Source organism: Lolium perenne, chromosome 7 (assembly GCF_019359855.2).
Source record: "Lolium perenne isolate Kyuss_39 chromosome 7, Kyuss_2.0, whole genome shotgun sequence".
NCBI lineage: Eukaryota > Viridiplantae > Streptophyta > Magnoliopsida > Poales > Poaceae > Lolium > Lolium perenne.
The window spans coordinates 258,166,976-258,238,807 of record NC_067250.2 but is presented as its reverse complement, the minus strand read 5'-3'; the positions used below and the strand labels follow the sequence as shown (position 1 = coordinate 258,238,807).

At 46.1% G+C, this 71,832-nt stretch overlaps 2 protein-coding genes and 3 long non-coding RNA genes across 15 annotated transcripts; 4 read left to right on the top strand and 1 right to left on the bottom strand.

The window, feature by feature from the left end:
• Positions 1-21,341: 21,341 nt before the first annotated feature.
• Positions 21,342-22,776, top strand: LOC127313543 (ethylene-responsive transcription factor WIN1). The gene is made up of 2 exons (XM_051344028.2): positions 21,342-21,594; positions 21,776-22,776. The coding sequence occupies exons 1-2, from the start codon at positions 21,512-21,514 to the stop codon at positions 22,404-22,406; spliced, it is 714 nt and encodes a 237-aa protein (XP_051199988.1). The 5' UTR covers positions 21,342-21,511; the 3' UTR covers positions 22,407-22,776.
• An 8,811-nt stretch (positions 22,777-31,587) lies between these two features.
• On the top strand, positions 31,588-62,490 carry LOC127313538 (F-box protein At5g07610). 2 transcript variants are annotated; one of them, XM_051344026.2, is made up of 2 exons: positions 31,588-31,709; positions 60,976-62,490. In XM_051344026.2, exons 1-2 carry the CDS (start codon positions 31,648-31,650, stop codon positions 62,135-62,137), a joined length of 1,224 nt encoding a protein of 407 aa, XP_051199986.1. In that variant the 5' UTR covers positions 31,588-31,647; the 3' UTR covers positions 62,138-62,490. The 2 variants fall into 2 exon arrangements, with proteins under 2 accessions (XP_051199986.1, XP_051199987.1); XM_051344027.2 differs by lacking the exon at positions 31,588-31,709 and adding an exon at positions 60,825-60,892.
• LOC127313540 (uncharacterized) lies at positions 40,375-49,715 on the bottom strand. Of its 4 annotated transcripts, none has more exons than XR_007859075.2 (5): positions 49,294-49,715; positions 48,911-49,215; positions 41,674-41,763; positions 41,443-41,585; positions 40,375-40,866 (listed from the first exon to the last, which is right to left on the bottom strand). It is a non-coding gene; the product is annotated as an uncharacterized lncRNA (long non-coding RNA). The 4 variants fall into 4 exon arrangements; XR_007859077.2 differs by having other exon boundaries at positions 40,375-40,857; XR_007859074.2 differs by having other exon boundaries at positions 40,375-41,585.
• LOC127313542 (uncharacterized) lies at positions 44,342-46,159 on the top strand. The gene is made up of 3 exons (XR_007859078.2): positions 44,342-44,445; positions 45,541-45,648; positions 46,050-46,159. It is a non-coding gene; the product is annotated as an uncharacterized lncRNA (long non-coding RNA).
• Positions 56,011-59,458, top strand: LOC127313539 (uncharacterized). Of its 7 annotated transcripts, none has more exons than XR_007859072.1 (4): positions 56,011-56,772; positions 56,972-57,141; positions 57,694-58,784; positions 58,924-59,458. It is a non-coding gene; the product is annotated as an uncharacterized lncRNA (long non-coding RNA). The 7 variants fall into 7 exon arrangements; XR_011748987.1 differs by having other exon boundaries at positions 56,012-56,772; positions 57,694-57,779; positions 57,956-59,458; XR_007859067.2 differs by having other exon boundaries at positions 56,012-56,772; positions 57,694-58,490; positions 58,713-59,458.
• Positions 62,491-71,832: the final 9,342 nt, after the last annotated feature.

Sequence of the window (71,832 nt, the reverse complement as noted above, 5' to 3'; positions counted from 1 at the left end):
AAAAATATCCACCATATATCGACCATACAAACTTGCCCATCTACAATACATCAAACAAAAGCCAACATAAACCTGGAGCATCTATTTCAGCATATTTTTTAACCTAGCTGGAGCAGTACACAACAACAATGACTTTCTTAACCTGGAGCATCTACCACCTGGAGCACTACCACCTGGAGCACTACAAATCTGGAGCACTACCACCTGGAGCACTACAAATCTGGAGCACTACACAACCTGGAGCACTACAAATACCAGAGTACATTAAAGCTAGCACTTCACAAAGATATATGGGCAGTAGCATGCATTTGACCAAAAGGAAGCGAAGTAAAGTTAATATAGCAGCAACTATATATGAACCAAGCTACTGCATTTTCCATTTCATCTAAACCAACATAAATCAACTAAATGAACCTAGCTAGCTACTGCATTTTGCATTTCATCTAAACCAACTAAACCAACTATATAAATTGCTTACCATTTCATTTTGCATTTCCCTCTGCATTCATTTTCAACCAAAAAATTAGTTTCAAACCAGAGAGCAGCATGATGCAATTTCATTTTATTAACCAGAGAGCAACATGAGCAACATAAGTCATTTACTTATTACTAGTCACTCATAAAGCAGCATCCAGCTCACCCAAAAATCAAACAGCAAGCAATGAATAAAGAAAACAAAAGCTGCTATCACAAGCAATTTGAACCAGTAGCAATTTATGGCAAGCATGAGCATGAGCAAGCATTTTTTCATTTCATTATTGTTATGAGCATCAGCATGCCCACAGCAGCACCAATAAGCGAGTAGATTTATGGCAAGCATGCACTTTGGTTTAATTACTGTAACACACTAAATAGTATTGGCATAATCATGCACTTGATTATTGCAATATGGTTGTTCATTTAAAAAATACTACTTATTGCTATATCAACCAGTACCTACTTCATTTGCAAGTAGCATTAGGCATTTTCATTTGCATTTGCATTAGGCATTTGATAGATGGATCAATCATGTTGCTTTGTCCCTTGTTTCGTTCCATTTGACCACAATATTGCAGAATCTTTATTTCAAAATCTTTATTTAATTTGCAACCAGTAGCATTTCAAAATCTCTAGTGAGCATGAGCATGAGCATGAGAATTCGCCCTAACTAGCAGGAACCCTAAAGCATTTCAATTTGCAAACAGAGACTATGAACTCCAATGAACCCTAAAGCATTTCAATTTGCAAACAGGGACTATGAACTCCAATGAACCCTAACCAAAGCATCAATCATCATAATCTTCTAAGATTCAGATTATAATGGATATTTACCAACAATTACTTGGCATCCATTAATTCTATGCAAACAAATTGAATCATTATGAATACACAGTTCATCAATAAATAGTTCCAGTAATTCATACTAACTCTCTGTTAACCCTCTTTTAAACATTGTCAAAATTCTTATCATCTATCTAAATCAAAATTCATACTGACCATCAAATTTCTATTTGACTAACACATCAAAATTCATAAATTGAATGTCCACACAAGCTACAGCAGCACTACATCAAAATTCATACTGACCAACAAGAAATTCATACTGACCAGCAAAATTATATGCAACATTGTCAATTGCTCAATCAAAATTACCTACATCACCAGCAAGAAATTAAGCAAATTGAGAACCAAATTGAGAGGCATAGGGGAGAGGGAGGGAGGCATAGGGGAGAGGGAGGGGCCGGGGCACAGGGGAGAGGGAGGGAGGCACAGGGGAGAGGGAGGGATCTCACCGACGGCGGCGCTAGGCGGTGATGGCGAGCGCAGGAGATGGTCCTCCTCCTCCTCCTGCTGCTCCCGGCGCGCGCGGGCGGGGTGGTCCTCCTCCTCCTGCTCGCGGCGTGGGCGGGGTGGTCCTCCTCCTCCTCCTGCTCGCAGCGTGGGCGGGGTGGTCCTCCTCCTCCTCCTCCTCTTCCTCCTGCTCGGTGGTGCTAGGCGGCGGTGGCGAGTGCTAGGCGGCGGTGGAAGCTAGGGTTCGTCACGCGGATACAAATGGGGAAGAGAGAGATGGGGGGAAGAGCGAACCGCTCATTTCACCAAGTCAGTAAATTCTGTGGCGCGCCTAGCTGTGCATGCGCCATAAAATTCCTTAATTCTGTGGCGCACCAAGCGGGACATGCGCCACAGAATTAAGGAATTCTATGGCGCATGCAGTACTAGGTGCGCCACAGAATTTACTGACTTGGTAAACAAACTGGGCTAATGCTGTGTTACGTCGAAACACGGCATTAGCCCGATGGTTAAGCCCATCGGTAGGCTTGGGTAACCCAGGTTCGAACCCTGGTTGCCCCTACTTTTTTCCCTTTTTAAAAATGTTTTTGTTACATTTTCAAGAAACAACACAACATTTAATAATAATTACTAGAGATTTTCAATTACAAATTACTTGTCTCACACACACATGTTCTTTTCTCTCTCACACACACATGCATGTACTTGTCACACACACATACACCAAAAAAAGATCTTCTTCGTCCCGGCTCCGAGCTCTAGCATCTCTTCGGAATCTTCTTGCCCTTTCGGTTGTTGGCGGTTGAATACTTTATGCCGGCCACCTTGAGATTTCTTCGCGTGAACGGACAACCTTTAGAGGGTAGGGAGGTCTTCCTTCTTACTTTACTAGTAGTAGGCATGTCGAAGTGCCTGTCGAATTCCTCCTCCATCTTCGGGTCACCGTTCTTGTCCAAGTCTTCCTCGTTGGCGTCTCCTTGCATTCCTATGATGCTCCTCTTGCCCCTCCTCACGACAACACGGCTAGGCCTCGACGGATCGGTGATGAAGAAGCATTGGTCAACTTGGCTACCGAGTACCCATGGCTCATTTTTCGCGGATGCGTTCTTCGATTTTGCATCGGGTATAACCATGGTTGTGAAATATCGGCCTTCTTTTTCGACCTTCTTGGCCCATCTCACACGAAACATTGGCACCGTCTCTCCACAGTAATTGAGCTCCCATATCTCCTCGATCCTTCCAAAAAATCTTTCCTTGACATTAGTCTCGTCATCGGCGTATGACAGCATAGTTACTCCTGAGTTTTGATTTTCACTATTTCTGTCCTTTTCCTCGGTGTAGAATCTGTAACCGTTGATGTCGTACCCCTGATAGGTCCTTACGTTATGCGCGGGTCCCTGTGATAAGGTGTATATGAGTTTTTCATCTTCGGTAGAAGGCGTATTTCTCTGTGCTTCAACCAGTTGAGTTTGCTTGAACCAACGCGTGAAGCTGGAGTTGTGCTTTTTGGTTACATCTCCCATCTTCCTCGGCCGGCCCATATCGATGTAATTCTGCTCGACCATGCTTTTGTGCTCTTGCACGAAAGGTTCGGTCAGTTTTAAGTGTTGTAGCGCGACCCGGTGAGCCCTGTCAAAGTCGTCGCGTCGATTTTCAATGCCGACATGGACTGAGCGGTAGCCCTCGCGGTGACCGACTCCAGCGAGCCTCCCGAGGTGCGTCACAGGGGGTAGACCAACATGATCCTCGTCGTCCTCGGTGCTTAGATAATTCGGCGAAGGAGATGCACTCGTAGGTTAGAAACCCCTTGGCCATGCTTGCGTACGGACGGGCCCTATTGCGAACGTATCCTTTCATGACACCGTTCTGCCTTTCGAAAGGCATCATGTTGTGGAGGAACGTTGGGCCGAGCTGCTTGATGTCTTCAACGACATGGAGAAGGAGATGGACGCATATATCACAGAATGCAGGCGGGAAGTAAATCTCGAGCTCACATAGTATCACCACGATCTCATCCTGTAGCATCTTGAGCTGCCTCACGCCGATCGACTTCCTCGTGATAACGTCAAAAAAGTTGCATAGGCCAAACAGCGTATCACGGACGTGCTCGTCCATTATGCCTCGGATCGCAACGGGAAGTATCTGCGTCATTAGAACGTGGCAATCGTGAGACTTCATCCCGGTGAACCTCTTCTTCGCTACGTCCAGATATCTGCTTATATTCCCCGAGTAACCGTGAGGAACTTTCACTCCTAGGAGGCACCTGAAAAAGCTGCTCGAGCTCCTCCGGACTCGTTGTGAAGCGAGCAGCGGGAAGCTGCACCGCGTTCTTCTTAGCCCTTTTACGGAGATGTTGAGTCCCTTCCGTCCGATCATCATCATCATCATCATCGTCGATCGGGGCTTGAAGATCTTTCCCGATGCCAAAATGTTTAAGATCGTATCTTGCTTTCGGTCCATCCTTGGACTTTTACGAGTTGCAAAGAGTGCCAAGCGGACTCTCGGTAACGTTCTTCGTAATGTGCATGACATCGAGGCTGGGGCGTGTGGAGGACCTTCCGGTACTCCAAGTCGTGGAAAACAGACCTCGCTTTCCATACACCGAGCAGCGGCTCGCTTCGGTCGCTTCTTTCCCGGCGCTGGGCACTCCTTCCAATTTTTCAGAAGATCATCGATTTCTGCGCCGCTCCTCGGGCGTGGGGGTCCATCGGGCTCATCTTTACCATTGAACAGATCACCGCGTTTTCTCCACGGGTGATCCAAGCGAAGCCACCTTCGAGCACCTGGGTAGACGGTTTCGAGGACCCGGGATCCCTTGGTAGTTGTAGATGCGGGGTATCGTCCATGCACTTCACACAGCCGTTGAATCCGTGGCCCACCTCGGGCGGATACATATGCGTAACCAGGATAGTCCGTGACCGTCGTGATCAACGCGGCTCTCATATCGAAATAAGTTCTAGTGTAGGCGTCCCACGTACGGGGTGGCGTCTTCCACAACGTGTCTAACTCCTCTTTCAGCAGCCCGAGATACAAATGCATGTCGACACCTGGTTGTTTCGGCCCCTGAATGAGAATACTCAGGTGTATGTACCTTTGCTTGGTGCACAGCCACGGGGGTAGGTTGTAAGGCCATACAAACACAGGCCAGGTGCTATGCGTGCTACTCTGGTTGCCAAACGGATTGAGTCCATCGGTGCTCATACCCGGCTGATGTTCCTTGCGTCGCCCCGAACCTAGGGAAGGCGATGTCCAATGCTTGCCACTGTCCGGCGTACGAAGGGTGTGTCGGCATATAGCCCATCTCCGGATCTTCTTCGGGCTTACGCCTTTCCGCGTGCCATTGCATGAGCTTTGCTTCCATAGGGTCCACGAAATACCGCTGCAGACGGGGAGTGATAGGAAAGTACCATACCACCTTTCGAGGTACCTTCTTGTTCCCAACCTTGTACCGTCCGTGGCCACACACCGGACATGTGGTTCTGTCCTTGTACTCGCACCTATAAATCACACAATCATTAATGCATGCGTGGTATTTTTCGTGCGGTAGGTCAAGGGGACACACGACTTTCTTGGCCTCCTCGGTACTACTTGGCAATGTGTTCCCCTCCGGGAGACGATCGTGCCAGAATTTTAAGTTCTTGCTGAAGCTGGAATCGGTCCACTTGTTCTGCGTCTTCATCTGCAGGTAATCAAGCGTTACATGCAAGCGCGTATCCTACGGACGACACCCAGGAAAGATCGGAGTCATCCCGTCTTTCTCCATTTGCGACAGCTTGGCTCTCTCTCTAGCTGCAACTCTATCGTTGCTCGTCTCCTGGAGGAGAAGATCTTGAACATGAGAGTCCCGCAAGGCCGAAATTAGCGGGGTCGCGCCGGAATCTTCTTCTTCATCATGATGATGTTCTCCGCCGGCATCTTCTTCTTCATGATGATCTTCTCCGCCGACTTCTTCTTCATGATGATAGTCCCCGTCGGCATGATGATAGTCTTCTTCATGATGATAGTCATCTCGCTCGACATGGTCTTCATGCGCACCATTTGATGGGGCCGGCCGCGCCTGGTTGTCTTGCATGAAACCGCGCCTCAGCAGGTGCTCCTCCAGTTGTCCGGAATCAGGGTTGATCCAGCGCTCGAGTTTGCATGATCGACACGGACATCTTATCTGGCGCCTATTGTTCCGAATCATGTCCTCCTTCGCGTCTATCTTGTATCTATAGATTCGAGCGGAACTCATCGAGAGGACCATGCTTGCCTGCAAATGGTATACATAGAACAGGAAATTAGAACCGCACCAAATGCACACACATGCATGGGCCGTACCTCTCCTCAAGGTATTACATGGAGCGGAAAAATTCGGCATGACCTCTCCTCAAAGAAGGACATATGGGTAGTGCAAAACTTGCCGAAACGGAAATGAATCAACATTTCGGCAAACATCCATGCACCACACCGGCACACACAAGCGCTTCACCTGCAACAAGCATCCATACACACGACGGCCACACAAGATCTACAAGCATATGCATGTCTCCTCCAAGCATATGTATGTCTCCTCCAACTACTCACCTTCTAGATTCGATACCGAGACGAGACCGCGATCGATGAGTTCGAGAGGAGGAGAGAGTATGGAGAGCCTTCTCCTCAACTCCAATTAAGTATCAACCAAAGTAAGTGCAATAAATACCCAAGCAAGTGAAAAGTAGAGTCAAAATGGTATGAGAGAGAAGGGGGGGACGAGCTAGATGGAGGAAGAAGAATGGCTTGTGTAGTGTGGTAGGTGGGAGGTTGGCTCACTTTTGTATATCTGGTTCGCTAATTCTGTGACGCACCTGAACAAATGCGCCACAGAATACCTTATTTCTGTGGCGCACGAGCCAAGCTGCGCCACAGAATAGCTTATTTTTGTGGCGCACTGTGGCCGTGCGCCACAGAATATCTTATTTTTGTGGCGCACCGTGGTACGTGCGCCATAGAAATAGTAAAACCAATGATTGGGGGTGTCAGCTGGTGGGGCCCACCAAGTTTTTGTGGCGCACGGTTCTTTGGTGCGCCACAAAATTAAGCTATTTTTGTGGCGCACCTTGCCTGGTGCGCCACAAAAAAAGTTTCTGTGGTGCATTTTTCGTGGTGCGCCACAGAACTAAGCTCCGCCTATAAGGGTTTTCCTACTAGTGCTGCATCTAGGGTGCCCTTCTCATATCTGTTTTCATATTTTTTAAACTAATACGAATGCAGATGTTTCCGAAAATGAATTCGGAGCGGATGTTTCTCGAATACTATTGTTTCCTCAATTCGAAGGGGATACACATATAAATAAATAATAGACTCATGTCTTATAATGAGCCAACTGTAGAATGGTAAAGAGATAAATATACTGATATAATGCATAGTAGTTTCAAGTTCAATCACATAAAAAAAATCATCAATTTGTTAGTTTCTTTAAGTTAGGTAATTTGCATATTTGGGTTGAATTACTAAAATTCGCTAACATAATCTTATTCAGTTACAGATATATCCATTTCCATCTCCACATTTTCATCAAAATTCAATATCACATTTGCATTTGTTTTGTAAAACGGATCCCAATATTTACCATGACCATTTCCACGGAAATCTGGATTCAGATATTACCATTTTCAAATTCTCGAATACTGATGTCAGATAATACGAATATCCACTACCAGTTTTCACCCCTACCTACAATATGCGATATAAGCGTACGCTTCTCCTATGTTGCTCCTTGGCAAGGGGTGACTTTATCAACTGGACTGGGGTTTCAAGGAAGCAGAATGCTAGAAAATTTAAAGACAGATCAGTCAAACTAGGTAGCCGGCAAAAAGTACGATCAAAGCAAATCACTGACATTGTATTATCAACAAATTAGGGTTACAGGGTGTTGCGAGTTGTGAATTTGTCCCCTCGATGGCTCCTCCTAGCCTTTATAGTAGGCTAGGTTTTAGAATCCACCTCGAGGTCTAATTACATTGTATACGTCGGTTTACCCGAGCCTAACTTTCCTATTTACATACGAACTCAGCTTTGACTTCATGTAGATTTTTTCATGGGTATTCGTCTATTCCTTCCTGGACTTTGCACCCGGGATGGTAATGCCGAGTACCGGATATGGTATACCCATGTCACTCCTAGTCCTAGGCAAGCAATGTATGAGAAGAAAAGATCATGCACTTGAGAGCAGCTCTAGCGGCGCTCCTTAAATAGGCGCCGGCAGGTGCGCCATCAGCGTGCTATGGGGGTCGCCGCCATTTGCTTCCGAATTTGGGGAGCGGTTGCACACACCGGCGACCTCAATAATAATCTCCAAAAATAACTTTGAAATTGAATGAAACTTGAACTTAATTACTAGACTGAATTAAACCCTAATCTATTGGCCGTTAGTTGTGGTCGTGGTTCTGCCTCTTTGTTGCCGCATGCACTCGTGCCCGCCTCTCCATCCTTGCGTCGCGCATCTAGCGGTGGAGCATGGCCTCTTCGTACTTGTTCTAGGCGAGCCTCGCTTCCTCACGGGTGCCTGCCTTAGCCTGACACTGAGCGCTCAGCTCAAGCGGTCTCTGCCACTCGGCCGCCATGAGGAAATAGCCCGCCTCCTCCATGGTCACCCGCTAGAGAGAGATCTCGATGGCGTGCTCAAAGTTGGCTTCCTTTATCTCTTCCAGCTCTTCCTCACGGAGCCTCCGAAGCGCAGCAAGTTGAACGAGGCCATGATCGCCGCTTGCTCCTGCTCGCCTTGGAACTGCTACTCATCGACTCACTGAGCCGCCTTCTCCGCCTCGGCTTCTGCGTCTTCTATGAACGGCTCGTTCCACTCGTTGAACTGGGAGTCGTCGAAGTCGTCGAAGTTGAAGTCTGGCAGCTCAAAATCGGCGTCGGGTTGCGGTAGCTCTGGCTGAGGTGGTGGTTGCAGCGCTGGCGGCGTGCGGCCGTTCTGGCATAACATTGAGTATGTGGTCGCCAGCCGGCGCGTCATTGTTGTGGAGAGGCGAGTTCGGTGAAGCAGAGGAAATCGGCGGTGATGGAGAGGCTAGTGTGGCGGAGGTGAGCGGAGAGGGCGCACTAAATAGGCGGTGGCGACTCGCCCGCAGAGCATCCGAGCCGTCGCATTTACGGCGACATCTGCGCGTGGAGAACCGGTAGCTTTATTAACGGCAACCCGCCGCAGAGCATCCGAGGCATCGCATTTAAGGATGGAGCCGACCATAGAGTCGCTAACATGCCGGTCCCGCCCTTCGAATCCAACGTGGCATTGTGTGCCGGCGCGCCCGATCGGCGCCCGATGAACCCCAAATCGCAATTGAGATTGCTATGCGCCAGTGGAGATGCTCGGACTAATGGGTTCATCGGCTGGCGGACGCAGTTAGGGTATCTCCAGCGGCGTGACGCATTTTATTGTTCGCAAGCGTCCGTTTGTGTCGCGTCGCGGACGCTAAAATGACCGTTTTTGTCCGTGCGTCCGTTTGCGTCTAGGGTGGCTCCAGCGGGGCGACACATTTTTTTCTCTTCCCTATTTAAACATAGTTCCAAATATTATAAATTGGAACATGGTTTTACATAAACTAATATATAATTGGGAACATGCTCTAATTGGGGCAGCCGGGCTCGAGCGCGAGGTCGTGGGTGAACTTGTCCCACCCCGTGTGCAGGTACATCTCGCCCTGCCCGTCGAACAATACCTCCACGGTCTAGCGGCAGAAGTTGCAGTTGGCCTCCCGTAGCTGCAACTGCGCCGGCTTAACGCCGGCGAACTCGGAGAACTTATCCGGGAGCCGCTTGATGCCGAGTGGGTCGTCGTCGATGCGGAGGAGGAACTTGAAGCATCGGTCCTCCTGCGAAGACGAGGAGGGCGCAGGCGACGGCGAGCGTGGGGCCGTAGCTGCTCCACCACGGCGGCTGATACGTCTCCAACGTATATATAATTTCTTATGCTCCATGCTAGTTTTATGACAATACCTACATGTTTTATTCATAATTTATATCATTTTTATGCATTTTCTGGGACTAACCTATTAATAAGATGCCGAAGCGCCAGTTCCTGTTTTCTGCTGTTTTTGGTTTCAGAAATTCTACACAGGAAATATTCTTGGAATTGGACGAAACAATAGCCCACGGCCCTATTTTCCACGGAGTGTTCCAGAAGATCGAAGAAGAGTCGGAGAAGGTCAGCAGGGGGGCCACCCCATAGGGCGGCGCGGCCCCACCTCCTGCCGCGCCGAGGTGTGGGGAGCCCACCTCGGGACTCCCCCGGCGCTGCCTCTTCGCCTATATATTCTCCCAGAAGGAAAAACCCTAGGACGCTCTGCCTTCCTCCACGAAAAGTTATGTAGCCGCCGCCATCGCGAAGCCAAACTCGGGGGACGGAATCTCTGTTCCGGCACGCCGCTGGGACGGGGAATTGCCCCCGGAGTTATCTCCATCGACACCACCGCCATCTTCATCGCCGTTGCTGTCTCCCATGATGAGGAGGGAGTAGTTCTCCCCTGAGGCTGAGGGCTCTACCGGTAGCTATGTGGTTCATCTCTCTCTCCCATGGTGTGATCTTTATGTGATCATGAGCTTTGTAATCTAGTTGAATATGTAGATCTTACTCTTGTCTATTATGCACTCTAGAGGTTACTTTAATATGAACTCCGGAGTCACTCTCCACGGTGTGATGGTGAGAGTGTGCGCATCGTGTGTGATTCCTTTATGACGTTGTGGAGCTTGTTTACTCCGGCTTGAGGTGTGCTTTTGCAGCCCTGCACAGTGAATGGTGTTTGTTATCCAACAAGAGAGTGTTTGAGAGTAGCATTTATTTATTCAATTATGTGATCATTGTTGAGAGTGTCCACTAGTGAAAGTATGATCCCTAGGTTTTGTTTCTAAGCATTGAAACACCGTTTCCAACAAGTTCTGCTACATGTTCGCTTGCTGCCATTTTTATTTCAGATTGCAATTACTACTTATAATCATCCATATTACGTGTATCTCACTATCTCTTCGCCGAAATAGTGCACCTATACATCTGACAAGTGTATTAGGTGTGTTGGGGACACAAGAGACTTCTTGTATCTTAATTGCAGGGTTGCTTGAGAGGGATATCTTTGACCTCTACCTCACTGAGTTCGATAAACCTTGGGTGATTCACTTAAGGGAAACTTACTGCTGTTCTACAAACCTCTGCTCTTGGAGGCCCAACACTGTCTACAGGAATAGAAGCGTGCGTAGACATGAAGCTATTTTCTGGCGCCGTTGCCGGGGAGGTAAGGTAAAAGGTATTCACATCCTCCGACTACTAAACTATTTCCTAGCACTGTTGCCGGTGTGTGAGTGCTCGAAGCTATTTCCTTTAGATTCTGCAATTATATCTTTTTGTTTCTTATTTTTATTTCACTAGTTAGGCTTAATGGAAAACAACAAAAAAATTAGAGATCTTTATGAATTTATCTTGAGTTAGGACATGAGGTGTTTGAAGAGAAAATTAAAAAACCTATGGAACTTTATATGCATGCTAATGGCAATGCTATTAGTATGAATGCTTTGAACATCATTTTTGCTAATGCTATGGAAAATTCTAAGCTTGTGGAAGCTGGTTTTGATGAGCATGATATTTTTAGTTCCCCAAGCATGGAGGAGAAAATTTACTTTGATGATACTTTACCTCATATATATGATGATTACAATGATGACTATGATATTTTCGTCCACCTACTATTGACGAGAAAATTAATTATGATTACAATATGCCTCCTATATATGATGATTATGGTGATGAGAATAATAATGATAGCTATTTTATTGAATTTGCTCCCACTACAATTAATAGTAATGGTTGTGCTTATGTGGAGAGTAATAATTTTATGCATGTAGCTCATGATAAGAATGTTTCATGTGATAGTTATATTGTTGAGTTTGTTCATGAAGCTACTGAAAATCTTTATGAGAGAGGACAATATGGTTGTAGGGATTTTCATGTTACTAAAACACCTCTCTTTTTGCTGAAAATCTTGAAGTTGCGCTTGTCTTGTTTTCCTATGCTTATTGCATTATGCTTACATGACTTGTTTATTTACAAGATTCCTTTTCATAGGAAGTGGGTTAGACTTAAAAGTATTTCTTATTTACTTTTGATGCTCTCTTTTGCTTCAACTCTTATTTCTTGCGAGAGCATCATTAAAATTACTGAGCCCATCTTAATGGCTATAAAGAAAGCACTTCTTGGGAGATAACCCATGTTTTATTTTGCTACTGTTTTTTTGTGTCTTGGAAGTTGTTACTACTGTACCAACCTCTCCTTATCATGTTTATTTAGTTTTTGTGCCAAGTAAAGTGTTTGATAGAAAGTTGATACTAGATTTGGATTTCTGCGCAGGAACAGATTTCTAGCTGTCACGGTTTTGAGTTTTTCTCTCTGTAGAAAAATCTAAAAATCCTGAAAAAATTCATGAGTAATCCTCAGATATGTACGCAACTTTCATTGAACTGGAGATTTTCCATATGAGCATGTTAAGTGCCTCGAAAAAATTCGTCTTTACGGACTGTTCTGTTTTGATAGATTATACCTTTTATTTCGCATTGCCTCTTTTACTGTGTTTGAGTGGATTTCTTTGCTCCATTAAATTTCAATAACCTTGGGTAATGTCCAGAAGTGTTGAGAATGATTATGTCCTTGCTGAACATGTGAATTTTTGATTATGCACTAACCCTCTAATGAGATTGCTTTGAGTTTGGTGTGAAGGAAGTTTTCCAGGATCAAAAGAGGAGGATGATATAATATGATCAAGAAGAGTGAAAAGTCTAAGCTTGGGGATGCCCCCGTGGTTCATCCCTGCAAATTTCTAGAAGACTCAAGCGTCGAAGCTTGGGGATGCCTTGGGCATCCCCTTCTTTATCAACAACTTATCAGGTCACCTCTAGTGAAACTATATTCTAATTCTGTCACATCTTATGTGCTTTACTTGGAGCGTCTGTGTGCTTTTATTTTCGTTTTGTTATCTTAGTTCTCTGAATAAATCAGATTTTATCATGCTTGTGTGGGAGAGAGAGACACGCTCTGCTTTTTCATTTGAACACTCGTGTTCTTCGTTTTACTTTTAATGTTCATGGCAAAAGCTGAAAACCGCTGCACTTATTGTTATTTTGGTTGGAAACAGATAATGCTTCATGTGGTAGTTGGTATATTGTCTTGAATAATTTGATGCTTGGCAATTGTTTTGAGCTCTCAAGTAGATCATGTTTAAGCTCTTGCATCATGTAGTTTAAACCTATTAGTGAAGAACTACCATAGAGCTTGTTGAAATTTGGTTTGCATGATTGGTCTCTCTAAGGTCTAGATATTTTCTGGTAAAAGTGTTTGAGCAACAAGGAAGACAGTGTAGAGTCTTATAATGCTTGCAACATGTTCTTATGCAAGTTTTGCTGTACCGGTTTATACTTGTGTTTGCTTCAAACAACCTTGCTAGCCAAAGCCTTGTACTGAGAGGGAATGCTTCTCGTGCATCCAAAACCTTGAGCCAAAACCTATGCCATTTGTGTCCACCATAACTACCTACTATGTGATATTTTTCTGCCATTCCAAGTAAATACTTCATGTGCTACCTTTAAACAATTCAAACTTTATTACTTCTTATTTGTGTCAATATTTTATAGCTCATGAGGAAGTATGTGGTGTTTTATCTTTCAATCTTGTTGGGCAGACTTTCACCAATGGACTAGTGGCATCATCCGCTTATCCAATAATTTTGCAAAAAGAGCTGGCAACGGGGTGCCTAGCCCCAATTAATTTACTTTCATTAATAATTCTCTTCACATGTTTTGCCCTGATTTATCAGTAAGCAACTTAATTTTGCAAATAGATAATCCTCCATGGTATGTGAAATGTTAGAAGGCACCCGAGGATTCGGTTAGCCATGGCTTGTGAAAGCAAAAGGTTGGGAGGAGTGTCATCTATAAATAAAACTAAAATACATGTGTAAACAAAAGAGAAGAGGGGTTATCTACCTTGCTGGTAGAGATAACGTCCTTCATGGGAGCCGCTCTTTGAAAGTCTGTTTGACAAGGAGGTTAGAGTGCCCACTACCATTCGTTGACAACAACAAACACCTCTCAAAACTTTACTTTTATGCTCTCTTTATGATTTCAAAACTTGAAAAGCTCTAGCACATGATTTAATCCTTGCTTTCCTCTGCGAAGGGCCTTTCTTTTACTTTATGTTGAGTCAGTTTACCTACTTCTTTCTATCTTAGAAGCAAACACTTGTGTCAACTGTGTGCATTGATTCTTACATGCTTTCTTATTGCACTCATCATATTACTTTGTGTTGACAATTATCCATGAGATATACATGTTGAAAGTTGAAAGCAATTGCTGAAACTTAAATCTTCCTTTGTGTTGTTTCAAAACCTTTTATTAAGAATCTATTGCTTTATGAGTTAACTCTTATGCAAGACTTTTTAATGCTTGTCTTGAAAGTGCTATTCATGAAAAGTTTTTGCTATATGATTCAGTTGTTTAGTCATTATCTTTTCGTTAGCAAACTATAGACCATTGCTTTGAGTCACTTCATTCATCTCATATGCTTTACAATAGTATTGATCAAGATTATGTTGGTAGCATGTCACTTCAGAAATTATTCTTTTTATCGTTTACCTACTCGAGGGCGAGTAGGAACTAAGCTTGAGGATGCTTGATACGTCTCCAACGTATCTATAACTTCTTAAGTTCCATGCTAGTTTTATGACAATACCTACATGTTTTATTCATACTTTATATCATTTTTATGCATTTTTCGGGACTAACCTATTAACAAGATGCTGAAGCGTCAGTTCCTGTTTTCTGCTGTTTTTGGTTTCAGAAATTCTACATAGGAAATATTCTCGGAATTGGACGAAACAAAAGCCCACGGCCCTATTTTCCACGGAGTGTTCCAGAAGATCGAAGAAGAGTCAGAGAAGGTCAGCAGGGGGGCCACCCCATAGGGCGGCGCGGCCCCACCTCCTGCCGCGCCGAGGTGTGGGGAGCCCACCTCGGGACTCCCCCGACGCTGCCTCTTCGCCTATATATTCTCCCAGAAGTAAAAACCCTAGGACGCTCGGCCTTCCTCCACGAAAAGTTACGTAGCCGCCGCCATCGCGAAGCCAAGTTCGGGGGACAGAATCTCTGTTCCAGCACGCCGCCGGGACGGGGAATTGCCCCCGAAGTCATCTCCATCGACACCACCGCCATCTTCATCGCCGTTGCTGTCTCCCATGATGAGGAGGGAGTAGTTCTCCCCCGAGGCTGAGGGTTCTACCGGTAGCTATGTGGTTCATCTCTCTCCCATGGTGTGATCTTTATGTGATCATGAGCTTTGTAATCTAGTTGAATATGTAGATGTTACTCTTGTCTATTATGCACTCTAGAGGTTACTTTAATATGAACTCCGGAGTCACTCTCCACGGTGTGATGGTGAGAGTGTGCGCATCGTGTGTGATTCCTTTATGACGTTGTGGAGCTTGTTTACTCCGGCTTGAGGTGTGCTTTTGCAGCCCTGCACAGTGAATGGTGTTTGTTATCCAACAAGAGAGTGTTTGAGAGTAGCATTTATTTATTCAATTATGTGATCATTGTTGAGAGTGTCCACTAGTGAAACTATGATCCCTAGACCATGTTTCTAAGCATTGAAACACCGTTTCCAACAAGTTCTGCTACATGTTCGCTTGCTGCCATTTTTATTTCAGATTGCAATTACTACTTATAATCGTCCATATTACTTGTATTTCACTATCTCTTCGCTGAACTAGTGCACCTATACATCTGACAAGTGTATTAGGTGTGCTGGGGACACACGAGACTTCTTGTATCTTAATTGCAGGGTTGGTTGAGAGGGATATCTTTGACCTCTACCTCCCTGAGTTCGATAAACCTTGGGTGATTCACTTAAGGGAAACTTGCTGCTGTTCTACAAACCTCTGCTCTTGAAGGCCCAACACTGTCTACAGGAATAGAAGCGTGCGTAGACATCAGCGGCCTCTGCCCCAGTCCCGGGGACGCCCAGGGCCGCGGCCTCGACCGCCTCGCCGGCCACCAGGACCGTCCATGGACTTCCTCGTGGGCCTGGCTGCGTCGCAGGAACACCTAGGCGGCGCTACGGTCGAGCTTTGTGACGGCTAGGATTTCTTTGAAGGATTGGAAGAGAGGAAAAAGAACGTGCGCCCCCTTTATATAGGCCGGAGGCATGCGGTGGCCGCGGGACGCGTGGTGTCGCCATTAACATGGTTGGCGGAGGTAGGCTGCGGCCGCTCGGCAGCCGAGGCATCGCCATTAACGTGGCGCAGACTGCCGAAGCGATGCAGCGGTGCTAGTCGCTGGCGCGTTTGAGAAGATGCATCGACGCAGTATCGCTGCCAGGCGGGCCCGACGAAACGTCCGCAGACGCGAGCGGACACTTTGTGTGTCCGCGCAGCGTCCGCAGAGACGCATCCGAGGCGCATATTTGGGCCAGGTTTGCGTCTTCGCGGACGACCCGGTCACTTTGCGTCGCCCCGCTGGAGATGGTGTCAACAGTTGCGGAGCCAGGATCTTACAACGCCCAAGCGAGAGTTTTTGGCTCACGCCCCGGGCCAAGGCCCGTGCAGCCTGGGTCTGGCTCCGCCACTAGGTGTCAAACGCATTTCCAGTCACGGCAAACGAAAACGATCACTCAGCGTCCATTTGCATCGCGTTGTTGGAGGTGCCCTTAGCCAAAAACCTCGGAATCAGGACGATCTGGTTCCTGCACACTACACTGCATGTGCGGCAACGCCAACCGACGACCGGCCGGTCGATCCACTCTTTTTCTTGCGCCCGATGTGGTGCCACGCTGCCGGACTAGCGAGTGTTTGGTACGTGCTGGCAGCTGCAGTGCTGATGACCCCATTGCATCGTTCAGTTACAGTTAACACCGGCTGCTTAACTGAAGTGCAGTAAAACCTCCAGAGTAGGTGCGTACGACTGGAAGCTTTACTGAGGTCGAGTTGCAGCGACAGTGCCTGCCAAACTGCTATTGTTTTCCTCGCTGAAGCCCAGGTCGGCTGGACCGCAGGACCGCTGGACGATCATCTATCTCCGTCGATCGCCCGCCTTCTAATTGCGATGGAACACGACTAGCCGGTGTCTTTTTCGGATGATTGATGATCAACTCCTGCATGTTGCATTAGAAAGGTTTCCTTGACCCGTAGTGGAACAAGTCGCCAACCACTTGTACATAGTATCATGGATGCGTACAAAACATACTGCGTACTCTCTTCCATGGAAGACTTCTCCACCCACACGCCACACAGATCGATCCGGCCACCTTCCGTCACACGTAAAGATCGACGCCAGCCCGGCTTCGGTCCCGCCGCCGTCCATCTATGTCAAAGTGCAAATGTGAACTCGCGGAAGATCAGCGAGGTCATTGCGTCAACAGCTGCGTGCTAGCAATTTCTGACCTCCAAATGAAAAATAACATTCTAGGAATCTAATTCCTGGATGTCTGCTGCCAGAACACTCATCACCCTCGGACGTGGTCAATGGGAGGAGTACCAGCGTCTAGTGGGCAGGGGCGGAGCCAGAAATTGAGTATAGGGGGGGCGAAGAAAAAAAAACTGCACAAGAAGTGTCTCACAAATATATATCAGGTCTTAGTTGATATTGGTTGATTGATCAAATTATGATAATATAGTCTTTGCATTTGAAACAATGCTACGTTCTATTAGTTTGTAGCTATAGGTCCACTGGACTTATGGAACAAATCGAAATTCTCACCAATTGTGAAAGTTTTGCTACAGTTTATACACAATCTATACTATCTTTTACTACCCAGAATTTCCCTCGCAGATTTTCTTTGGAAAAAATAGATAAATTTAACCTTCTATTGAACATTTAGCTTGGTAATTTCACATCTGGGGACAAGATAGTATGTTGTATCACCGATCTATAAAATGATACGGAGTAACTAGCAATATACCTGAGGTAATATCTCCGGCAGACGTAGCAGCCGCGCCCCGCGCCATCAACCCATCGCGGTGGCCGGAGTTCGGCAAGGCGTCTGACCTACTCCAAGTGGCGGCTGCTGGCTATGCCCTACCGTCGCGGACGATGGTGATCAAGCAAGCCGAACCAAAAGTCGATGGATGAACGATAATCTAGCGTGTAAGGTAAAGGCTTGCGGCTGGGTCCATCTGAGCCCTCTAGGCTATAGCTAATTCTGTACCTGATGCTCCAATACTGATCGTAATGGGCTGGTGTTGGCCGGTTGGGCTTTGTCTTGCGTGGGTACAGGAAGTCACGCTCTATTCTCCTTGAATAATGGTAGAAAACTGGTCGTAATTAACTGCTTCTTGCCATACTTAGAACTATACTGTATACTGAGATTTGTTGAGGGGGGCCGAAGGTTGGGGGGGGGTCTAGCCCCTGCTCGCCCCCCCCCTGTCTCCGCCCCTGCTAGTGGGCAAGAACGAAAATAATCTGAAATAGAACCAACTCTAAGAAAATACCGCAAAGATTAAAATAGTCCTCCGACACTGATGCTACATATGGTTCTAGTACTTATGCATAAGCCACCTTGACCCTTCCGTGTTGGAGTTAAAACTTTTTTTCGTCTTCAGCGCTTGAGTCGGGTAGATCCTTGTTTTCGAGCGTCTGTTGGCTTCCATCTAGATCAAGGTGGCCAAATTTCCGCCTTGAGTCTAAGGTGAACAAATCCTTCATGGGTCTAAAGTGGCTAAATCCTTCTTGAAACTTAGATGGCCATGAATCCGCCTTTGAATCAAGGTGGCCAACTGTTTGGATTGCAATCTAGCTCAAAACCAGACACAACCATCTAACTTCTTAGTGTTCAGCCAACAGATAACCCTAACAAATGGCAAAGCTTTACCTTCTTTTTTTTTGGAAATCATATGCAATTCTACCTATCAACACTTTTGAATATCTCTCGATGCACAACTTGGTTTTGATGATATTTGTCGCCAGGAAAGCCCTTTCAAGTGTTGTTGTCGTTACCAGTAAAAGCAATGCAAACTCAATGATGTGATAATGTCGCTAAAGGAAACATGGTGTTTCTTTCAAATATCAAGAAATCTCTGAAGTATCCAATTACCGTGTATGAGTAAAGAATAACTCAAGATCAACTTGCGTACAGTAAGATCATGTAAAACAAAAGTTTTTATTCGCACTGAACCTAGAAAATGAGGGTATATTTTTGGTATCTACGTCATGCCTTTGGTTCGAAGTTAGTTTTATGCAGTGTTCACTAAAATAAACATAACTTTCTCGTAGAAAGTCTGTTTTGAACAGACAACCACTCAAATTATTCAGAAAAAACACATGCAACCAAATATTTTTTGCCAAAATCAAAGTAGGGCAGCCCCCTGCCTTGCCCTGCTGGGAGCTTCACCCCTGCAGGCATCGTACCACCACGAAGACGGTGTAACCGACACCTGCTCCGCTCACCTTTTTTAACCGTCTTTCACACACCGAGACACGTCCTGACAGTGCATGCTGGTCACCACAAGGCAACAACCACCTTAACGATGCACTTTCCACGGAGCAGAAAGGACCGCGCGCGCGCGTGTGACCGCGCTGTAGTGCGTACGACGCCACGAGCGGCAGGATCCACCGAGCTCAATCGGAGCTCCCACAGAAGCTTCCGTCCTCTCCTGCAAGAACGAACTCACTGACACACGTATCTCAGTGGAGCCGGAGCCAGAGCCCAGCCGTAAAAGTGCGTGCCCGGCAGCTCGCTCGCGCGCATTGAATTCGGCTGGCGAGCGCCATTAACTCTTTCACCTTTTCCTACGGAGCTTGCCGGGTCGATGCAGGCGCCATGGATTGCATGGGGATGATTGGCTTCTTGAGTGACTGACCGAGTGAGTGATTGAGTACTCCATGGTGAGCTGATGGATGGATGGATCGCAACCAGGATGCAGTTATTGCCCGCCCAACCTCTCGCTGGTTGCAACTTCGTACCACTACTCCACTCCACTCGCCATTGACGCAGCTTTGGAACTAGCGGAGTTAACCTGTAGCATAGTGCGTCAGTGCAGTGCATGGCATGGATTGTTGTTCAGTCCTAGTAGCAGCTTGCACTTGGCTGCCAGAGTTACTTACCACGTCCGATCCATCATGGGCTTGTATCGTGCATTCACACAGATTCCTGCTTTATTGTGGAGTAGGAGCGGCAGCCTACTCCACTCCTCTTCTCAGTTCAGAGGCAATTCAAGCTTCGACCATCCATATATCCTGTACAAAATTAAAGGATCATCAATAAACGTAAAATCGTACCCCCACTATTTGATACTACTATGAAATTGATGCGGTTACTAGTTCAGCAATTCACCATTGCACGAACCAACCTGGGAAGACAAATGACAACCACCAGCTATAAGAGTAGTTAGCAACAGTAGTAGCAAGTTCAAAAAACAAAAGATCTAGCGATAGGAGCTGGTGAGTGACGGATGGATCCATGAGCTCACTCAGCTCACCACTCGTATAGTAAACGAGCAGGGGTCTCACACGCCATAAATGAGGTCACCAAGCGTGTAGGTGGGGGAGTTTATTACCAGCGTTTACGTACTGGCAGCGAGGAGGGAGGGGGTGGCTATGTTGTTGCCACTCGCTCGGCCACAGTTCACCGACAGCCCACCCCGGCAGCGCATGAGGGGCCCCGGCACTTCCTTCCCCTTCCTCCTTTCGCTCGCCGGAGAGACTTTTCTGCTCTCCGAGGAGCAATTGAGCTTGCCGTTGGTCTTTCCTTCTGGTTGAGCTTTATCCCTCACCACACGCATGCTCTTAGTGCTGCTGACCCCACGGCTCCAACCTCCGATCCCTGCTTACATATAGATTACATAGTGGAGTGCTGCAATAGTAGTACATGTTCATACAAATGTGTAACAATGTTCATAAGTGTATCTAGTCCACAATGTTAACCCCATGGCTCCAAACCTCCGATCCCTGCTTACATGTACATGCTTGTGTGACAATCTTGATTATAAAAAAAGACAATGCGCATAAGTGTATCTAGTCGTAGTTAGTTGATTAGTTTTCAAATTCAAAATGCTATACTATAATCTAGACCCTCCAAAATAGCTAGTGTGCATATGCACTTTTATCTATTCTCCCAGAGTAACTTGTAACTTTTACCTCCTCAAGTTAACTCTGCTGGTTTAAGTGAGATGACAGCTAGATTCGGTGAGTAGTACTCCCTGTGTACTCGATCAATGGTCACACGAAATCTGATGAGAAGCTAGCAGTGGTTGCACGCACGACACAGTACTCCACTTCATGTCCTTGCGGAGCAGCAGTAAATCTGATGTGAACAAGGATCGTGCAAATGCAAGCAGCCCAGCCATTCATAACTGATACGTGGAACGCAAGTCACATGAGCTCCCAATTAAGTTACTGCCACCCCCAAATCCAATCACCATTCACCACTACCACACGCTCACTCTCACGCCATGTAGGCCTACATGTGCATTGTACGTGTATACATCCATCTTTCTATCTAACCACATTTAACGCTGCAAGTACGAGGGTCCGAGGGGCAGTAGCAGAGTAGCTTATATTCACTGGCAGCAGCAGGGCTTTGGCTCCTCCCCACACTACAGCGCTCCCCCACTCTTCTCTGGAGGAGGCCGGGCTCACACTCACTCACTCACTCACTGCCTGCTGCGCATTCCCTCCCCTCTGCTCCTGCCCGTCCTCTTCCCTGCCAGAGAATCTCCCGCTCTGCAGCACTCTGCAGAGAAGAAACATGGTACAGTCGAAGAAGAAGTTTCGCGGCGTCAGGCAGCGCCACTGGGGCTCCTGGGTCTCCGAGATCAGGCACCCTCTCCTGTAAGCCTCGCTCCCTCTCCCTCATCTCATCACTAGCTGCTACTCCTACCCTCCTACTCGTCTAGCTATCTCACTGTGTCCTGAGAGATACATTAGTTCTAACTTGAAGTACTGCTGCTGCTTTCGTCCGATTTTCTCATGATGTGTTGAAAATGCATATGCATGCATGAATTGTTTGCAGGAAGAGGAGGGTGTGGCTGGGCACCTTCGAGACAGCCGAGGAGGCCGCGCGGGCGTACGACGAGGCCGCCATCCTGATGAGTGGACGCAACGCCAAGACCAACTTCCCCGTCCCCAGGAGCGCCAACGGGGAGATCATCGTCGCCCCACCGGTGGCAGCAGCGCGGGATGGCCGCACCGGCGGCGGTTCGTCCTCCTCCTTCGGCGCGTCAGGCGCCGGCAGCCTGTCGCAGATCCTCAGCGCCAAGCTCCGCAAGTGCTGCAAGACGCCGTCCCCGTCTCTCACCTGCCTCCGCCTCGACACCGAGAAGTCCCACATTGGCGTCTGGCAGAAGCGCGCGGGCGCCCGCGCCGACTCTAGCTGGGTCATGACCGTCGAGCTCAACAAGGAGCCAGCAGTGGCGGCGGCTGCGGCGCCACCAACGCCCAGCGACAGCACCATGTCGGCGACTCCTTCCTCGTCCACGTCCACGTCCACATCCACAACGACGGGCTCGCCACCAGCGTGCGCAATGGACGACGAGGAGAGGATCGCACTGCAGATGATCGAGGAGCTGCTGGGCAGGGGCGGCCCGGCCTCGCCGTCACATGGCCTGCTGATGCATGGTGAAGAAGGCAGCCTGGTCATCTGAAGAAAAAACAAATATGCACGGTTAAGAAAGCGTGATCAGGTCACCATCCCAGATCAAGGATCTGGTAGGGTGGTTGGTGCACAGGCAGTTAAGGTCATTGCTCCACAGGCATGATAGGTATCTCAGTATCTCTCCGATTGCGCGCTACGTAAATTCAAGCTTAGGAAACGATTAATTAGTACTACGTCTGAAGCTCCGTGTATCTATTAATCAATTAAAGGCTTACTTGTATGTAACTACTATGTACACGCCGTCCCCGTCATGATAGTCACACCATGTATCAACATCATCATACTATATACTAGTATATAATTACGTACATCAGTGATATATCCCTTTCTAATAAATGGAATAAACACCTTGTGATGCAGTGCTCTTGTGCCTTCAATATCATTTTGCTTTCAGACTACTGTTGTTGATCTGTTGGGGTTTCAGCAAAAGTATCAGGAATTTGGTGAGGGTGATTTGCAAATTCTATACTTGATAAGACATTCATCACTAAGCACTGTTCATTCTAGTCCACATATGAATGTGTGTATGGACTGTACCCACTAACTAAGAATAAGGATTCTAAAGATGTGTATGGACTGTCATGTGAATGCAGGCACAAGTTTTTTAACATGTATGCAGTATGCTGGAACTTTTCATAGCAGAAAGAAGTAAAAACTGAAGAAAAAACAGCATGCGCCATGAAATTTCCTGTATATCAGTGAACGCAAAGCAAATCGGTAGCGGAAGTACGTCAAGATAATTTGATTTGAAAGTACACAAACTCCAAACTTCGACGATTCATCAATCTATCACTCCTATGCAGAAGGTAAAGGGCACGTTCCTGCATGTTCCCTTCGCTATCTCTCTTGTAATACAGAGGACCAGTCATCATCAGGACCATCAGATGCTCTCTAAACGTTGCTGAACAGATACATAATCTCATAGCTAGCGCTGAACTCAGATACCGATCAGTACATTTTTAACATCTACATGTGTTTATTTTTTACAGTTACAGAATGCGTTTAGTAACTAGTGCATCAAACTGAAAGATACAAGATTATCATTTCTCCACATTAAATAAGTAAATCCAATAGGGAGATGATTGATAATCACGAACCATGTTAGCCTATATAACTAGTACACAGACCATAGTGAGACGCTACTGCACCATGCTATGTGGACTAACAGATGACCACAAGGCACAACTAAACTGAGAGAGTGCACAAAACTACATGTATATCCATGGATGATCATCCATACACAAATCAGTACTAAAGGCAAAATGAAACGTGCATGTCAGCTTCAACCTAAGGTGTTTTGAACTGCAACGTCAATGCAGCACAAGCAAGCAACCAAAAAAGTTTTCAGGATAACAACATCATGTATCAAATATCAAACGGGCAAAGAAGAGGAAGCACTAAAATGGATAATAAAGATCATGGTCCCCATATTCTTTCCCTTTCTTAATTTCACAACACACACATATAGTCCCAATGAAGTGCAAATCATCTCTACGGTTGGTTCTATAGGTTGGCAAAGCAAGTAGTCAATGCAGAAGGGCCCAGTCAGTTAGTTGGTCAGTCATAAAGTACAATCATGTCAGGAAAATAATAATAATAATAATAACAGAAGGAAGATATATATTAGCTGCCTGTCACTGATGCATACACTAGTATGAGGTCTAAGATGTTCACCAAAACAACAGGGACACACAGATTTAGTAAATTAATCATACACAAAATGATAAAATAATACCTCAATAAAACCTTGGTGAAATCCAATGATGGCCAGAAACAAAAGCGTGCCAATATAGTGAGCTCCCTATTGAGTTGGGATGCTTACAAACAAACAAATATGTTTGTCTTTCTTGTCATGTCCTTGTTATCAGAAAAAGTGCTCACCAATTCAGGTCTCCATCTATCAAAACATAATAATTGGCTTCCGCACAACAAAAACTGAAATATGACAATCAGTGCTCCTAATATGTCCTGCAGAACAAATTGCTAGATATATGTTTTTAATAATTTAGATTAGTGACCCTGTGCCTCTATGTTTTCTGAAAAATCATGCTAGTTTCGTCTTGACATCTTGTGATGCCACAGTAGCTGGTGAAGGACCTCCCATGTTGCAAAAGCACGCATTAAATATGTCCAGTAGTGTGGGTGTACTGGTCCCTCAACATTAACTTGCCCTTTGCTACACACATTGGAATCAATCTGGCGATGTCATCCTAATTCAGATTTGTAAGGCCTAATGCATTAAGTTACCCAGCGATGTTGACACTGTTATCAGCCAGATCTACCTAAAATGGCCAAAATTGTGGTGTGCGTAAATGCCAACTAATTGATAAATGAGTTGGACAAATGGATGGTAAAGATAGCAAGAGTATACCCCTGGTAATGAGTGTAAAGATGGAAAGCTACTTTGTTTTAACTTGAGTAAAATGAGGAAGCTCCCAAGGACATTATTACAAAAAAGATACCAAGCACTTTTAGATTATACAAGTGAAGAATTAATTCAGATGAACAACCTCCCCAATTATCTTCTACATAAGTGGCAAGTATTTTTGAGGTAAGTGGTACGTTAAGATCATAAGACTTGCTGAGATTCACACATATCAGTAAAACCATATTTAAAATATAGCGAAGAATCAGTTCAGGTGAATAACAATCCCAGTATCTTGTACTTAACATGTAAGTTTTTTTCTTTTTTTTTGAAGGTAAATGGCAATGTTAAGGTCATAGGACTTGCTAAAGTTCACATATGAGGAAAACCATATTTACAATATAAGTTCACCAGGATAATTTATCCCATAAACCACTCTTAAGGGAATAAACTTGCAATTCAATGGTAACAAGACTTTATATCAGAGGATAATCATGAAGTAATTCATATAAGTGATTAGGGTTGAGAGTCTAACTTTTGGCAACAATTGGATTGCGATTCATAAAATTGAATTGACGATACACAAATGGTTCAAATCGAAAGCATCTCACCTTAGCACATTCCTATAATTTATAAGTGTATAGAAACTTGCGGCGGTACGGCCACAAGACTTTCTGCAATACTCAAAAGATTATGATGCAAGCAACCGCACACATGCAATGCATGTTCGCTCTGTATATATACACAGATATGAGAAAGCAAAAAAAAATTAACTAATCAGAAATATAATACCATACTTCTCAAAGAATTATGAGCTCCGAAAACATGGTGAGTAGTCTGCTGAATATCAGGTGAATAAATTACTATACTATGCAGTATTTGAGAGACCCAACATGTAAGAACCAATAATTTACCATATTTGGGAAGGTGCCACAGAAACGTGGTATTGTCGGCAATTCACAGTGTACCATAACAAGTGAACCTGATTAGTGAATATTGGAATGCTTTGACCTGCAGTTATTGTGTACAGCACTGTCTGGATTTATCAGTATCAATTCTTCTTTCTATTAAAGATAAATCACAGCTGGCACACACACTTCTAAATGACACGATGCGCAAAGGTTTTGTACATTTCGTAAATGATCACTCCTTAAGAAAATCAAGTCTGACCAGCATTTCTGAAGCAGCTAGCTGTAGACCAGCTAACCAACCATGACAAAGCGTTGGTCAGTATAACTGCTAGTGTATGATCAGACCCCTGCCCCTATTAGGAGGGCTTAGTACCGTGTCCTGGTGGTCCTAGCTAGTTGTTAGATCTTGACAGTTGACACTCACAGGCTTATAACCATTGAGAATGGTAGATGCTTGATGAATCATTATTTTGATTAGTATTGACAAGTCTTTCCATGGAATAAAAATAAATTATCTTGTTCTGCCCCATGTAAACATTTTATATAATGAAAAATGATGCAGTTCCCTACTGTTTTTTCGTCAAAAGAATAAACAAAAAAATAATGCATAGGCTTTTCAATTTAAACATAGATCACTTAGGACTTCCACAATAATATTTTAGTAATTCCTCTTTTTACAACTGTATGTGTCACAGTGTTACCATGGTATGCATGCAGAAAAGCTTCCATAATTTTGACCACTGTCTACTATACTAGAGAATTTCACTATAGCTTTATAGTCAAAATTTCAAAAATCTAAGGATCTATTCATCAATTTGGCTTAAGTACATAACTATATTTAGGGTTTGCAGAAGTACAGAGTTAAGAGGCAAAGGTTTCAAAAAACTACATGTTTTGAGAATTCAGTGTTAATAGTAATAGCCTGACATGGCAATGAAATGCAAACAACATGGCAACGGAATATGCATGGAAGGCTACTCATAAACAAGAAATTTAGCGATACCCTTTCACCCAAAATCTGTATGTATGTGAAATGTTGCTTAAATCTATAGTTCTTTATAGATTTGATAATAAACATGTAATGTTGTGTGAAGATGTTATTTCACTAAAATAAACTAGCTTTCGATATCTCCAGCTGACAAGTATACCTTTGAACATAAATTGGTATAACTGGTTCTACGTGGTCTGCTCATTGCACATTACAAAAAAAAAGGCCAGTCCACAGAGGGCATGTGAACTTAGTTTGGGCTTTGGACCAACAAGCTTCCTAGGAAATATATCAAATCTGGTACTACTTTATAAAAAATATACATAGGCGCAATTTTATTTTGTTTAAGCCTGGCATCAATATTGCAAACCTGCAACAATTTGTTCGAAAAAGGCAAAGTCATGGTGCTGAATCTTGGTACTTGTATGAACTGTTTATTCCAATAGCCACAGTTTTAGTTTCATCACTTCAATTCTTCTACACTTGGGCAGTGCTCATTTGGTCTCACTTATTATTTAAAGCCTAAATAGTTGTGTGTATCTTCTGTTTCTCATTATATTATCCTTAAGCTAGAACTTGGCTACTGGACTTGAGTACATACACCCATATGATAGTCAAGGGTTGGAAGCAGGTGATCAACACTTAGGGCATGCCCAATGCACTGCCCTAGAGGTGCTGCTTCACAACTTTAGTTAGGTTCGGGTGGTCCAAAGTAGGTTCGGATGAGGAGGCAGTCTCCTCTTCAAGAAGTGGGATCTTCAGTCCTAAAAGCATGCTTTTTGGAGAGAGAAAGAGATACATAGTGTCATATTTGTGGGATCGCTTCTCTATTTTTTCTGACTAAAGTTGTAGCTTCCATTGGAGAGATAAAATTCACCATGTTGCTTCTTACAACTTTTTTACATGGAGCAGCTAGTTGTGTATGCCACCATTGCTCATGCCCTTAGAGCACAAGAACCCAAGCAAACAAGTTTCAACAGCATAAGTGTGCCAGGTCTATAGTATGCAAAAGTAACCTTGAAAGCAACAATAAGACTGAGGTCACGCTGATATGTATTTGTCCATTTGCTTTCAAACGATGACAAAATGAGCAATTTGTCCACATATTATCCAATTTCCCTCTCATAGCACCACAACACCACAGTAACTTAGTTCCCAACCAACTACAATCAATACAGTAAAAGTATAATTTTTATACAAAATGAGTGATCACAAGAGCCGATATTACCCGGCATGATCAACCTAGACCACACATCTTGATTCCTTTACACTAGATATAGCCAAGAGCAACCAGGCCACATATTTATTCCCGAGTAAAAAAAAGGAGCAGGTTGCCAACCAAGATAACTCCGTAAAACTTAGGTAAGAAGCAGCTGAAACCATAGCAAAAATACTTACTAGAGTAAACTATGTTAAGGGAGGTCACATAGAAGGAAGCAAAGTGAATTCATGTTTCTTGAAAGAAAACAGCAAATATCCTAGAACCAATAAAGAGTTGAAAAGCTGACTTGCACTGAACTATTAGCAACCAAGATCTGGGAAGCTTTATTTTGGGAGAGTAGTCACTCCTATAAATGGTAAGGCATCATTCATAGCTTCCTGTGCTGGAGCTAGCCACACAAGTTCAAAACCTATGATGTAACTCATTAACTCTTACTTCTAACAGGTCTCAACAATTGCCCTCTCAAATAAAGAAATTGAAAAGCCACAATAGGATAAAGGAAAACTGCATAACGTACCTTCTGTACTTGACTCATATATTGTTTACACTAGAATAGGTGGCAGATAATTTAATTTGTCATATGATGATATAGAGATTCATGTCAAAGAGTTTGTCTCTGCACTCTGACAGGTTGCAGAGAATGAAAGATCTCACTAAAAAAAAGCTTCCAGTTGTCCTCAATCACAAGAAATTAAAAAATATGTGTCCTCCATTCAACATATTCTTGGTGGAATTCTTCAGGTAAACCAAATATGACTTGGCATACTCTCAAAACCCATGATTCATGCTATGTCCCAAGACTTGGTAGAAACAATGGCAGATAATTCTTTTGTAAGGAAAATCTTCAACTCCAAAATGGTGACTACTCATTAGTTGTTTAAATGCTTTCTTCAGCTTACTTGGTTTCTGGCAGGTGATCTTACTGCAATCTGATCTGTAAATTACTATTGCTGAATGCTGAAACGTAACTAGCAGAGTTGAAATATTGCAACCAGGCCTGTGGAAGTGCTCGACAAGTTGCATGGCATGATATCTAAATGCATTGACTGCAAACAATCTACATCACCCAAACAAGGGTGCAGAAGATTATACGGTTCAACATCGTAAGATCAACCAGCCTACTATACATACTGGTACCAACTATAGCCCATCTCAATTTCTGCAGTTCTGGGGCCAAATGATCTTCATAGAGAAGTTTTAAAAGGTAGATCCTTTTGAAGCACTATTGCTTGCTTTGACACAAACAGGAGCAACTGCACATGGTCCTCACTGGTCCATAAGTGCTACAACTGCACAGTTGAACATCTCGAGATTTTGTCAACTGGGAACAAAACTGTTTCTTTGCTGATACGTAGCATTAACAGAGTCAAAGGCTTTCATTATTTATTGCTTGCATCTGTGCTTGGTAGACATAACAGATCTTGATGTCTCAGACTCAGCAAAACCCTCAGCGGGAGACCACAAGGTGTGGTGCATGTGATTGCAGTTCGCAACTAAATGATCGTCAATATGAGAAATTGGTATGGCAGGGATGCTGCTGCATTAAGCACAGAAGATCTCACCACCAACTGGAGATTCGGCATAGTTTTCTGCCTATGTTGCCAGCTTTATGTTAGCAGAAGAACAGCAAAAGGAATGCTCTTGAATTCATCGTCAATTTGGCCATATGCACTTGCCATATCGCCCGCATACAAGGCATGGCTCTTTAGGGTGGACTTTTCCCTGCTAAAAATACCAAGGCAGGGAAGTCTTAGAACTAGCAAATCATTATCGAGGTGACGCTAAATCAGACGAAGGAAACGGGTAAAACACCTGCATATAGCGTGTAACTTTGCAAATAATAATATAAAATAAACTTGCAATGCCAGAGTGTATAAAATAACAGATCATCAACTCGATACATTTTCCAGGGAAAACTTTGTGCACATTTGTTTTATATATGGACATTCTATGGTTATAAAGCAGATAAATCTTTGGGTCACAAATGAAACTAGCAATGGTAAAATAGCTAAACGATTGTATGGACATGAAGCATCATGCGTTATAACAGGAATCCCTACTTTTATCTCACATTCATCTGAATTCAAAGGCGTTGTAAGTAAACAAAGTTTAGGTACAGAAGAAACGTTAACCACTGCAAAAACAGGTAAACATACAGACGAATTGCCAATAACCAAACAAATGGCGCATATTGCATTTGCTCTCAAGCAAGGTTCCAAACGGACAACTCGATACTACCCACGGCAGTGCGGACCAAAACAAGCAGATCCTAACTGCGCATGTACACCTCCAAGGCTCCAAACCTAGAATGCTGCCGAAATTCAGAGGGCAATTGCTCAGGACTGGCCCTCGTCCCGAAACACCGGAACCCCGTTTCGAGCCCACAGAAACCGGCACGGATTGCCGCGTTCGAGCGCAACTAGACCGCCCAGAGTAAATCGCGCATTACACCACCTCGTTCATCCCCTTTCCCCTCGCGCAGAACACAAACACGAGAGCCCGTCGTTCTGGGCAGCAGTTCAAGGCTTGTGAGAGGAGATGCTCGGCGTAGCTCGCAGCACGGACAAGCGGAGCGGGTACCAGGAGGACGCGCGCCGGGCGTCGTTTACAGCGACGGCCAGGGATTTGAGTCGCCGGTGAGCGGCGGAGGGGAAAGGAGCGCCAGCCGACGAGACCAACGCGGCGGCGACGTGAGGGAGATCGAATTGTGGTGGGCTACTGGGCTGCTTCTCGTGGGCTCTTTCGTGTTTGCGTGTCGTCATTGTTCGATTAATTTGTCAGCTGGGCTGTGTACAGGTTAATGCCATGTATGGCCTGCGGACTCTTTTTCTTTTGAGGGAACACTGGGCTTTATTGGATCACACAACCAAAATGTCATTACAAATATGCTCCCGTTGCCCGAGAGTGAAGCAGCCGAAACCGCCGCCTCCCTTGAAGTCGAATCGGAGGACGAGGATCGCCGCGTCATCGCACCTCCCTTCAGCTCGCCGGTGCACGCTGCCGACGTCTCGGCCTGCATGACTTGGGTCCTTCGGCTGCCTACGGAGCTGAAGATCTTGGCCTACCTTGCGGATATCGACCTGCTCAGTATGTAGGCCAACCTCCATTATAAGAACTGTGCTACTTCGCATGTGTGTGCTGCGTGCTCGGCCATTGAGACCGGTCGGCACTTATTCTTTGACTATCGGTCGGCCGTGGCTATCTGGCGTCAGCTGGGGGTCTCCATCTCGGTGGTGAGGTTCTCGCTCTGGGACTTGCAGGCTCCCGTGCGGGTGCCCACAGACACATGTCGGTCCGGTGTGCCGGTACAGATGGATTTACTGCCAAGTCGTTTTCGGGTAATAATAACAAACGGTGGGTGGGGTTTTTTTCCCGTCATTCTCGAAAGAAAGAAGAAAAACCACAGCTATGGTTTCCTTCTGTCCGATGTCAAAGCATGGGAGCTGTTTTATGTCACCACTCATCACTGAAAGCTGTTCCAGGTCAGTTACAAAATGACAAAAATCAACTTGCAGTCCCGCAAAACAGCCGTTTCGTTAGGAACGAATTTGTTTTTTTTTTGTTGTTGAGGGAATTCAACAGAAACGAAATGAGAAGCCGTGGATTGGGTTGTGAGTTGTGACACGGTTCAGCCCATCTAAGATCTAACTGACGGCCCATTCGCCAACGTACAAAGATAGGGCTCCGCTCGCGACGGCGCCGCCGGCCGCTTTCATCCGCCGCCCGCCGCCCGCCGCCCCCGCCATGTCCATCCCCACGGATCGCTCTCCCCCGTGGGAGGAAGGCCGTACTTCACCTCGAGTCAGGTGCGTTGAAGCGGCAGAGGTAGCGTCAACCATGGCGACCTTCCCCTCCGTTTTTCACCGATCCCCTCACCTCTCCACCGTCTCTCTTTGTGCAGGCCGTCCTCTACTCCTCCCAGCGGCACGGCGGCGGAGGGACTCACCGACGATCTCCTCGTGGAGGTCCTCTCGCGCCTCCCGGCCAAGTCGCTCTGCCGCTTCAAGTGCGTCTCCAACCACTGGCTGAGCCTCATCGACCACCCCGACCACCGCAAGAAGCTCCCCCAGGCCCTGGCCGGCTTCCTCCACAGCAGCACCTACACCTACAAGTGGCGGCTGGAAGCACCCGTCCACTTCACCAGTTTCCCAGGGACACGCTGCCCTCCGGTCGACACCTTCCTGCACAACAACGGGCGTGTCGATCTATTGGACTGCTGCAACGGCCTCCTCCTCTGCCGCTGGTACGACATCTCCTCCGAGGGTGACAGGTTCAGTTATGTCGTGTGCAATCCCGCCACGACGAAGTGGACCGTATTGCCGGGCTCCGGCAAGGCCACCAAGGAGGTGAGCGCCGTGCGCTTGGGGTTTGACCCAGCCCTGTCGTCGCATTTCCATGTGTTTGCGGGAATATGTCCTCTGTGTTTGTGACTTGTTCCGGTTAGCTTAGAGCATCTCCAGCCGCGTCCCCCAAAGCGATTTGGGGCGCGCCGGACAAAAAAACCGTTCCAGCCGCGTCCTCCAAAGCTCATTTTTGTTCGGCGCGCCCCCATACGGTGTCCGGCGCCCCGAGCCCCCCGTCTCCGTCCCACAGGGGACGCACCGGGAACGCCGGACACAACGAAAAGCGAGGCGAGGAGTGGCGGGGCACAGCTGAAATAACATTGTGGGAATCATGCAGCGCAGATTGAAAAAAAATGTTGGAATTTATTGGTGCCGTAAGTCGCGAATATTCACGCGAGCGCACGCGCTATGTGTGTGGTGCAACACTAGTGTGCTTCTACCATTTTAGATGTCAACAAGAGCTCTCCTTATAAGTTGGTACCAACCTTCTTCCCTTAGCAATGTGGGACTAAAATTTAGCCATACCACTAGAGTTTTCAGGATTTCAGTTGGGCCGCAGGTTCTAGAGTGGGCCTCTGTACGTATTGATGTCCTTCTAACAATAGCTAGAGCTTATCTAGCTTCCCATTTCCTCAGCTGGGCTAAAGATTTCTCTACAATGCAACAAAAACGAGTAAACATGTACTTCTACTTTTTTCTTTCCGCCCAGCCACCCATGTACTTTTCAACAGCCACAAAGATGAGTTCCGAGGATATGCGCACGTACACGAAACACGGATTAGCACTTCCACGGCGACATGTACGTACCTTCATGGATTAGCTAGCCAAAAAGCAGACAATGCAGGCACAAACAAATCGGGTTTCTCTTTTTCCCCCTCTACCCGTAAGCTTTCTTGGAGCTTTTCTTATAAATATAAATACTATATATCAAAGCTAGATGAGTGTGCTTCCTTCTCAGCCATTTGGTTATACCATATGAAAATTGCTATATGAACATTTTTTCGGAAAAACTGCACCATTTATTGTCTCTTTATTCTGACAAAATACTAATGCTTTTTCTACACTATTCATGGCATATGAACAGTACCATATGAAAATTGATACATGAACATTTTTTCGGAAAAACTGCACCATTTATTGACTTTTCTATTCTGACAAAATACTAATGCTTTTTCTACAGTATCTTTGGAAAAATGTAGTTACTTCACAAACGCTCTGTCGCTTATACTATTGCCATCTTTTATCTGGGGTAATACTACAGTCTTCTTCTATGTTAACGTCAGAAAAATATACTTACGGTATCTTTGGAAAAATATATTTGCTCCACCATTTGCCCCCTATTTCAACCAGAAGAAAGTTCAGCCGGTTTCGTCCGGATCGCCTAAGACGAGGCGGGAATTAGGGTGTTTTATCCCGGTTCTGACGTCCTGTTTTGGCTCAGTTTCATGTTTTGTGGCCGGTTTTTTGGTCGGTTTTTCCTACATGTAAAACTTAAACTACCAGTTAGGATGCGCTGTTCCTTTCCATTGGATAGAAAAGTACTAGCTTTTATCATGCACGAACAATATCAGCTATGATAAGCGCTAAGGTCCATCCAAAATAGCCTGTTCAAGTGCCACCATTGGGTGTGTTAAAAAGGAGAAAAACCATTGGGCGGAAGCTGGCAGCCATGAAACCTCCTCCGCCTCGCTGTCGCACCGCGCTAGTGGACCTTGTCTATCTCCTACTCCAGCGCGTCGACTCCATAGCTACGGCGAGCCAGCGAGGCTTCACTGGAAGGCCTTCCAAGACTTCAACACGACTTCCCGGCACCGATAAGGACGTGCAGCGTCGCGCCGGGCCATCGATCCTCTAGCACACTATGTCATAGCGGCCATACAGAACACACACGACGGTGGATTCAAGCGCATTGTCCTGGACCTATAGGTGTCTGCATGCAGGCAGGCAGTGAGCGTGTCCACGAGCCGCGACGATGGTACACTCCCGAACGGCCAACAGGCAGATGAGCATGGGGCTTATCGGCGAAACCACATTTGAACTGGACAACCTTGAAGGACACGCCCAGTGGGACAAATATGAACCTATAGACACCCTGCTCACCGACTAGGAGAGGTAATTAAGCTTTGTTGTCATCTGAGGAAACATTGGCTAGCGTGTTTATCTTCCACGTCCTCAATAGATGCCTACTAGGTTAGCTCGACGCACGCATCTAATGGCGGTAGGTGGTTCGTAGGAGGAGTGTTACTTCCTTCATCGTCTAATTTGTCGAGTGGTGCCCTGAACACGCCGGGGGCTAATGCCCAGATTGTATGTTCCTCTTTTTGATTGCTGAATTTTGAGTCACCCAAGAATATTTTATCTATTCTTTTCATTTTGTCTTGCAAAATCAGGGATGCTTCTTGTACGTTGAGCCTTATTCCGAGCACGTACCGCATGCCTGGATGATCCGCATCCATTTATGATGCTCCTCCTTTATCGAAATTTTTTTTGATGCTCCTCTGTGAACCTCAGCTACTCCTTTGCGTCCAACTTCCGGACGGCATTGGCGCAGCCTCTCTAGCTTTGAAAAAAGTGTAAACTACTTCTTCCATGATGGCCCCGCCTCATCGTCCTCACGCCGGCGCGCGCTTCCGGCTCGTCACCTCCTCCGAAGAGGCGGTGTCGGTCGACGCGTCGAACGAACTCGTGTCCTCCTCATCGTCGAAGGTGCACGCCGGCTGCGCCTTCGCCTTCGCGTCCACGTCCACCTTCGCACGGGCCGCCGCTTCCTCCTCCTCCTCCTTAGCCTCTTCCTCGTCCTGCTCCTCAACCTCTTCATCGTTCTCGCTGTCCGGCGGCAGGGAATCGTCGCTTTTCGGTGGCGGGGAACCGTCGCTATTCGTTGCAGCTCGGTCCCACCAATGGCGCCATCCAGGCGATTTCCCCTCGTTGTCTGTGTCCGATGGAAAAGAGAGACTGCTCATGGTGAAGTGTTCGACGATAGAGGATGGTGAACAGATGAATGGCGCCGGCCGGTAGATCGCAGAACGTATATGTAGTGGTCTTTCGACGAAGAGAGCGACGGTTTCTCTTCGGCGAAGTTAGTGCTCCGGCGGTTCGCTCCTCGAGGCCACTTCGCGGTCCATTACAGCGCGGTTCAATATGTCGATGGACGTTGTTGCCAATCGATGGTTCCCCTTACGGGCCCATAACGGCGGTTCAATACGTCGATGGACGTTGTTGCCAGTCGATGGTTCCCCTTCCCGGCGACTGCACCGTCGCATTTTACGGGGTGGTTGAGTGTCAGCACGCGACCCTGGGCTTGCCGCTGGGAAAATGGGCCTCCCTAGCCAAAAAAAAATACATCCATCCGGCGCTAAATAGCGTCGGATTTCGGCCTGGGGAGCCCCAACGGCTGGAGATGCTCTTACAGCCTAGGTGGTGGGTTGTGCTTCCCCTAGTGCTAGCTTGCAGCAGAGACTAGCAAAGGTATGTATGGTTAGCTTGCGGGAAATGTACTTACTTATTCTTTTCATTTTGTCTTGCAAAATCAGGGATGCTTCTTGTCGAGGCTTATTCCGAGCACGTACCACCTCATGCCTCGATGATCCGCATCCATTTATGATGCTCCTTTATGAACCTCAGGTACTCCTTTGCGTCCAACTTCCGGACGGCATTGCCGCAGCCTCTCTAGCCATTGTCCATGTCCATGTCAATGCAGCCTCTGTGCTCGGAGAGTGTCACGTATGTTCATTCTGCATTGCAAGAGCCACAAATACAAACAAGTGCATGATCTCTATTATTTCATGTACTCGGGCTGTCTTTACATCACTTAACCAACTAAGTTCTTCACTTTTGCATATATTTGCTATCGTATTAGATATATTATTTCATGATCTTCGAAGGAGGATGTTGTGTGGCAAAATGGGAATTTCATGAGTTCATTTCTAACAGCCCATCAACTTGTATGAACATATGTATACCGATAGTCATCTTATTCGTTTTGCGTCTCTCTTTGCCCAAATAACCACCGCCATTTACTTAACTTAACTCCGTAGCCACATGCATGAATCACTATGGTCGCCACGGAATCACCCTATGACTTGACAGACCGATCACTCGCCGCCACTAGCGGACTACGTCGTTGCCGCCACAAGCTGATGAGACAGCCATCACAACAGTATGGCATTGCCCCAGCCAAAGCTAGAGAACACTACACCTTCGCTGACAGCAGCATTGCCCCCTCCATAGTTAATCCTGATGGTACCACTCTGCCTCCACCTCCGACTCTACCTCCCCCAGCCAACAACTCTGACGATAAGGACGAAGATAGTGCAGACGACGTCATCAACACGGCGATAGAGGCGAAGTTCATGTATGACGCGGAGAAGGAGGCATAGGAAGAGCAGGCGACCCATGCGGCATTTGACGCGGAGCAGCAACACCGCAGGGAGGCGGCGGTCGCAGAGGAGGAGTCTGATGATGACGACGACTTTGACTGGAGCGGGCTTGACCCGGAGGAGAAGGCAGCGGAGCAAAGGGACTTAGTCACGTCCTTCGAGACGCTGAGAAGGCCGAGGATGACGCCAACGAGGTGTTGCGACAGTGGCTACTAGAGGACGCGACGGTCCACCGAGCTCTAGCATCGGAGCGGCGGGCAGAGGAGGAGCGGGGGAGGGAGGGAGGCAACAACAAAGCCGGGTTGTCAACCGCCAAGTAGGCTAGGGTTATAGCCGTTTGCATTTTAATATTTGTTTCTTCTTATTTTTGTTTATTTCATATGTAATTATGCTTTTCAGTTCAATAAAATAATATGCGTCAGGCCGCTGGGGCACCCCAGATGCAAACGGACGTGCGGTAACAAATGACCATTTTTCGTGTACGCGCGGACCGACGCAAACGAACGCAGCAGGTTGGCATCCGATTTGGGTCGCCCCATTGAAGATGTGGTTAAAAATGGACGCCTTAATGAAAGGGAAACGCTTGTCTTCCCCCGGGGGAATACTCCTCCATTCCTCCGCACGCACAGCGCGACGCGTGTCCCTGTGGGCCCCAACCTTATCTCTTCCTCGCTGTTCTCCTTTTTCCTCTTCCCCTGCACCACACAATTGCATCGGGCAGCTCCGTGCCGGACACCACCCAGCTCTCGTGCCCAGCGACCCCCTATGGCGCCTCGCTCCGTCCCCACGCGACCTGCTCCGCCGCTGGCGAGCCCCATGGCTTCGCTCATGTCGCCGCCTCCAATTCCGGTCTTCATTCACCTCCGTACATGGCCGAACATGCTCTGCTCACCTAGCTCCGGCAGCCGGCGTCGGGAACCTCTGCAGCGCCTCCCTCTCAACCTCCATATCTGCTCGCGTAGCTCCGACCGACGAGCTCATGGACGGCCTATGCGCCGCTGGCGGGTTCATGGCTGGCCTCCGCGTTGCCGCGCGTTGTTGATGTTCCCCGTCAATGCTCCGGGCCTCCATAGCCCGCCTTTCTCTGTTCGGAGCTCGCCCGGAGCTCGCACCGCGCTCGACGCTGGGCTTCCTGCAGCCTACGAGGTGTCGCTCCGACCTCTCCCGTCGTTTCTCCAACTTCCATGGCCAGCGCCCTCGCCATGGAGCTAGCAGCTTGAGGCAGCCATGGCTTCGGAGAGCACCAAACGGGTGCTAGCCAACTCGCTGCTACACACGGCCGGCCGCGCCGCTACACAAGTTCGTCAGCGCTGCTACACACGGCCGGTCGCGCCGCTACAATTGGTATAATATTGTAGCTCCGATGTTTCTGGCAAACTTCTCCGGCGAAGTCGGATTTGCTACTTTTGTTCTATATATCGTTGCTACAATTGTTCTGTATTTCTGCTATAAGTTCTTCGGCGAGGTGTCCGGTGAGGTCGGTTTTGCTACAATAGCAAAAAAAGCCTGCTACAATTTTGTGTTTTTTTGCTACTTTAGCATATATTTTTTGCTACCATGTCTCCGGTGAGGTTTCCGGCGATGACTCCGGCGAGTTCCTGGGTGACATCTCCGGCGAGTTTTTTTGCGAGGTCTCCGGTGTGATCGGTTTTGCTACAATACCATAATTGTTTTGCTACATCGTCTCCGGCGAGGTCTCCGGCGAGTCTCCGACGAGATCTGTGTGTATTTTGGGTGAACCGTGTTTTGCTACAATTGGGTCGATTTTGCTACAAACGAACCCTTTTTTGCTACTTTGGTACATTATGGTAGCAAAAGTGGGATTAAGGTATACTGTGACACGTGTCACGATCTAGATGGTCCAATCGAGCTCATCCAACGGCCGTCCACCCGGGGGATTAGAAATCTAATCCCCTGGGGGACGCTCAGCAGTCCCCTTAATGAAAAGCGGGAGTGAAAACCAGCCAAAATCGGAATACCATCCCTACGTACCTACGTACCTATATATATACTCATAGTAGATTAGCTCGCACACATAGCGATCGTGGAGGTAGCTTGGGCAAATGGCCAGTTGCTAGCTGTAGCATGAGAGTTTTCGGTCAAGTTGGAGTCGAGCTAGGGTGCGCGGCCATCATGAGGTGTCGTCTTGAGGGTTCGAGCTGGGGTGCGCGACTATCATGAAGTGTCATCTCGAGGGGTCGAGCTGGGGTGCGCGATGCCGAGATGGAAGACGGTGACGAAGTAGCTCGACCAACCTAGGAGCGAGCGGGAGAAGAGGAAGAAATTAGTTACGAGGCAAGATCGATCCAAGCAAGTTGAAGAGCTAGCTAACGGTTAGGAAATTAATCAACCTTCTTCTTTTCTACGGACACGCGCGTGTTGCCTACCGAGAGGTTTCATTTGCACTAAGGTGAAATCGGACCCTCAGATTCATAGGAAAACCTTTTGGGGCCCAAAGCGGCTATCTAGGCCTCCGAATTACTAACCCACGAGTTCGAGCTACTTTGACCAATAGGTTACTACGAAGTGTTCCATGCGCCACCTTATCGAATTATTTAACGGATCAACTATTATTTCATGCACCTTTCACATTACGCGCACCGCTATTAGCTGCGTGAAGGAGAGCACCTATCATCTTATGAACATTCTCGGGGCATGCGTCCTTAGCTAATGCACGAAGGTGGCTACTCGTCGCATTTCCATACGCCGTTTTCAAATCCGGAGCGCTACTATCTCTTGCACGCAAAGACATGGCGTTGACGTAGTGTGCTAGGGTTTCGAGTTGTCCAGAGGCTCCACGCTCTTCGCGCACAAATTTGGGACGCTATGGCCAGCTACACATAGGTTTGGGGACTTTTCCCGCCAAAAACAAGGTCCTAGCCTTTTCTAGCCCAAATTTCAGCATTTGCGTACTCGCTTAGTGTCATCACCATGTTTTTTGGTCCCAAGATTTTAGCAGTAGATGCCGTTTTGGGAAGGCCATGGCAAATTGCATACAAGCTCTGTCCTCTTGATTTTGAACGGTCACACGCAGGGGCGGACACACGGGGTGGGTCTAGTGGCCCGCGGTTAAATTGGTAAATACTGCCACATGTATTACTTGTTTAGAAAAAAAAATATCACAATTAAAGAGCGCAGTTTTTTTTTTAGGTGTGCCCATCCACCAATTGTTGCCTGCGTTCGCCGGTGGTCACACGTGGGAAATGGAGTCCAGATGAGGGTGTTGTCATCGTTTCAGTGAACGCCTAACTTAGAGCTAATTAACTATGTTGATCAATCAGTTCCATAGGTTAGTTAGCTTATCAAAAGCTAAGCTAGTTACGTTGTTGCATCTTCAGTCGATCTAGCTACATTAATTAGTACTAGCCTCTGCTCGCGTGTACGTGACTTCCTCACATTTGGAGTAAATCAAAGCATCAGCTCCGCGGCATACAGATCAGATTCGGCCTAGTATTACCTTTTTTTTTCTTTTCTAGCACAAGGCCTGCGCCGGCTCTTACCATCGCTCAATCGATCCAGCCCAGTACTAAAATTGCTTGGTCTCTGATCAACGTAACAAACTTGGCCTTGCTCATGAGCATCCCATGAGTGTTGGGCCAACGCAATGATGGATCCTGATGTTTCCTCTCTAACTAAGCTAGATCGATTCTCCCTCAAAAAGATATCCACACCGACCACACAGCAGCAAAATACAACTTGAGAAATAAACGATGACCATCAGCTAATTGGACCATTCAAATACCCACACAAATCCAGAAACTCCACCATACATTCAAGATAACAAACAACATACAGCAAGGGGAACTCCACCCATACATGATGCGCAGCATGCCCAACAACTAGCAGCACTAACAGCACCAGCCAGCTACTGAAAATTCAGCATGACCTTCTCTTTTTGGACATCAAAACCTGCATAGCAGAGACTATACATCAACTTAGACAATAGCACATACCCACGGGACATTCAAACATACAATCACCCAGAATTTCCCCCAACACCAAACAACAAGCATCAGCAAATGCTGAAGCACATCAAATTTCTGGAATCCCATCCTAGGCCAGTTATTACAACACATGAATTCTTGTGTTACGGTACTTCTTTCGGATCCAAAATATCGGGAGGCATTGTGACCATATGTCATCACAGACCAAGGCACATGGTGGTGTCTACACTTGTTTTCCTTCCAAGTGATGGATGCTCCAACAGGTTCCAGCCGCTACCCTCTGTCCTCCTTGTTGTCCTCCAAAAAGAAACCAAAAAAAATGATGGTCAGCCATGAACCAAATTCCCCAAGACTGAGTTAGAACTCAAGTGATACTTAGCATTCAGTTATAGCCAACGAGAGGACCATACATCCATAAACTGAAGCTAAACATGCGTTTGAACAATCTAAAGCAATCCAATCATGCAAACCAGAACCAAATCATCCAGTTATTAAAATGCTCTGTGATTAAATCCTCCAGGGCAGTGGATAATAACAGTATCGTACTTAAATATTAAAACTCCACTCAATTTAAGCTGTAATTAAACAACCTTGAGTAAATTTTAATCAACCGAGCTTATATAGAATCTAAACTAGTAAAGCCTCTAAATTGTGATTCATATTCAAATTTTAGCATGGTAACACTATAAATTCACCTTGATATAGCACAATTTCATCAAACATACGCAGAAAATATTGTACAACACAAACAGTAGCTAAGTGAGCAAATCCGAACTTAACAGATCAACACGATGGATCATAGGCCAGGTTACCAATCGAGATCACCAAAGGACACAGCTCACAGCTCACAGGGCAAACTCACAGAATGCTTACCGAATGGGAACCACCTGAGCTACAGCCGCCATTGCGTGTCAGGAGCACGATGAAGGAGTCAAGTGTCAACTGTGTTGCATAACTACCTCCATGAACACCACCACCACCAAGTCGAGGAGGAGCACCACAGCAAGCCACCACACCTACAGACCACCAGTAGTACTAAGCAAGTAGATCTACTACTGAATCAAGTGTAGTGTCATAGCTACCCAAGGAATAGGAATAACCCACCGAGTCAAAGAAGAAGGTCACCCCTGCCTGACGGCTGGATCCAGCAGCCATGGATACCTCCTTGCCAGCTCCAACTAGCTCGACTCTCTCCTGAAATACAAAGACACAAATAAAATTTATTTTCGAGCTCAAATTACAGGAACCAGGAACTGGTCTGATTCCAGAACTAATTAAGTTGGTTAATCACCACATATTTGCACAGCAGCAAAGAAGTTTCTGCAATCTAGAGAAGATGAATTGAAAGATAATAACATCACAATATCATATTACTGATTACTACCCCTAACAGGCTAGCAAAACCAGCCAGTTAACATAATTGCTCTAGAGCAAGTACAGTGTTGCAATCAAAAAGCATTCACGCACACAGAATATCGCTAGAGAACAATGCTATCTTTCAAGTCTACCTAACAAACTGCAATATACTATGTTTCCCTAGGCAATATTGCTGGGATTCAACAACTATAAACAATGAAAAAAACTGATACTGGAATGTACCAACCATATTATCTAGCTCCATCTCTTTTTCTTATTTGCCCATGTGCATGTTCGCATCCAAAACCAACAGGGATTTCGGATTTTCCTTTAACAAATAAAAGTACTAGCCATTAAGCTAAAGATGAGTTTAGCTATTCAAAATTTGGGCATAAGCCTCTCCTGTTATCGATGAGGACATCCACGCTACAGACCAAATGACCAAAACAACAATGGTGCACATAGCTTGCACATGCAGGTCCTCCTCTAGATATTTAAATGCATACAGGACATGAACCTGAATACAAAACAGGGGAAAGCAGAGTATTGGTACAAACACTTTGGCCAGTATCATGGCCGAACTTGAGCATTGCTACATTTTTTTTTCGATAAAGGGAATATATTAATATCAAGAAGATACCAATTACACCCAGCCTCTGCAACAACGCACCACCCTAATGGCACTACGGATGCACACAGCCAAAAAACAAGAAAAGAAAACTAAGAAAAAAAAAGTCCTGCTACAGTATCTCGGGCCTAACAACAGCAATACAACCACCACCAAGACAACACCTGAATTACAGATAAGTCCCCGCTCTCAAAACAAATGCCTCCACCAAGGACATTGCCAAGCACAACCAATTAAGGCCAGACCTTGGGTTTTCACCCTGAAAGGTAGGACTATGCACTTCACCTGTGTTCACTACAGGAAATCCAGTCTATTGCAACAATTTTTATTGCTACAACCACATTTCGTTGCAACAAAATGAAATATTGCCACCAATTTCACTTTTGTGGTAATAGGCCCCACATATTACCACATTTTAGTATTGTCGTGATAAGTACATGTTTTGTTGCAATATAGGTCGTATATTGCAACAATATGCATGGATGTTGCACTATGGCCACGATAATGCGACAACAAAATTTTGTTGCGCCTGTTATTCATTTTGTTGCGATAGAAACTAGGTCTCGCAACAAAATATACATCCATGGTAATATTCATACACATATTGCAACAATTGTGTCACGTTGCGATAGGCACAAATACTGTGGCAAAAATTGGCCACCTATTGCAACAAATCACACATTGGTTGTAATAGCGCATATCTTTCGCCTCAATTTCACTGTGTTGCAATAACTATTGTTTACTGCGACAAGTTTTGTATCCGTGGCAATATGTAGAGCATATTACAACAACCCACTATTGTTGCAATTATGAACAAGATATTGCAACAATATTCCATAGTCAACGGCAGGCTTTCACATGGGTCACCTGGGCCATGGCTCCTAGATCCGGCAATGGCCATGGTATCTTGGCGCTTCCTTGATCCGTATTGTGTCGATCAGCCAACGGATACGACACATTGATGGGCTCCATCCGCATGAGCTCTTCTGAATCCTTTGAATTCACCATCGATGAGGAATATGCGAGAGTGTGTTAGCGCTTCCAAGATCCGGCCTTCCTCAATCTGCCAATGGATACGACCTCTTGGCCCTCCTCATAATCTTCTTAATCTGTCGGCAATGAGGAATCGGCAAGAGCGTGTTGGCACTTCGTTGATCCGACCGCGGCGTGCTAGGAAATCTTCTTCTTTTTTTTCTTGGAGTGCTGGCCCATCTTCTTCCTCATCCTCTCCGGCTCACTCCAAATATCGCCAGGCGGCCTCAAAGTGTTCTGACATATTACCTATAGCCACGGGTAGGGTAATTGTTCGGGCGTACGTTAAATAGATGAGATGGGTAAATGGTGGTGAGGGTGGCATGAGGTTTTTTTTCGATGAGTGTAGCACACACCACCTCCATTACCCTCGTCGGATTGGTTCTTGTGTGGACTGCATACTCTCCCCGCCATCATAACCGGCATGTTCGATTGGCAACGACGTGGATATCTATCTCGGCCAATTTGTGAAATAGATTTTTACAAACAATTTTTAGTAATAATATTTTCAGAAGCAGATATATTCTATATCTTTTTTCCAAATTAGTCCATTATTATGAACGATCATTTAAAATAAATACAGTTCAAACAAATAATTAAGCGCGTACAAATATGTATTTTCTTCCTTCCACCTAAACCCTCCCGCTAACCTTCAATTATTTTGTAACTTCCCACCAAATTTTGGTCCTGTATTGCGCCATAATTTTGTAACCTCCCGCTAAACCCCCTTATAATAAGTAGTACTCCCGATTATTTCTCATAAGCAAATCGTGAGATCGGATCTGAGAGCTACCTCGTTCGTCCGTCCTCACGGCGCCATGACGGCGTCGTCGAATCTCTCAAACACACCGGAGTTGCAGGTAATTCTTTCTCCTCCGCACCGCTTTTCGTTCCCCTTTACCTGCTCTCACGCGAGGCGAAGAGGGAAGCGACCAAACTCCCCGTCGTCCTACGGCCGGCCGGCCCGTCGATCCCTCTCAGCGTTGCGCCCCCTTTCCATCGTAGAATTGACTAATTGACCGCAGGCCTCAATACACGTTCTCGCCTCTGGCATGCGCTCTGTATCTCACCTATACAAGGTGTGATTTCTCTCCTTCACATCATCGTGATGCCTCCTTCCCGATATGCCGATATGGTGCTCTGATCTAGCCGCCGTCATGCTCTATGGCCTGCTGAAGATTGATCTATGAAGAATCCGTTTCTGCATATGAAGGGGCTCTCCACTTCATATTGGTTATGCGGCTGCACGGCAGCGGTCATCTATCTCGAAGCCAACTTCGCTCAGCCATCCGTCAGCTGTCACACCAGTCTCTCGCTGATCTGCTCCAAAGAACAGTTTCTCATGTTTGAAGTTAGACAGTATGCTGCTTTTGATCCAAAAAAGTCCAAAACCGGGTAAGAATTTGGCAATCAATCACCGTCTCATGGTGTGATCGCTGGATTCTTGCTAGCTGCCTCGACTAATACTACCACCTCTTATTGAACCATGACCATCCAATGGTGCTTTGCTGCACGAGGCGTCCAGCCTTTTTTTTGTTTTAGTTTAGAAACAGTGAGAGCTTCTTGCTACGTGTCAGTGGAGCATTAATTATTTAATCTTGAAGCTTAGTGTGAACAAAAATTCTTCGTGCCCATGAGAATATTATCTTCTACCTTCATACAGTAGTCTAAACCTTAGACAACCAGATGTAATAAGCGTTTTCCAGTGATTATTTTGGCTGCAACTACATATCATCTTTGTAAAGCTAATGGCACTATGGCAGCCCTGGGTCTTCAAGGGCTTAACCCCCAACTCCACTTTGTATTGAGCTACATGGCAGTAGTTGGCCATATTTACAGTCCTTTCCTACTGCTCCAATTGGTTGTAGATTTTTCACTTGGGAAGGATTCTGATTAGCATATGTCTTGAGATTTTGGATGCTGAAATTATTTTTCTGTTGGAGGACTTGGTGCAGATTCAAGAACAAAGCCATTGAAGTTCAGAATAGGATTATGTTGGAGGACTTGGTCTGATAGGTGACGTGATCAGATTCTAGGATCTTCAGCTATGTGGTGAGACAGTGGTACGTTTGCCCCAAATAAATAAGAACATCTTCTCCACAAATCATTCTTTAAGCATGAATTTTCCATAAATTTTTTTGGGGTTACGTAATGGAAGTCAATTCAATGTTAACTGGTAATGTTTTTCATGCTGGAATCAAACTCTGCATTCCATGCTTAAAGAATATAAAATATTCCTGAATTATTGATTTTTTCACTTACATGTGGATAATTTTTTATCTTAACATGCATATTACCATTGTCAATAAATCCAATGCTCTGAGTATGTATTCTCCAGTAAAGTTGCATATTTCATTTTTATAATTTGATCAATTATGACAAACATTAAATATATTTTGAAGCTAGCCTGTGGATATGCGGGTTGAGGACTAGTTGACTCTAATTCTGTGATTACCTACACAAGGGTACAATGACAAATTCAACGCAAGACCGTGCTAGTGGGAGACCACTGACGTGACACTAAGTGCAAGCTTAAGAGGAAAGATATGATTCACATTACTCCATTCTGCAAGGTACACCACTTTCCTTAATTCTTAATCACTATTGTAAATGGTTGCACATTGATAAGGCTAAGTCCATTAATTGTTCTTGTATTCAGTAAAGAAAGGATATGTTCTCATAACAAGGATTATAAGTATAACAGCATACAAAGTCCACTAAAAATTGTAGAATGCGTATTCTTTATTCAAGGTATATATATAATTCCTCATTCTTTTTTTTTCTTGCAAATGTAGCAGTACACACATGTAGGTGACACTAGCTGAATATTGGTTTGTAGTTGATTATCAATAGGTGGGTCCATTTTGTTCTGCTTGATTAATACTTGTACACATTGGCGGAGCTATGTGGGGGAAAAATCTTGCCATGGCCTGCCCAGTTTTTTGCCAAAAAAAACTACACCAATACATGAATTAATCGAGCTGCTCAGCTCCAGTTTCCCTTCAGTTGTAGCAAGGCAACACCAGCACGTGTATCTTTTTCTTTGCCAAATTGTTAAGATTGGATAGTTTTAAAAAAACTCTTGCGTCTCTCGATTAGGCTTTAACAGCAGCAACACACTTATGATTTTTTTTTCTTTTCTTTAATTTTTCCCGCCCATACATTTGTTTATAGCTGCGCCTCTGCTTGTACATCCACAACTATATTAGTATCCCATGCTATGATCTATAAAACTTACACAGTTGTTTTGTTTCAAATTGGTTGCATAGTAGTTCAACTAGCCTTACTTTATACGTCAGTATTCTGCATGCCATGTATTGTATTGTCATGCTAATACTTTTCAAATACTGGTGATCTCTAGAAACTATATTATTGTATTGACATGTGCCCAGATTTCCTTCCATGCTCCTATTATATTCGACTCATTAACTTGAGCTAAATAGTTTCTTGATTTCTTGATTGCAGGAAACAAAAACTTAACTGGACTGGAATATACATCAAGAACACTATAGTCTTTGCATTTTATTAGGATGTCACATTCACTATGTTAAACGATTGCTAAATTATATTTCAGTCTCATTTTAAGGATATTTGTGATGAGATCTATGATATTTTATGAATCTACATCATATACTTGTGGTTTGAATAATATAATTGAATGGATGTACTATTTTTTTTGTTGCAATAATCTATTACCGCAACCTAGTTTGGGTTGCAACTCTTTGACGCCACCAAATTCAGTTTTGTTGAAATAGCCCTTCTGCCACGGAATGTTTGTATTGTCGCAATTGTTACTCGCCACATATATTTTCGCTGTTGTGATAACCATTTGTTGCCACCAAATTCATCCCATAGAGGATTCGTGGCGAAAGAGGTATATGCCCACGAAAACAAGTCGTTGGAATAGGCTATTGCCACGAATGTCTATCGCGACAAACGGCCAATCGCCACGATGTTGATGCATGTTGCATTAAGATATTCCCACAAACCAAATGGTGGCGACAAGTGCGTGCTGCCACGATAAAAAATGTGGCAACTTGTCACAATCGTCGTTGCAATAGCACGTTTTCTTGCCACATTTTGTTTTTTGTGCCAATAACCTATTACCATGCCACTTTTCGCAACGCTTGGCAACGAAAGTCATGTCGTGGCAGTAGGTACCTATTGCCACAATACAACACTTATTGCCACGAATACTGTTGTTGCAATAGACCTGATTTCTTGTAGTGGTTGTCGCCCCCACTTTCATACCGCTGCTGTGAAGCTCGAAACACCAAGCAAGTCCCTCAACATCGCAAGGACTTGAACCTCCCTTAGCTAGTCCTCCCCTCTGGCCTTCATGAAATTCTCTTCTTCCGACTTTCATCATGGATCCATAGTCACTTGATGTCAATCAAAGAAAAAGAGCTTCGCGCCGCTCCCTCCAGAACCAATCGGTCGGAATAAAAACATGGGTGCGCACGACCGAATACCTCCGATCCAACAAACTCCAGGCAAAAGCACTGTCACGTTCATCGGCGGAGCCTTCCGGAACTCAACACTCCGGCCAGATCACGAGTCCAGGCCTCCGGTAGGTCCTCCTCTTCACGCAAGAGAGGCCCTAGGACCGCCGCCTTTATTCAGGTCGGACCCCCACGTCGGCGACCATCCCGGGCTGGCCACTCCAACCCACCACCGGCGACGCCGACGCCGGCTTCCAAGCTCCTCCATCATGCCGCCGGAATGCGGTGATAGATCGATAGATCCACCACCACCAACCGCAGGCCGACCCTCTCCGACAAAGAAGATGGCCACCTCCACCGTCGTACCCAAGGCTGCTGCCCCGGGCGACCTCGTGTCGCGAGAGAAACCCGAGATCGCCTCCACACACGGCCGAGAGGCGGGGGGAAAGTGGCGCAGATCATGATGGCCGCTGCCCGCCACCAGCCCCTCCGGCGTGCTGCGGTGAAGATCCGGCGGAAGGGAAGGGGCTGCCGCTTCAGACCGTCGCGCAGAGGTCTGGTCGCCGCCGCCGCCCATCCCCAAGTCCGACCGGCCGCAGCGAGCGTCGAGGGATCCCGGTCGCCGTCCCAGCGCGGCAACAAGGAGAGGCCGCCGCCACCACGCCCCGCGGCCTTTGCCCGGTGGCGCTACCGGCGGCGGCGGCGGCGGCGGCGGCTGGGTGCGTTTAGGGTTTTGGAGGAGGGTGCGGGAGCATTGCTACATAATTTGTAGCATTAATACCTAAGCAAATCAAACATCTGGGCAAACAAGCTAGCTGCACCGGAGCCAAAATCAAACGTCCTTCACTTGAAGATATACATTACCAGATCATCAGCTAGCTACCTGATAAAAGTCAAACAGCTAGCTAGCTAGCTGCATATCCACTCGTTGCATAATAACGAGTAAGAGCATGACAGGAGGGGAAAAAAGAGAGGACGTTTGGGGCATGGGCATCGTGGTGGTGGTCGGGGTCGGTCTAGGCGAGCTCCTCCTTCTGGTTGAGCATGTACAGGTAGCCGTCCCCTTGTGCTTCATCGGCGTCGGCGTCGGCGTCAACCACCAGCAGCAGCACCGGACGGCGACCTCTGCACGCGACCACACACGGGCAACAGCTGGGGGATTCCGGCCTTGGTTCTCCTTCGAATGGTCTGCACGGGCACGAGTATGAGTAAGAGGGGGGAAAATCGAGTTCTGGATGGGGAGATTGAAGGGGATCAGAAGCTTACCTGGCGAGCTCGACGAGGATGAAATCGAGATCTCCCGCCACTGGTTCTTAGACGCCATGCCGTCGCCATGGCCACCGACGGCTCGTGCAGCTCCGGCCGCTGCGGTTGACGTCCCCTGACAGCTTCGTACGGCGCGGCTAGGCCTAGCCAGGCGGCCAGCACCGGGCGGAGGTGCTCAACGCCGGTCCATATCTCCGCTAGGATTTCACGGAGGCGCGGGGAGACAGGGGTGGCGCGAGACTTTGGGAGGAGGGGCAAGGCGTTGTGGTAGAGGAGGAGCGGCGACGAGGTCGGCTAGGGGACGACGGAGACGACGCAAAGATTGAGATTTGAGAGAGGTGAATCGAGGATGGGGAGGGCTCGGATTGAGGACGGGCGTTTGGTTTGGTTTGGTTTCTTTCCCGCATTTTATTTCGTCCCAACTCATCCCGACCGGTCCGAATGAAAACTCTCCAAGCTCATGTTTCTGGCGGGCTTTACTCCGCTATCCCGAAAATTTTGGTTTGACGTGAAAATTTGGAGATTGAGATTTGTGGCGCGCTCTATTTCGGCGGTGTGCCTATATTTGATGTCTCACGCACGCTGGATGGCGGGATTGATGGCAGGATCCTCAAATTTCCTAGGTCCAGTGCGAAATTTTTGTTTCCATGTCTTCTAACTCCTTGAGACGATGTCCTCCTATCTTCGAATCTCAAAATCAAAACATGGGACATGTTAATATGGAAGCAGACAACACTGTAAAATTGTCGGCTCAAAAGTTAATTCTCCAACGATGGCGTTTGAAAGTAGCGGTGGGTACTACAAAAATATGCACTTAATAAAAAAATCCATTTTGGAATCGAAATGGAGATTAACATGTACTACATCCTTTCTCTTTTAATATACATCTTAATTGGACATTTGGACTAGAGTTTTGTTTCATATTATTCTATATTTTAAAAAAATCAACGAAAGCAAAGAAAACAAATGACTTGCTAATTGGTCTTGTATTTGGATGTCATTAACTTTAATGTTGGTTGGATTTGTTAAAAGTAGTAGTACTAAATGAATTGTTAACTCACCTTCAAATTTGTAGAATGTAGATTAAAAGAGAGCAGAGGGAGTGAAACTTAAGATCTAAACAAAGTGTTTATGTGTGTACAAAGGCCATCGTGGATGTTGGTGATGAAGATCCTTTACCAACAAAGTATGTCCAACGGTACAACACCACTAGTCGGTTGTTGGTTATATGCTTCCCCAATAGTTTGCTTGTCTTTTGTGACAATTTTTATTGTTGTTGTTACTTTCATATGATGTAGTGGGTTGTTCGTGTTATGATGACCTACTATAACACACCCAAAGAGAAAATTCACATGGAATGACCTTGTATGGAAAGCTAGGCTAGACGCCACCGGGGCTGATAGATAAGGGGACACATGAAATAGCCCGAGGAAGGATCGGTTACCTTTATAGTCTGCATTGGTCATAATATGGATATAATAGGGCGGTGTTAATTGGAAAATCCAATACACAACTTTGAAATTGCACTTGCTTCTTAAACAAGACTATCCCGATGAAAGATTCCAGATTTCAAGTGCAAAACTCCCACTTTGAGACTACCAACTTAGCTTTTGTAGACCTATTTTTAGGTTGTTCATGTTTTTTTGGACTTTGTATACAAGAAAGAGGAATCTAACATGAAATCACAACTTCAAAAGTTACAGGATATACATCATGGGCCCACTAGATAAGGGGCACATTAAATCATCCGAGAAAGGGTTGGTAACACATTATAATATTGGTAAAAAGGTGTTGTAAAGAGGAAATGCAATACACAACCTTGAAGTTGCACTTGCTTCACAAACAAAGACTATCACGGAGGAAGAATCTACACTTATAGTGCAAAACTCCCACTCCGAGGCCACCTGCCTATATTTTGTAAGAAATGGGCCTATCTCGAGGTTTTTCATACTCCTACGACATAAAATAACAAAACTGAGATAAAAGTCACATGAAACATTTTCGATGATAAGATGAGGGGTGCATGTCGCGAGGCCCACTGAAACAGGATGGTGCGTGAAATCGCGTGAGGAAGGGCCGAAAACCATTACTGTGTTGCATTTGGGTCATAATATGTGTATATAAGGTTGGCAAAGAGGAAAATACAATACACACCTTTGAAATGACAACAAGTTCATAAACAAGATTATAATGCACGAAGATTCTAGGCTTATAGTGCATCTCCGACTTTGAGGCCACCACCCTAATTTTTAAAAGATATTTTCCTCTTTTGAGGTTTTGACGTTTCTATGTGGTGTACCAATGTCTATCTGCTGTTGAAGTTTCCACCCCTCCCAATGTTGATGTTGATGTGTCATCCCATCAACTAACATCATCTTCCTTGCTCCCAGCCCTCACCGAATCACCACCGACCTATAAGCATACCCTTCTCCATCGATTCATGCCTTAACAGATTTCTGAGGCCCACTATTGTCTACTACTAGGAATTTGCTTACCGCCGGCGCATAGATTTTGCTACTGCCGGTGCATTTCTATTCGCCGGCGACCACCTCGCCGGTGGTAATGCCTTACCGTCGGCGCATTGCAAACCGCTGTGGGTAACCTAGATTAACGTCGGTGTCTCATCCAACTCGCCGGGGCTATTATTTATCGCCGACGCTTTCCAATCCGCCAGCAGTAACCTTTATTTCTTATCCATCTCCATCACAGTAACCTTTATTTATTCTACATGCTATATTCCATCCCCAACAGCAGTAACCTTTATTTCTTCTACAGAACAGCAGCGACCTTCATTGCTAGACAAGTTTGACCTCAAAAAATAGAACCAGACAGTGCAAAACTTCATCTAATTTTACAAAAAATTCATCCACCGCGGATTCAACACAAAATTGGGATCACAAACATACTAGAAAATATGGGAAACGGGATCACAAACATACTACAAAGTTGTGCTCGGAAACGGGAAGCCAAACCATCCTCCCACCCCCGCAACACCACCAACTTCCTGGTTGCCGCCGTTTGCCTTGGGAGCACCGGCAGTGTTCGATTCCCCTCCCAAACGCCATCGTCGCTGCCCTTCACCTCGGGAGCAAGGGCGCCGCACGATCTGCAACTCCACCCCCTCCGATTCCTCCTCTTCCGAGCTCAGGAACATGTCGATGGGGGTTGAGGGAGGGGTCGAGATGTAGGGATTCGTTGCATAGAAAACAAAAAAATTCCTACCGCGAGAACACAATCCAAGCCAAGATGCAATCTAGAAGACGGGAGCAACGAGGGGATGAACGAGACTCACCCTTGAAGATTTCCAAAGCCTACAAGATGAGGCTCTTGTTGCTGCGGTAGACGATCACTTGCCGCTTTCAAAAGCGCGTAGAAGATCTTGATGGTGCCACAATCGGGCAGCACCTCCGTACTCGGTCACACGTTCGGTGTTGATGAAGACGATGTCCTTCTCCCCGTTCCAGCGGGCAGCGGAAGTAGTAGCTCCTCCTTGAATCTGACAGCACGACGGCGTGGTGGCGGTGGCGATGGAGATCTCCGGCGGAGCTTCGCTAAGCGTTGCGGGAGAGGGGGAGGAGTGGGGCGGCTAGGGTTTGGGGAGAGGGGGTGGCCGGCCTCCTCGGGGTGCGGCCAAGGTGGTGGTGTTGTGGTGGTCGGCCCCCTCCCCTTGGCCCCTTATTATATAGGTGGAACCCCCAAGTGTTGGACTACAAGTCTTCGAATAAGACCCCAACCCAATACCTTCCATGTGTAGGGAAACCTACCCAAGGTGGGACTCCCACCTCAAGTGGGATTCCCACCCTTCCATGAGGGGGGGGGTGGCCGGCCCCCTTGGTGGAGTCCACTTGGGACTCCACCCCTCTAGGGTTGGCCGGCCATGGGTGGTGGAGTCCGCCTTCCAAAGTGATTTCTTCCGGACTTTTCTAGAACCTTCTAGAACCTTCCATAAATTCACCGGATCATTTTCAAACTTATAAAATGACTTCCTATATATGAATCTTATTCTCCGGACCATTCCGGAACTCCTCGTGATGTCCGGGATCCCATCCGAGACTCCGAACAAAACTTCGAACTCCATTCCATATTCAAGTTCTACTAATACGACATCAAACCTTAAGTGTGTCACCCTACGGTTCGCGAACTATGTAGACATGGTTGAGAACTCTCTCCGACTAATAACCAATAGCGGGATCTGGAGATCCATAATGGCTCCCACATATTCAACGATGACTTAGTGATCGAATGAACCATTCACATACGATACTGATTCCCTTTGTCACGCGATATTTTACTTGTCCGAGGTTTGATCATCGGTATCTCTCTATACCTTGTTCAACCTCGTCTCCTGACAAGTACTCTTTACTCGTACTGTGGTATGTGGTCTCTTATGAACCATTCATATGCTTGCAAGCTATTTAGATGACATTCCACCGAGAGGGTCCAGAGTATATCTATCCATCATCGGGATGGACAAATCCCACTGTTGATCCATATGCCTCAACTCATACTTTCCGGATACTTAATCCCACCTTTGTAACCACCCATTTACGCAGTGACGTTTGATGTAATCAAAGTACCTTTCCGGTATAAGTGATTTACATGATCTCATGGTCGAAAGGACTAGGTAACTATGTATCGAAAGCTTATAGCAAATAACTTAATGACGTGATCTTATGCTACGCTTAATTGGGTGTGTCCATTACATCATTCATATAATGACATAACCTTGTTATTAATAACATCCAATGTTCATGATCATGAAACAATGATCATCTATTAATCAACAAGCTAGTTAAGAGGCTTACTAGGGACTCCTTGTTGTTTACATAACACACATGTATTAATGTTTCGGTTAATATAATTATAGCATGGTATATAAACATTTATCATAAACACAAAGATATATAATAACCTCTTTTATTATTGCCTCTTGGGCATATCTCCAACACGAGATGGCTCCAGTCGATGCGCTCGATCTAAGTTTGTGGGGGTTGGGGATGAAACGGAGGAGATGCATCGCGTTTGACCGAAAAAGCAGTCGGCGTGTGCGTGTTGTGGTCCTCACAGCTGATAGGGATGGCGGCCACGTGATTCTAATCTAACGCGTCACACGAGCGAGCACTTCGTAGGACAATACAATGCCCAGTCATTTATCCATGGCAAAAACAAATGGTAGACGCCATCGCTAATTTTGGCATAAAATGGCCCACAACGGCCCAAATTACCCCCGGCGCATGCAAATCTTCGCCGGCGGTAATTATATTACCCCCGGCGTTTCCGAGTTCAAATCGCCGGCGGTAATTGGAGGCCCGTCCGGGTGGTCTCGGCTCACCTTACCGTCGGTGTTTTCGATTACATTTTGCCGGCGGTAACTGCACTACCCCCGGCGAACTCGTTACAACTCGCCGATGTTAACGCGAGGAGGGTCTAATAGGCCTTACCACCGGCATCTTCAAATCGGACTTGCCGACGGTAAGAAGTGCGGCTATAAGGTTATCTCTAGTAGTGGTCACGCCATACCTAAAATTTATATGCCTACCCATTTGTTTCTTTTTCACATGAAATAAGAGGCACTAACCATCTCGCTTCGTGGAATAATGATCCTAGATTGGTGCTTCAGTGCATTGGTGCTTCAGTGCAAGGGAGCAGCATATCCATTGACAAACTTGTGGTCTCTTACAATCTACTCGCCCGGCGTCTATATTTTTATAAGTCAAGCTAGGTAAACTTTGGCCAATATTTTAGAAAAAACCGTGAACAACTATAATATGATAGGAAAATACATTGCCTGATGCATCTAACGATATTGATTTTGTCGTTGTTGCGTGCCGACCGGGGAACGTCCCCGTGCTCCTCCCATCCTAGACCTCTCGCCTGCCACTTACGTCGTCGTGGCAGAGCACCGAATCCACCACCATCACATCGCAATCCCAGATCCTGGACTTTCTTCTCCACTTGTATGCCGACAGCGCCGCCTGACGCGACAACAACCGGACACCACCCCAACACAAATCTCCCCTGCATGCGTTGATGGCTAAGTGAGCACGACCAGTGCTGGAGCGGGACGGGGAGAACACAAGAACAGAGCAGCAGCGGCGCCACTACCTCATCGCCATTGCTTGGACATATAACTTGCACGCCGAGAATCAGATGAAACCAGGCGAAGCAGACCCGCCCTTCCAAATCCGTCGGCGATCTCGCCGGAACCGGAACTGGAGGAGATTTATTCACCGCCACCATCACCACCGCGGAGCCGAAGAGATGGATGGCTGAAACCTAGGTACAAGAACCTACCTACACCACAGGCCGAACGCGGTCTCCGGTGACCCACCCACCCACCGACGACCATGGCCATCAGGGGAGGAGAGCCGCTAGAAACGTGTCGCCCGGTGCGAAGACGAGACGACTTTCTCTCGCGTAAGGAACCGCTCCACGTCTGCCGAAGTGCTACTTTTGAGGTGATGGGAAGACATAAATTTCACGTAGGTTAGCCCTAGTTCTAAGCAGGAACGTGACATAACATGAATGCAGTATCAGCCGATGGATACAAATGATATGAACGGATGTGAGTGTAATCCGCGAAAACATGGCGTGGATCGATGACATGGCATACCACTCCACTGCATCTCACTTTTAGCGCCGAACAAAGTTTGGATTTAGGCTGGGCGGGAGACAAAAGAAAATTTGGAGCCCATCACGCGGGGCGTGCGTCCAAAATATCCCCGGGTCACGACATAGTGACACACCAGTACTACTCTGTCCATCTCCTTCTTGCCCCCCACCCACACCACCGGCCAATCTCTCCTCCGACGCCACCAGCACCACCACCCAAATCCCCTCCGTCGCCAAACATCCCGGTCACATCCGGCGAGCCCACGAGCTGTAGACCGCCGCCCTAGCTCCCCCTTCTCCTCCTCTACCTGTGCCACGGCGTGGAACAACCCAATCTTTGCCCACAGCCTAAATCCTAGCCGCCAAAGACCCCCGCCACCGGCCGCCTAGCTCCTCCGCCGCCGGCCACTCTGCAATCTCCCCAACCATCGGCCCCCTCTCCCTCTTCGACTTCCCTCTCTCCCGCTACCCGCTCTGTCGGCCGTCGTCACCCTCGCCGGCGCCGTCTCGTCTCCTCCAACCCCAGCACGTCCCCTCCGCCTGTACCTCTTCCCCTACTACCCCAGCCGGCCAGCCCGCCCTGGACGAGCCCCTCAGCAGATCGACGCCCTCTGTCCACGCTTGGCCTTGTACAGGCGGGGACAGCCCAAGCAGCGCGACGCTGGCGCCCGGCGACGGCCGCGGCCGCCGGAGGAACTCCACGCGGGGCAGGGATCGCGGCCGGGAGGCTGGGAGGACGAGCTGCTGGTCGCCTCCCCGAGGTGTTCCTGCCGGCGTCCTCCCGGAGCTGCTGTTGGGGACTCCCGGTGACCACCTCCTCGAGATGCCGCTCCTGTTCCCGGCCATCACAACGACGTGCTGCTCCTGGTGAGATCTCTCTCTTCCCCTGCTCCATGTAACCATGCAAAAAATTGTATTTTTTTCAGTTGGATTGCATGTGTCGGCTGTACATGTATATGCACTGTATGTAGGCAGAGAGATGTAGTCGGTAGTTGTGCTCATTTTGTTTTGATTATTCGGTGCTTGCTATCCATATACAGTGCTAAAAACTTATATTCATTTACAGGTTCAAAGCTCATCACAGAAGGAGGAGCTAAAGGGAGCGAAGCGGGGATACCGGGAGGCCGCCTCGGAGAGGAAACATGAGGAGGTGCGGTGGTGAACGTCCTCGGCCATATATGCGAGTGCAGCGGGGAGGCGCTCCGGTGGCTGCGGATCATGTCTTCAATTTTGGTGGTATAAATCTTTGTCTCGTAGGTCTGCTTCAGGTGCTATTATTTGTGATACATGCTATCTAATTCATGTGCTGGTGAGGTGTTTTTTCAGTTCTTGTGCAAAACAAGTGTCGATTCCCCTATGTGGATATGTGCTGATGGAGTAGTAAACAGCCACACATACTGATTCATCATGGTTTGCCTTGTGTAGTTGATCATGTCCCTTTGCAGTATGCTAGTATTTTGTCTGGAGTAGTTTCAAGTGTTGTTGTGTTGATTTAACATGCTTAAATAGTAGATCGGCAGCCATACGGATAATATGTGGGATCTGATTGAAATAGCCACGCAGAACATTTTCACTGGATGGATGCTAGAGCTTTTGGTCTTCCATGTTGACTGATATATTCATGTATGTTCCAGTTAAGTTGAATGCTTGCTCGATGTAGATGAGTTAGTATCCATACATGTTGAATCCAGAATTGACCATGCCATTGCTGTTGTTGCTGATGGTTTCTTGCTTTGGTCTATACTATTCTGCACACTAACACATTTATCATGTTTTGTTTTTTGCAAGGACAATGAGGAGGAGGCGAAGTAGATGATGACAACAAGGGTAAGCTAGCTGGAACCTGTAGTTGCTGCAGCCACTTGTGGTGTCCTGTAAGTTTGCCAGGATGGGATAGCCGTGCTTATTGTGCATCGGCCTAGTGTTGACACTCCTTTTTCTGTTTCCCTGGAGTATTTAGTCCTCTGGTCCGAGTTTAGTTTTGTGTGTATGTCACGTATGAGGATCGTGGCTATTGTCTCAACTGAAGAATATATTGTTTGCTGTGCAGGTTTGACTGTCGAAAAAACAGCAAAGGTCATGTGCTGGTGAGGCGTTTTTAGTTCTTGTGCAAAACAAGTGTCGATTCCCCTATGTGGATATGTGCTGATGGAGTAGTAAACAGCCACACATATTGATTCATCATGGTTTGCCTTGTGTAGTTGATCATGTCCTGATGCAATATGCTAGTATTTTGTCTGGAGTAGTTTCAATTGTTGTTGTGTCGATTTAACATGCTTAAATAGTAGATCGGCAGCCATACGGATAATGTGTGGGATCTGATTGAAATAGCCACGCAGAACATTTTCACTGGATGAATGGTCTTCCATGTTGACTGATATGTTCATGTATGTTCCAGTTAAGTTGAATGCTTGCTCGATGTAGATGAATTAGTATCCATACATGTTGTCTCTAGAATCGACCATGCCATTGCATATGTTGCGGATGGTTTCTTGCTTAATTTAGTATACTGCGCACTAACACATTTATCATGTTTTGTTTTTTGCAAGGACAATGAGGAGGAGAAGTAGATGATGACAACAAGGGTAAGCTAGCTGGAACCCGTAGATGCTGTAGCCAGCTGTGGTGTATGTAAGTTTCCCATGATGGGATCGCCGTGCTATTGTGCATGGGCCTAGTGTCGGCACTCCTTGTTCTGTTTCCTGGAGTATTTAGACCTCTAGTCTGAGTTTAGTTCTATGTGTGTATGTCACGTATGAGGGTTTTGGCTATTGGCTCAACTGAAGCATATATTTTTCGCTGTGCAGGTTTGACTATCAAAAAAACAGCAAAGGTCATGACGAATTTTTGAACGAGGCTGCTTTAATTGATTTAGAAGAGTAAGGATTTAATTCGTCCTATGGTTTCTTCATTTGTAGTATTGTATCAATACCTGATGCCAAGTTAGAGTGCTAGTCTATATGCATCTGCCTTGGTCACCTGTTACTAATAGTTGAAGCACTTGGTGTTTTATCCAAGCGTTGCTGGTTTCCCTGTCTCGGTTGGCTGGCTGGCTGCGTTTTGTGTTGGTGCGGGCGGGCGCAGCTAGCCAACGGTGAAGCCGGTGGCGGCTTGTATATCCGTTATGATAGGGGTGCTTGGGTTCATCTGCAGCCTGTTGGTAGCAGGGAGTAGCTTGATGCGTGAAGGATTGGTGAGGCAGCACTAGATAGTGCACAGCTTGTTTTCTTGTTATAAAGAAGAAGAGGACGAATGCATCCTTGTAAACGTTGATGGTTTTCCTGTTGTGGCTGACCCGTTATGTTTTGTGCAGGTGCAGGTGCGGGTGCAGGCAACTAACCGTTAAGCACATGCATGGTGTAGGCTTAGCAAGTAATGGTCCTGACTGATGACGAAGAGCGATTGTTGTTGTAATACACAGTGTATCAGTCCCCCTGTTTCCTAATTCATAGCGATTGTTGTTGTAATATGCATGGTATCAGTCCCTCTGTTTCCTAATTGTTGCCGCAAAATGTTGTTTGGTGTGGTCTGTGATGGAGGTGGTTTTGTTTGAGTGCTGGTTATTATTTGATTTGATCTGGTTTGTGGAGGAAATAGGACGAGGGATGGCAAAAATTTGAACTGACGAGTTAGTAGCTTGACCAGTTTGCAGATGAAATCCGTATGCAGTAGCATGCACTTGGTGAAGCAAAAGAAAAGAGAAGAAACAATTTTGTCGAGCTGTGCATAGTTGTGGCCTTGTGCACATTTGACTGATGGTTATTATTTGGTCTGTTTTGCTGAGGAATTTTATTTGAAGTGGCGAGTTATTAGATGGTGATGAATTAGCTAGGTTGACTAGTTGGTAGGGAAAATGAATCCCCTATACATGAGCATGTCGTTGGACAAGAAAAGAAAAGAAAATGGATGGATTTAGTGTTTGAGCAGCTTATACAGGTGAGCAAGTGAATGGTAGTAGAGGAGAGTGCAATGGAATGATAGGAGGAAAAAGGAAGATGGAGGAATTCACGGCAGGGCTTAGGAATTGGATGCAGCCGGATGGCAGTTGAAAGGTTGTGTCCAGTAAATAAATTTGAAGAGATTGGCGTTGAAGAGAATGAAGAGCGAGGTTTTAGGAACGAAACAAGGTGTTGATCGAGTAGTTAAATCTGTGCAGTAAATAGTACACTAGGCTGAATGGCGTAGGTTTCCGATGAGTCATGCATGCCAGAATTTTGAACAGAGCAGCTATTACTGTTAGATGATGATGGTGATGATTAATTAGCTTGCACTTTGGCAGTGGGAAAAGAAAAGAAAAAGTCCATGTACAGGATCATGCAGTTGGGCAAGAAAAGAAAAGAAATCGAAGGATTTAGTACACGTGAGCAAGTGAGTGGTAGAGTAGTTGAGGTTGAGGAGAGAATGGGGTTGATTCGGCGAATTAATGAGGTATTTGATGGATGTCCAGGCTGGCCCGCGTCCTAGCTAGCTGGTTTCTCGGCCGTATAAAGCGGTTAATTAATTCGAGGAGAGCGTGCGCTGCGTGAGCGTGAGGCAGCTGTGAGACTTGGAGTACTAAATTAAGGGGGGTGGAATTAAAATGGACCGAGTCGGGCGCCCCCGTGTGCATGCGCATGCGCATCTGCATCTCCGCCCGCCCGCCCGCCGCGCTAGGTGGGAGCTGTTTTGTGTCATCACTCATCACTGAAAGCTGTTCCAGGTCAGTTATAAAATGACAAAAATCAACGTGCAGTCCCGCAAGACAGCCGTTTTGTTAGGAACGATTTTTTTTCTTTTGAGGGAATTCAACAGAAACGAAATGAGAAGCCGTGGATCGGGTTGTGAGTTGTGACACGGTTCAGCCCATCTAACTGACGGCCCATTCGCCAACGTAGAAAGATCTCCTCCGGTCGCGACGGCACCGCCGGCCGCTTTCTTCCGCCGCCATGTCCATCCCCGCGGATCGCTCTCCCCCGTGTGAGGAAGGCCGTACTTCACCTCGAGTCAGGTGCGTTGAAGCGGCAGAGGTAGCGTCAATCATGGCGACCTTCCCCTCCGTTTTTCACCTCTCCACCGTCTCTCTTTGTGCAGGTCGTCCTCGACTCCTCCCAGCGGCACGGCGGTGGAGGGACTCACCGACGACCTCCTCGTGGAGGTCCTCTCGCGCGTCCCGGCCAGGTCGCTCTGCCGCTTCAAGTGCGTCTCCAACCACTGGCTGAGCCTCATCGACCACCCCGACCACCGCAAGAAGCTCCCCCAAGCCCTGGCCGGCTTCCTCCACAGCAGCACCTACACCTACGAGTGGCGGCTGCAAGCACCCATCCACTTCACCAGTTTCCCAGGGAGACGCTGCCCTCCGGTCGACACCTTCCTGCACAACAACGGGCGTGTCGATCTATTGGACTGCTGCAACGGCCTCCTCCTCTGCCGCCGGTACGACATCTCCTCCGAGGGTGACAGGTTCAGTTATGTCGTGTGCAATCCCGCCACGACGAAGTGGACCGTATTGCCGGGCTCCGGCAAGGCCACCAAGGAGGTGAGCGCCGTGCGCTTGGGGTTTGACCCAGCCCTGTCGTCGCATTTCCATGTGTTTGAGTTGGTGATGGATCCGGTGGTTTACTGGGACCGTGTCGTCGTTGGAGCGGCAGTGTATTCGTCTGAAACGAGACGGTGGGCTTATAAGGAGAAGCGATGGAACGCATGTATCAGGCTCCTCAAGGATGAGTTAGTTTCTGTCTTTCTTAATGGCTATCTGCATTTTCAAGCCGACTGCTCTGAGGTTTCCCCTTGTCTAGCTGTGTTGGACACGGAGGGGGAGACATGGATGGACTTCGCTGTCCCCGATGATGGTGTCACCGATGGTTTCATTCAGCGGTCACAGGGCCGTTTGAATTATGCCAATTTTCAATGGTACGAAGATGGTGATGTCACTCGGCTACTGGTTTATGTCCTTGACAGCTATGAAAGCAAAGAATGGATATTGAAGCATAGCGTCGAGACTTCCTGCTTATTTGGAGGGATAGAGTATTGCCTGGTTCGAGAGATAGACTATATCATGAGTGGGGGGTTTGATTGGATTGCCATTGATCCGGAATGCAACTTGCTATTCTTAACTGTTGGGTGGGGGAACAAATTCATGTGCTACAGTATGGATCGTCGGCAAGTCAAGATGATCTCCAAACTTGTAGATGGCAAGCCGCCATATATACCATATGTGCCGCTGTATGCAGAGTTGCAGTCATTGCTGAACTGACACCAATTTGGGGCTGCTGGTGCCTCTACAAGAAGTGGATCTTTAATATGAGTCAATTCTCCGTGCTATCGAACAGCGGGCTTGGTGTCTCTGCTTGAACTGAGCTCTTGTTTTCTCTGGCTGATGTGTGCATGCTTTTGAGTTTGGAGAATGGTGGTGTTCATTATAGAGGCAATCTGGCTGGTTTTGATGTGATTAGTTAGTCTAAATTGTACTCTACTTTTTGTTGTCTGTACCGGTAGAATATGCTATGATCATTTTGTAAAATATTTGCATCACCTAGTGTTGGTGCAAATGCACTATGATCATTTTGTAAAATATACGATTATCATGCAGCTTAAACTTATATCTTCTGTTGCAGCTGTTGAAAGCATGAACATCTTATTGCCAATGATTTAGGAAATGGTCTATTATCTGCTGATGAAATGACGTGTGAATTTCAGCTAATGGTATAAATATGCGAAATCATTTTTCTTTGCTTCTGATGGTTTAAAAAAAAAGTCTGTTGCAATCTGATGGCGAAACACTTCGGATGAATAATACATGTCACTTCCTCTGATGCTAACTACTCGTGGAATGTTAGCAGAACACGAACAAGCTGTGCTTGGATCATAATGTTAACTATGTCAGGATTTTTTTGTTTTCGAACAAAAATGCCTTGGAAGATCAGGAATATGCCATCTTTTCTTGTGTGTCTTGTTTAGGTAGGTGGCTTAGATGATTTTTGGATAAATAAGCAATGCCGGTCACTTTCCTTGGTAGTCTTGCATCTAGTTATACTGTAATGTGGCAGCTTTGCAGCAGCATTTTTGAATTTCGATTCTTCACGTCTTATAACACTGAAACAACTAGTAGCAGGGCTACGGTTTAAAGCTCACTGACCCTCCTTGTTAGCTCGCCTCTGGTTACCAGGGCGGCACTGGTGTTCAGGAAAGAGATCCATGTTTTTGCTGCTTTTTGGATGGAATTTGCTGTGTTATAAGACGTCAAGAATTGAAATTCAGAAATGGCCGGCCGCTCCACCCTTGTGAAGTTCGTGCTCACTAGCATAGCCATCTACTACATCGCCGTGCTCAACGTCCCCATTGAGGTGCTCTTGAAAATTGATAGTATAAGAAGAGCCTTTCTTTGGACGGCGAGTGATAAAGTCACCGAGGGGAAATGCAAAGTAAATTGGGAGTTGGTTTGTAAGCCAAAGGAGTATGGTGGCCTTGGGATCCTCAATCTCAAGAAATTTGCATCCGCCCTTAGAATGCATTGGTTATGGCATGAGTGGAAAGATGATACAAAACCTTGGGTGCACCTTCGGAATCCTTGCACCATACAAGACAAAGAGCTCTTCGCCGTGGCCACAATTGTCACCATTGGGGATGGAAAGAAGGCACTTTTTCGGGAGGCTCCGTGGTCGGATGGAAGATGTCCTAAAGACATTGCCCCCCTCATATTCAAATGCTCAAAGCAAGAATTGCTCCATCAACAAGGCGTTGGAAGATAATTTTTGGGTCACGCAAATCAACATGCAAGATGGCCTCACGCTTGAACACATAATGCGATTCGCCAACCTTTGGGAGCTTCTCCAATCGGTTCAAATGGATGTGAACAACACGGATCCTATTACTTGGAAGCTTACCAACAATGGTTGCTACTCATCCAAGTCGGCCTACACCGTGCAATTCTAGGGTCACACTAAATCCCACTTGCCTTCCTTGGTTTGGAGACCTTGGGAGCTTCCTAAATGCAAGATCTTCGCCTGGTTAATCATTCAAAATAGAGTTTGGACGGCCAATAGACTTGAAAAGTGTAATATCCCAGGTTTAGAGACGATCGAGGGGTAGAAATTAGAAAGGGATGTGCATTGCATTGTAAAATCTGGGGAAATTTCGCGCTTTTATAAAAAACTTGCATCTTAGGGGGGACAAGTTTCTCTCTCGACACCACTTAGGGTTAGGGTTTCGAGAGTGCGATAAACTTGAACCTATCTAAACTCAATTAAGGTTTTCGAGAAGAGAGGGGGACAATCTACCTCTCAACTTAAGTTGCATGATTGAATTCAAACAAGTTGTGTTTGAATTTCAAATTCAAACATCAACTGAATATATCATAATTCAAATTGAGTTAATTCATTAAACAAATAGATAATCAAGTATATAAAATAATACAACACTTATTTAAAGCTCAATAGAGAAACCTTGAGCTTTATTGATTATCATACAAGATACATTGTCATTTACAATATCCACATGAATAATCATTATTACAACACATTACAGAAATAGAAGAAATGAAAAGGAAAGTAAAAAATATTACAGATGATACTATATGGCTAAGCTAGCTAATTATTCAAGGAGTCTTGATCATCAAGTGATGAAGATCTTATTGATCATCTTCTTTAACCATGCATAAAGAAACAACAAAGACAAACACATTGGTTATGCCAAGTGGCAAAGATTAGAGAAGAAATGGAAATTTGGTGGATAATACCACAACCCTGGCGAGCTGATCCACCACAAGCTCAAGTTCCAAGCCACACACACACAGGCATCACACAAGGCCTGCTGCATGCTTAACAACACACAAGGCCAGGGGAGAGTCACCAAAGTGACCTGATGGTGCTGTCGACCAGAGAAGCAAGGTACAGGGGGTATAAAACCTTTTCACAGCCAAACCCTAGCTGTTCATCGCCAGATTCTCCAAAGGGTAAGAACATCAAGAACAGCAAGAACTGGAAGAACAGCCAGAGCTGTTCAACCTCTCCAAAACCACCAGAAGTTAATCAAACACAAGCTAGCTGGAGGAGCAGAGCAGGCTGATCCAACAACCATAAGCAAAACTTCTACATCAGCACACTTTCTAGGAGCTGGAGTGAGGTATATCAGAAATCATGAGCAAGCACTGTTTTGCTCATCCAAATCAAACATATGCATAAGTCACACAAGCCAGAGGGTTAAGATACCCTGTTTGTATCATCATTTGGCTACCAGCCATATGGTGCAAGCAAAATAAGGGAAAAGCCATTAGGAAACTATCCAAGGGAACATTGATTAAGCCAACAGAATTATAAGTGGCATAATCAAGGAAATCCAGCATGGATTTAATCCCTATCTAGCCACCCAGACTCACCTAGCACCACACAGCTAGTTTTATACCATCAGAATATAGACATCTACATGTCTATTTTTATTCAACATCAAAAGCTACTGGAAATCCAGTCAGGGATCAACCAGATAGCATGAGAGAGTCACAACAAAGCCACAGAAGGGGGAGCCACCCTTGGACAGCACCAAGGAGCTGTCAGGGCTACCTCAAACCCACAAGATCACCCACCAAGCCACTGCATCATAACCCAACAGGGTTCAGCATGAGCTAGGGTACCCAACCAGTGGTTGGCATCCCTATAGCTCTATTAAACCAAACCATGAGATCATCACTGCTAAGCAGTTCACATCATTTATCCATTCAATTAAATAAGGCAACACAGATAAATGATATACACAAGATAACCATGCATTAGAGCTTGCATATGATCCAATGGATCACTGCAAGCATCAGCAAGTGCTGAAGCAAGCAACAGCATGTGCCAGCAGAGGCTTGAGTGCCACACAGACTCAAGGAAGAGTATCAGTGAGTCACAAGTTATAGGATAGCAGCCATCACCAAGTAACTGATGATCATATAATCATCAGGGCTTGCCAGAGCATGTAAGAACATGCTAGAACCAAGCCTAGCATCAATTCATTGATCAGATAAGATAAATAGCCACAACTTATTAACAAATGCATCACAGATAATCAAATAAGTGATATATATTTATATCCAGAAGCAAACCATCTAGGGGTGGAGCTGTGTAGACAACAGCTATGCTCAATAGAGCATTTCCATGATTCACAGCTCAATAAGCAACATTCCAGGGGCACTGGCTCTTACAGATTGCAAGGATTACACACAGTAATCAAGCCAGGGGCCAAGATTATGAACACACAGGATAGCAGCAGTAGCAATAACAGGAGCAATCCAATAGACCATGAGCATCACTGGATGCTCATGAACAATTACAGGAGTGCCACAGCAGTGTTACAGCATGAACAGAAGCATCTAGGAAGCACAGAATCATGCACAGCTAGTCAAGTAGAGCAGCACAAGCTAGGGCATGAAGGTAGCAGCAGCACACAGCAGCAGCACACAACAGTATACGCACAACAATAGCAAGCACCGCAGCAGCAGCCAGTAGAGCAGTAGCAGCAGCACGGCATAGCCTCTCCATGAGGAGGAGCAGCCGCAGCTAAAACCAGAAGCAGGAGGAGGCACAGATGAGGGAGAGAAGGAGAAGGGCACATACCAGGGCGAGCAGACATGGGTCGCGGCCATGGCGGCCACGGCGGCACATGCCAGGCGCACGGCGGCGCCAGGCCAGGCCAAGCCACGCCTTGACCAGCGCTGCAACGCCCAGCACCACCACGGCGAGGTCACGGAAGCACCGCAGCCTCGGAGCGTCGGTGAACACCAGATCGCCGCGAACTCGTGACCACGTGCAGACGAGAAGGGGGCGAGCGGAGGAGGCGACGAGGACCGAATCGGCGCGGACCAAAGGGTGCGCCATCGAGTGGCGGTTCGCCAGCGACTAACCACGTCGTCGGGGATGGCCGGAGACGGTCGGTGAAATTCGGCGACGGCGACGCAAGTCGCCAGAGCATCGAGGAGAGCTAGGGTTAGGGGAGAGGCAGCGTCTATGACGCGACAGGGTCGGTTGGACCGAGCCCAGTGGGCTGGTCCAACCTAACCAGCTCGGGCCACCTGACAGGTGGGACCTGAGGGCATTTTGGTCATTTAATAAATGACCATTTAATTGGATATTTGCAGAATTTATATAAAATAAATACAGCTCTAAAAAAATAAATACAAATATGAAAACCACTCAGAATAAAATTCTCTATCATAATAAAATATGAAATAGCATTTTTGAGACAAATAAAATTGGACCATGATTTAAGGCAAAGAATAAATATTAAAAATAATCATTAAAAATAACACACCATATTTTTAATGATAAATAAGTCCATAAAATTCTTTTGGACTTTAAAAACACCTTGGCAACATTCCAAGGTAGTATTTTGCCTTAAACAGAGTATCCCTAAATTATTCTTAGTAAACACCTCTTACATGAAATAATAAAGCACCGGGGAGGGGAAACCAAGCCCTAAAATGCGGAAAGCATGCATAATTGCTTCTTTAACCATTGCCCTTATCGGACAATGATGCTTCTTTCAGAAACAGAGGATCAGGGTCAATCCAAAGCATCCAACTGCATTACATCGCAGTTGCCAGGCAAGTTCATCGCTTGCACATGTCATTTGAGTATTTTTACCAAATTACTTGCAAATTACTATGCTTATCACTCTTGCATGAAAAGTAAAAGTGCTATTTTCATAACTATGAATATGACTAAGTGGTGGGCAATGGAACCATGGTATGAGTATGGTGGAGGTTCCATTGCAAGGGTTTATATCCATCTAGGATTAACAACAAATGTCGTCCAGTGATTCTTGTGCCGTAATACCCGTGTTAACCATAAGATTTGGAATGGGACGGAGTAGTCAAGTGTGTTCTCTCCTCTCGTACATCAATGGATGCGCTTACCGTAGCAGTTGTGTCTTGCGAGAACAACCGGAGGGTGGGGATCCCACTCTAATTCCCCACGGTAATGCGGTCTATGATGGGTTGCAACGACCGACGAAGGTATCAGGTCGTCGAACCTGGTAGTAGTCGAGGTCGGATGGTATCCTATGGGTACGTTGGCCGGCGAGGACCCAAGGTCGGAATTGCAACAAAGGGTGTGTGTGCGAGGTCGCGGGGGAATGCATATTGGCTAGGACCTTATACCGGGCCTCACACCACGGAAGTGTGGACGGGTAAGCTGCCCGGTTGGCACCAAGGTTAAGATCTCTTATGGGTAAAGCAACACACCTCTGCAGAGTGTAACGAACTGTGACCAGTCACTCCCTGTTCCGGGATATGAAACTGCGAACGCGGCCGGAAAGAAACTCCATGAATTTCTAGTAAACCGGTGAAGGATGACGGACATAGTTCTTCTGAATAAAAGCAACCATTTGAAGAAATGATTACAAAAACCTGCATTGGTATTAGACTTTCTGGTCTAATACCGTAGCTAGTGCATTAAACACCTCTTTTCTATAATGAACTTGTTGAGTACGCTCGTACTCATACCTCTTATAATCCCATGCTTAGATTGCCTGAATCATCTTGAGGAGGACACCGACGACCAAGGAGGAGCAGTTGGGATCTGCTATGAAGAGTCAGACCTCTCCGGAGGTGTAGAAGGTGTAGACTACCTTATAGCCTATGGATCCGGGGATGGTTCCGAAGGAGAACAAGTCTAGGACCGTGGAGTAATAGTAGTAACCGAGCAGTGCGAACACTCTAGTAATTCGCTGCTCGAGTAGAATAAATGTATGACCTGCTAAGACTTCTATATTGTAAGTTAAGTCGGGTTCACCTGGAACCCAGGAGTATTCCTCTCTGGACCCAGGAGGAACTCCGTGATGATATGTACATATGGTTTGTAATGATAAATGAATGAGTTATGGACCAGCTATGTTCTGTTGTACTACTCTGAGGGATGTAATATTTGCGGATTGGTACTTCGTGAATGTTATATCAACGACTGGCATACTACAACATGCAGTGGTATGCAGGGTCAACACAAAAAGAGAGGTTTCCCAAATTGCGGAAGGTGCAAACTTTGTAACCAAGTCCAAGAAACAGCTTCTCACTTGCTCTTCCAATGCTGGTTCGCCATTCAAGTGTGGTCAAGCGTGATCAATTGGCTTGGGCTCCATGGTGTCGACCCTACCTCTTGGCATACTACATGCTCCATCAAAGATTGGTGGCTTGGGGAGATCCACAAGCGTTATCATGGAAGGAAGGCCTTGGCCTCGCTAGCCATGCTAATGGCTTGGGAAATTTGGAATGAACGAAATGCACGTGTGTTTCGAAACAATGCTCCACCGTCCATATGCTTGTTACTAGAATCAAAGAGGAGGTCACTTAATTTGTAGATCTGTCGTGCGGGTGCTAAGGCTTTGGGTATTCTTATGCCGCGAAAGTAGCCTCTTGCTTTTTTTTTACCTTTTGGTCATGTTGGGTTTGTAATGCTCTAAACTTTGTTCTCTATTAATGAAAATGGCAAATATTTTGCCTCGTAAAAACTAGTCACAGGGCTACGGTTTAAAGCTTATTGTACCCTCGTTGTTAGCTCGCATCTGGTTACCAGTGCGGCACTGGTGTTCAGAAAAGAGATCCATATTTTTGCTTCTTTGGATGAAATTTTCCGTATGTGAAATTTGTGACCACAAAAATCTGGAACAGTTAATTAGGGAAATGTTAGCTAGACAGTAGGACGTCTGTTGATGTGACTGATGGTGTAGCCGGCATGCACACCATCGCCGTGCTCTACACAGCTGACTCGCGCGACGATGTCGCGGATCTCAAGTTGGAAGAGATTCAATAGGGTGGGGGAGGTGAAAGTGCATGGAGCCCCCATGTGTGGTTTGGTAATTAATGACAATCCCTATGTTCTAATGTTTGCATTGAGTTATATTTGTAGGAGTTGTCCATAGGCAATGCTTGAACCATATGTTGGCTTCAAGGTTACAATAAGAAGAAATTGATGAAAAGGATATCAAGTGTCAAGTATGTCTTGAAGATGAAGATGAAGTGAGCCCTCAAGTTACTTAAAGACATCAACATGATGAAGAATGAAGAAATAAAGTGCAAGTTCAAGATGATCCAAACTCGAAGAGATCATATGCTTGAACCTTGCCATCCATATGGTGATCATGGATATGTGAAGATGCGCCGAAGAAGAAGCTCTCCCATAGTGGAGTATGGGGGAGCATTTCGCATGACTTCATCAAGCAAGCACAATCAAGAAAGGCGTTCCATCTTGTTGCGGTCAAGACCATCATCATAAAGCTCAAGTGGAATGTGCAAGGTTAAGGTTTGCTCTTGATAGGGTTTCTTTCTCACCGGTCTCACGGTGTAGTTGGAGACCGGTTTATAGTTTAGTTGCCGTACTATCAAGAGGGCTATCGAGTGAGTAACTCGATCGTATCCTTCGGAGAGATTAAACCTTTGCATGCTTGCACCATATTTTTTGGTTGTTATTTGGATTTTATTCATGTGATGTTTTAGAGCTTGTGCTTATTCTCGTGACAAGCTCTAGTTTATCGAGAATGGTTTTTGCATGGGCAACTTGTTGCATTTTCGAGGTTGGAGGTTTTACCGGTATGTCTTTTTTAGATAGGTAAAACCTTTTATCATTTGTTTCTATACTCCCTTGCTGGACTATGATGGTTCCCTGCATGATCTTGTAGAGCTTGTTACTAGCTTCGAAACGAGCCCAAAATCATCAAAATCGGAGTCTGGATGCTCCAGTTATGCTCTTTCTCGATTTGTTGTCTCTGTCAGTTTTCAGGGGGGCGGATAATCCGGCCCAAGTGAGGGGCGGATAATCCGGCCCTCGAAAAATTGCTAAGGACTTTTGTGCGTGAGCCCCAGTATTGGACCTGGATTTTTGGCCGGATTTTTCATCCCGTGGGCCGGATAATCCGGCCTGGACACCCCCAACGGCCATATTTCATGGGGAGCTATAAATAGCCTTCTTCTTCCCCAAAATCTGGTTGGTTCTCTCACTCTCTCTCACTCCTCCATTGTTGACCTTCAAAGCTTGCTCTAGTTCTTGATTCCTCCCATGATTCTTTTATATTCTTGAGGGAAAAGAGAGAGGAGATCTACATCTAGATCTTCACCAATCAAATCCCTCTCTTTGTGAGAGGAACCACCTAGATCTAGATCTTAGAGAAACTTGGAATTCTTTGTGTTCTCTTATTTGTTCTTCCTCTCTTATTCCACCAATAGCTTTTGTAGCTTTGTTGGAATTTGAGAGAGAAGGACTTGAGCATCTTTGTGGTGTTCTTGCCATTACATTTGGTGCATCGGTTTGACCTCTCCGCGGCGATACGTGGAGGTGAAAGTTCGTGAGATATTCTCTTCGGGAGCTTGTTCCTCTTGGGTCTTTGGACCCTTGACGTCTTAGTGGTCTTTGTGGTGTTCTTGGGGACTCCAATTAAGTTGTGGAGATTCTTCAAGGGCAAGGCCTTTGTGGCGTCTTTGTGGTGTTCTTGGGGACTCCAATTAAGTTGTGGAGATTCTTCAAGGGCAAGGCCTTTGTGGCATCTTTATGGTGTTCTTGGGGACTCCAATTAAGTTGTGGAGATTCTTCAAGGGCAAGGCCTTAGTGGCAATTTATTGGGAGCCTCCAATTAAGTTGTGGAGATAGCCCCAAGCTTTGTGCGGGTTCGGTGACCTCCCTAAGGTTCTATAGTGGATCGAGGACATCCCTTTCGGTGGGAATTCTCGAGGAGAATACGGTGGCCCTCATGCATTTGGAGTGACTTGTCCTCCACACCGCTCCAACGGAGAGTAGCACTCCCAAGAGTGTGAACTTCGGGATACATCGTTGTCTCCGCGTCACTTCGGTTATTCCTATATTCGAGCTCTTTACTTATGCACCTTACCTTGTGATAGCCATCGTGCTTGAAGTTATATATCTTGCTATCACATAGTTGCTTGTATTGCTTAGCATAAGTTGTTGTTGCACATAGGTGAACCATAGTATA

What these genes read in the sequence shown, in the direction of transcription:
- LOC127313543 (XM_051344028.2), top strand. Translation starts at nt 21,512, where the DNA reads ATGGTACAGTCGAAGAAGAAGTTTCGCGGCGTCAGGCAGCGCCACTGG. An exon ending in GAGATCAGGCACCCTCTCCT is followed by an intron (nt 21,595 to 21,775) that starts GTAAGCCTCGCT and finishes AATTGTTTGCAG; the next exon opens with GAAGAGGAGGGTGTGGCTGG.
- LOC127313538 (XM_051344026.2), top strand. Translation starts at nt 31,648, where the DNA reads ATGTCCATCCCCACGGATCGCTCTCCCCCGTGGGAGGAAGGCCGTACT. An exon ending in CGTACTTCACCTCGAGTCAG is followed by an intron (nt 31,710 to 60,975) that starts GTGCGTTGAAGC and finishes CTCTTTGTGCAG; the next exon opens with GTCGTCCTCGACTCCTCCCA.